Raw genomic sequence first — 72,089 nt, 5'->3', positions numbered from 1 at the left:
TGAACATATAAGTGCAGATGTCATTTTGACTATACTTTTTTGCTTCTCCAGGATATATTCATAGAAGTGGTATTGCTGGGTCAATTTCTAATTTTTTGAGAATAGTCCATATTGTTTTCCAAAGGGGCTGAACCAGTCGGCATTCCCATCAGCAGTGTGGAAGGGTCCCTTTCTCTCCACATCCATGCCAACAGCAGTTGCTTTTGTTCTTTTGCATGTGTGCCAATCTCTATGGTGTGAGAGGTATCTCATAGTTGTTTTGATCTGCATCTCCCTGATGATTAGTGATGAAGAGCATTTTTTCATGTGCCCTTTGGCAATTCGTATCTCTTCCTTGAAAAAGTTTCTGTTCATTTCTTCACCTCATTTTCTGATGGAGTTGGATGTTTCCTTCTTGTAGAGTAAAACCAGTGCCTTGTATACCCTTGATATCAACCCCTTATCAGACGGGTATTGGGTGAATATCCTTTCCCATTCTGTAGATTGTCTTTGTATTCTGGTCACTGTATCATATGTGGTAGAGAAGCTTCTTAGTTTAATACAGTCCCATTTGTTTATCTCTGTTTCCATTTGGTTGGTTATTTGCATGTCATCTTTGAAGATACCTTTAGCTTCAATACTGTGGAGGGTTTTACCGAACTTGTCTTCAATGTACCTTATGAATTGTGGTCTGATGTTGAGGTCTTTAATCCATTTTGATCTGACTATTATGCATGGTGTCAGGTCAAGGTCTAAGCCCATTCTTTTGCAAGTGGTTGTCCATTTATGCCAGCACCATTTGTTAAAGAGGCTTTCCTTGCTCCATTTCACATTTCTTGCTCTCTTATCAAAGATTAGATGATCATACATTTGGGGTTGTGTGTAGGGATATTTCACCCTATTACATTGGTCTCTGGCTCTGCCTTTTTTCCAGTGCATGCTGTTTTAATTGTTACTGCTTTGAATTAAAGTTTAAGGTTGGGAAGGGTAATGCCTCCCATCATCTGTTTCCCAAGAATTGTTTTATCAATCTGTGGGTGTTTGTTGTTCCATATGAATTTCAGGATTGCTTGATCCATTTCTTTGAAGAATTTCATGGGTATCCTTATAGGGATCGCGTTGAATCTGTATAATGCTTTGGAGAGTATTGCCATTTTGACAACGTTGATTCTCCCTACCCATGAGCAGGGGATATGTTTCCATTTCCTCATGTCCTCTTTTATTCCATGGAGTAGCGTTTTATAGTTTTCTTTGTAGAGGTCATCTACTTCCTTACTTAAGCTGATTCCGAGGTAAATTGATTTTCTGGGACATGATTGTGAGCGGGATTGCTTTTTTCATGTCCCTTTTCTCTGTCTCATTGTTTGTGTACAAGAAGGCCATGGACTTTGGGGTATTGATTTTATAACAATTTTAAAGTCTATTGTTTCTAAGAATTTCTTGGTCGAGGTCTTAGGCTTCTCTAGATATAGTGTCATATTATCTGCGAATACTGAGAGTTTGATTTCTTCCTTTCCTATCTGGATTCCCTTAATATCTTTTTCTTGCCTAACAGCTATTACAAGTACTTCCAGTACTATCTTGAACAGAATTGGTAAGCGTGGGCATCCTTTTCTTGTTCCTGATCTTAGAGGAAAGGCCCTTAGTTTTTCCCCATGGAGGATAATTCTTCCCATAGGTTTGTGGTGATGGCTTTGACTATCTTGAGAAAAGTTCCTCTGAAATCCATTTTGGTGAGAATTTTTATCATAAACGGGTGTTGGATATTGTCAAATGCTTTCTCTGCATCTATTTATATGATCATATGGTTTTTATCTTTACTTTTGTTGATATGATGGATTATGTTGATTGATTTCCGAATGTTAAACCATCCTTGCATCCCCGGGATGAATCCCACTTGGTCATGGTGTATGATCTTTTTGGTGAGTTGTTGGATCCTAATTCTAGTATTTTGTTGAGGATCTTTGCATAGGTGTTCATCAGGGATATTGGTCTATAATTCTTTTTGTTAGTGGTGTCTTTTTTTTTGCTTTTGGTATTAGGGAAATATGTGCCTCATAGAAACTGTTTGGGAGAGTTCCTGTTTCTTCAATTTCCTGGAAAATCTTAAGGAGTACTGGCAACAGGTCGTCTTTATATTTTTGGAAGAATTCGCTAGTGAATCCATCTGGACCTGGGCTTTTGTTTTGGGGAAGACTTTTGATTACAGTTTCAAGTTCCTTATTTTAATAGGACTGTTCAGGTATTCCAAGTCTTCTTGGTTCAGCCTTGGAGATTGTAGGAATCCAGGAATTTATCCATTACTTTTAGGTTCTCTTGTTTTGTGGCATACAGATTTTCAAAGTAGTCTCTGATGATGTTTTGAATTTCATTGCTATCTGTTGTGATGTCCCCCTTTTCATTTCTGATTTGGTTTATTAGGGTTCTCTCTCTCTTTCTTTGTGAGTCTTGCTAGCAGTTTATCAAACTTGCTATTTTCCCAAAGAACCAGTTCTTGGTTTCATTGACTTTTCGGATTGTTTTCTGGGTTTCCCTGTTGTTAATTTCTTTTTTAAAATAATTTATTTATTTTTTAATTGGTGAGTCACAGTGAGGGTACAGTTACAGATTCACACATTTTCGTGCTTGTTTTTCCCTCATGCAATGTTCGAGAGCCCATCCCTCCACCAGTGTCCATTCTCCACCACTTATGAACCCAGTATCCCTCCCACCACCCATCTCATCCCCCTCACACTGCTCCAAATCTGTGGCAGAGCATTCCAATTTGTTCTTTCTCTCTCCTTTTCGGTGTTGTGGCTTGCAATATGGGTATTGAGTGGCCATCATGTTCAGTCTCTAGTCTACTTTCAGCGTGCATCTCCCTCCCCTCTCGGGATTTCCAATCACATTTTACTTGGTGCTTCCTTCTCTATCTGGGATGACTTTCCCCCAGCATGTGAGGCTAGCTTCCAAGCCATGGAGCCAACCTTCTGGTATTATATACTACTATTCTTGTGTATTAGTCTCCTACTCTGCCATTTTATATTCCACAGATGAGTACAATATTTCTATGTCTGTCCCTCTCTTTCTGGCTCATTTCACTTAGCATGATACTTTCCAAGTTGATACATTTATATGCAAAGTTTATGACTTCATCTTTTCTAACAGCTGCATAGTATTCCATTGTATAGATGTACCAAAGTTTCTTTAACCATTCATCTTTTCTCGGGCACTTGGTTTTTTGCCAGATTCTGGCTATTGTAAACAGTGCCGCGATGAACATATAAGTGCAGATGTAATTTCGACTATACTTTTTTGTTTCTCCAGGATATATTCCCAGAAGTGGTATTGCTGGATCAAATGGAAGCTCAATTTCTAATTTTTTGAGAATCATCCATATTGTTTTCCAAAGGGGCTGAACCAGTAGGCATTCCCACCAGCAGTGTAGAAGGGTCCCTTTCTCCCCACATCCTTTCCAACAGCGGTTGCTTTTGTTCTTTTGGATGTGTGCTATTCTCTGTGGTTTGAGGTTGTATCTCATAGTTGTTTTGATCTGCATCTCCCTGATGATTAGTGATGCAGAGCATTTTTTCATGTTCTTTTTAGCCATTCGTATCTCTTTCTTGGAAAAGTTTCTGTTCATTTCTTCGGCCCATTTTCTGATGGGGTTGGATGTTTTCTTCTTGTAGAGTTCAACTAGTGCTTTGTATACCCTTGATATCAATCATTTATCAGATGGGTATTGGGGCGAATATCCTTTCCCACTCTGTAGATTGCCTTTGTATTCTGATTCCTGTGTCTTTTGCGGTGCAGAAAATTCTTAGTTTAATATAGTTCCATTTAATATCCCTACACACAACCCCAAATGTATGATCATCTAATCTTTGATAAGGGAGCAAGAGATGTGAAGTGGAGCAAGGAAAGCCTCTTTAACAAATGGTGCTGGCACAACTGGACAACCACATGCAAAAAAAATGGGTTTAGAACTCGATCTGACACCATGCACAAAAGTCAGATCAAAATGGATTAAAGACCTCAACATCAGACCACAAACCATAAGGTACATTGAAGACAAGGTAGGCAAAACCCTCCAGGATATTGAAGATAAAGGTATCTTCAAAGATGACACGGAACTAAGCAATCTAGTAAAAATAGAGATCAACAAATGGGACTACATTAAACTAAAAAGCTTCTGCACCGCAAAAGATACAGCGACCAGAATACAAAGACTATCTACAGAATGGGAAAGGATATTTACACAATACCCATCAGATAAGGGGTTGATATCAAGGGTATATAAAGCACTGGTGAACTCTACAAGAAGAAAACATCCAACCCCATCAAAAAATGGGGCGAAGAAATGAACAGAAACTTTACCAAGGAAGAGATACGAATGGCCAAAAGGCACATGAAAAAGTGCTCTACATCACTAATCATCAGAGAGATGCAGATCAAAACAACTATGAGATACCACCTCACACCACAGAGACTAGCACACATCCAAAAGAACAAAAGCAACCGCTGTTGGAGAGGATGTGGGGAGAAAGGGACCCTTCTACACTGCTGGTGGGAATGTCGGCTAGTTCAGCCCTTTTGGAAAACAAGATGGACGATTCTCAAAAAACTAGAAGTTGAGCTCCCATTTGACCCAGCAATACCACTGCTGGGAATATATCCCAGAAAAGCCAAAAAGTATAGTCGAAATGGCATCTGTACTTATATGTTCATCGCAGCACTGTTTACAATAGCCAGAATCTGGAAAAAACCCGAGTGCCCTAGAACAGATGACTGGTTGAAGAAACTCTGGTACATCTATACAATGGAATACTATGCAGCTGTTAGAAAGAATGAGGTCATGAAGTTTGCATATAAGTGGATCAGCATGGAAAGTATTATGCTAAGTGAAATGAGCCAGAAAGAGAGAGACAGACATAGGAAGATTGCACTCATCTGTGGACTATAGAATAACAGACTATAAGACTAACACCCAAGAATAGTAGAAATAAGTACCAGGAGGTTGTCTCCATGGCTTGGAGGCTGGTCTCTCATTCTGGGAAACTCAGAGAAGGGAACACCAAGTAAAATGTGATTGGAGGTCATGTGGGGGAAAGATGATGCGGGCCCAATATAGGCTAGAGACTGAACACAATGGCCACTCAACACCTTTATTGCAAACCACAACACCTAATCAGAAAGAGAGAACAAAAGGGAATACCCTGCCATAGTGGCAGTGTGGGGTGGGGGGAGCCGGGACTGGGGAGGGGGGAGAGGGATGTTGGGTTTACTTTTGGTAGAGAATGTGCACTGGTGAAGGGACGGGTTATCAAACTTTGTAAGGGAGAAACATGAGCACAAAAATGTATAAATCTGTAACTGTACCCTCACCTTGACTCACTAATTAAAAATAAACTATTAAATTAAAAAAATAATATAGTTCCATTTGTTTATCTCCATTTTTACTTGATTGCTTAGTTCCGTGTCATCTTTGAAGATACCTTCAATATCGTGAAAGGTTTTGCCGACTTTGTCTTCGATGTACCTTATGTATTGTGGTCTGATGTTGAGGTCTTTAATCCATTTTGATCTGATTTTTGTGCATGGTGTCATGTCAAGGTCTAAGCCCATTCTTTTGCATGTGGTTTTCCAGTTATGCCAGCACCATTTGTTGAAGAGGCTTTCCTTGCTCCACTTCACATTTCTTGCCCCCTTATCAAAGATTAGATGATCATACATTTGGGGTTGTGTGTTGGGATATTCCACTCTGTTCCACTGGTCTGTGGCTCTGCCTTTGTTCCAGTACCATGCTGTTTTTATTGTTACCGCTTTGTAGTAAAGTTTAAGGTTGGGGAGGTTGATGTTGTTTTAGCTATCCCTCGCCGTTTGTTGTTCCATATGAATTTTAAGATTGCTTGATCCATTTCTTTGAAGTATGTCATGGGTATCCTTATAGGGATCGCGTTGAATCTGTATAATGCTTTGGGGAGTATTGCCATTTTGACAATGTTTATTCTCCCTATACATGAGCAGGGTATATGTTTCCACTTCCTCATGTCCTCTTTTATTTCACGGAGTAGCGTTTTATAGTTTTCTTTGTAGAGGTCCTTTACTTCTTTAGTTAAGCTGATTCTGAGGTATTTGATATTCTGGGGCACAATTGTGAACGGGATTGCTTTTTTCATGTCTCTTTCCTCTGCCTTATTGTTTGCATATAGGAAGGCCATGGTTTTTTGGCATGAGACCTGAGACCTTACTATACAGGTCAATTTTTTCTAAGAGTTTCTTAGTAGAGCTTTTAGGCTTCTTTAGGTATACTATCATATCATCTGCAAATAGTGAGAGCTTGATTTCTTCCTTTCCGATCTGAATACCCTTAATATCTTTTTCTTGCCTGATGGTTATTGCTAATACTTTCAGTACTATATTAAAGAGAAGTGTTGAGAGTTGGCATTCTTGTCTTGTCCCCGATCTTAGAGAAAGGCCCTTAGTTTTTCCCCATTGATGATAATGCTTGCCATATGTTTGTGGTAGATGGCTTTGACTATCTTGAGGAAAGTCCCTTCTATACCCAATTTAGCAAGAGTTTTCATCATAAATGGGTGTTGGATCTTGTAAAATGCTTTCTCTGCATCTATTGATATGATCATATGGTTTTTATCTTTACTTTTATTGATATGATGGATTATTATTGATTGATTTCTGAATGTTAAACCATCCTTGCATCCCCGGGATGAATCCCACTTGGTCATGGTGTATGATCTTTTTGATGAGTTGTTGGATCCTAATTCTAGTATTTTGTTGAGGATCTTTGCATAGGTGTTCATCAGAGATATTGGTCTATAGTTTGCATTGTTAGTGGTGTCTTTGTTTGCTTTTGGTATTAGGGAGATATGTGCCTCATAGAAACTGTTCGGGAGGGTTCTTGTCTTTTCAATTTCCTAAAAAGCTTGAAGAGAACTGGCAACAAATCTTCTTTAAATGTTTGGAAGAATTCTCCAGTGAATCCGTCTGGACCTGGGCTTTTGTTTTGGGGGAGATTTTTGATTACAGTTTCGATTTCCTTGATATTTATGGGCCTATTCAGGTATTCCAAGTCTTCTTGGTTCAGTCTTGGGAGATTGTAGGAATCAATGAATTTGCCCATTTCTTTTAGGTTCTCTTGTTTTGTGGCATACAGCCTTTCAAAGTAGTCTCTGATGATGTTTTGAATTTCATTGGTATCTGTTGTGATGTCCCCCTTTTCATTTCTGATTTGGTTTATTAGGGATCTCTCTCTCTTTCTTTGTGAGTCTTACTAGTGGCTTATCAATCTTATTTATTTTCTCGAAGAACCAGCTCTTTGTTTCATTGATCTTTCTGATTGTTTTTCAGGTTTCCATCTCATTAATTTCTGCTCTAAGTTTTATTATTTCTTTCCTTCTATCTGGTTTGGGTTCCTTTTGCTGGTCCTCTTCTAAGATCTTGAACTGTGAAGTCAAGCTATCTATATAGGCCCTTTCTTCCTTCCTGAGGAAAGCTTGTAGAGTTATAAATTTTCCCCTTAACACAGCTTTAGCTGCATCCCATAGGTTCTGGTAGCTTGTGTCTTCATTCTCATTTGTTTCAATGTATTTTTGATTTCCTCTTTGATTTCCTTTGTGACCCACTCATTGTTCAACAGTGAGTTGTTTAATTTCCAGGTGTTTGATTTGGTTCTCCGTGTCTGTGTGTGACTAACTTCCATCTTCAGTGCATCATGGTCTGAAAAGATAGTTGATACAATTTTATCTTCCCAATTCTATTAAGGTATAGTTTGTGATCCAGAACGTGGTCTATTTTGGAAAATGTTCCATGTGCGCTGGAAAAGAATGTGTATTTTTTCTTTTGGGGTGTATGGCTTTGTATAGGTCTATTACCCTTTCTCTTCCATTTCTTCCTTCAAAGCCATTGTTTCCTTGCTGAGTGTTGTTCTTATCTATCTTTCCAGAGGTGATAGGGCAGTGTTGAAGTCTCCAACTACTATCGTGGTGCTAGTTATGTCCCCCTTAAATTCTGTTAGGAGTTCTTTTAGGTATTTAGCTGGTCGTTCATTAGGTACATGTACATTTAAGAGTGTGATTTCTTCCTGTTGTACATAGCCCTTGATGAATAGAAAATGAATTTTGCTGTCCCTTCTGATCTTTTTCAACCTGAAATCTATGTTGTAGGATACTAGTATGGCCACCCCAGCTTTTTTGAGGGAGTTGTTTGCTTGCAGGATTGTTTTCCATCCTTTGTCTTTGAGTATGTGTTTGTTCTGACTGTTCAGATGTGTTTCTTGTAGGCAGCAGAAAGTTGGTTTTAGTTTCCAAATCCATTTTGCCACTCTGTGCTTCTTGATTGGTACATTTAGACCATTAACACTGCGAGAAATTTTTTTCATGGGATTTTGTGCCATCTTTCTGTAGGGTTTGTTGTTCTTGTAGGTTTTTTTGTGCCATCTTTCTATAGGGTTTGTTGTTCTTGTAGGGTTTTTCCTTGTCTTATAGTAGCCCTTTTAGTCCTTCTTTTAAGTTTGGTCTTGAGTCTATGAAGTTCCTGAGCTGTTGTTTCTTCATGAAATAGTGTATGGTCCTTCAAGTTTAACTGAGAGTTTAGCCGGGTTAAGTATTCTTGGTGAGGCATTCATTTCATTAAGTTTTTTTTTACTATATCCCACCATTGTCTTAGGGCTTGGAAGGTTTCTTCTGACAGGTCTGCTGCGAATCTAAGGGGTGCTCCTTTGTATATGATTTCCTTCTTTGATCTTGCTGCTTGCAGTATTGTGTCTATATCCACAGCATCCATAATTCTGACTATGATATGCCTTGGGGATTTTTTGTTTGGGTCCCTTTTAGCTGGCACCCTTCGAACTCCTTGGATCTGGATGCCAGAATTCTCTAGCTTTGGGAATTTCTTAGCAATGATGTCTTTGATTGTGTTTTTTTCATTGGGATTGGTTCCCTGTGGTTCTCATACTCCAATAATTCTTATGTTGCTTCTCTTGTGGTCATTCCCTAGAACTCTAATTCACTTAAGAGCCATTTTGAGATCTTTTGCCATTATTTGTTGTTTCCTATATTCTTTCTGCAACTCATCTTCAAGCTCACTGATTCTGTCTTTGGCTGTAGCCATTCTATTATTGAGGGCTCCTACTGAGTTTTTTATTTCATCTACCGATTCTTTTAATTGTGTCACTTCTGTTCGTAGCTTTGAAATTTCTGACATCATTTCTTCCTGGATTATCTTGGTGGACCGTTGCAATGCTGCATTCATACCCCCCCTTAATTTATGGGATGTGCATTCCATAGTTGCTTTGAGTTTGTGAACCATCTTCACGATTTACTCTCTGAATTCTCTATCTGAGAGGAGATTATATTTCTGGGAAGTCCCTGATGGGGTTTCTGAGATCCTCTCTTCCATCTCTCCTGGCAGTGGGAATTTTTTCCTGTTTCTTCATGTTGCTATGGGCTTTACTGACAGGCGCTCCACCTTAGCTTGTGAGGGGCCTCAATTGAAGACATGGGGCTATGGTCTCTTTAAAAAGGGTTTTTGTGCTGCTTGATGTGCTCACTTGAGAAGAGAGAGGGGTCAGGGCGGCTTGACGAGGTGGCTCAGAGGGGCCAGGTGTGGCTGGGGGCTTCCAAGTGATCCCCAAACCGCGGGCAGGGGGCGAGGGAAGGGCTTCTCAACATTAGGCGGGGTCTCCAAAGGGAAATCCCAATTACCTGGAGAAGGAGGGGTCAGGGCCACTTGGTGAGGTGGCTCAGAGGGGCCAGGCGGGGCTGGGGGCTTCTAAACGAGCCCCAGACCACGGGCCCATGTTGTTAATTTCTGCTCTAAGTTTTATTATTTCTTTCCTTTGGTCTGGTTTGGGTACCTTTTGCTGGTCCTTTTCTAAGATCTTGAAATGTGAAGTCAAGCTCTCTATGTAGGCCCTTTCTTCCTTCCTGAGGAATGCTTGCAGAGCTATAATTTTTCCCCTTAACAAGGCTTTAGCTGTGTCCCATAGATTTTGCTAGCTCATGTCTTCATTCTCTTTTTTTTTTGAGGTATCTTTTTATTTCTTTCTTGATTTCATTTCTCCCCCACTGATTGTTCACAGTGAGTTGTTTAATTTCCAGGTGTTTGATTTGGTTCTCTGCATCTATGTGTGATTAGCTTGTATCTTCAGCACATTGTGGTCTGAAAAGATAGTTGATACAATTTCTATCTTCCTGATTCTATTGAGGTATGTTTTGTGACCCAGCACATGGTCTATTTTGAAAAATGTTCCGTGTGCACTGGGAAAGAATTTGTATTCTTTCTTTTGGGGGTGTAAAGTCCTGTATAGGTCTATTTGCCCTCTGTCTTCCATTTCTTCCTTCAGGGTCAGTGTTTCCTTGCTGAGCTTTGTTTTTGTCCATCTATGCAGAGGTGATAAGGCAGTGTTGAAGTCTCTGACTACTATTGTGCTGCTAATGATGTCCTCCTTAAAGTCTGTTAGCTGTTGTTTTAAGTAGTTAGCAGGTTGCTCCTTAGGTGTGTATATGGTTAAGACTGTGATTTCTTCCTGTTGTACATATACCTTGATAAATAGAAAATGACCCTTGCCATCCCTTCTAATTTTGTTCAAAGTGAAATTTATGTTGTTTGTGGCAAATTTGATATGCCAAAAACAGTAAGAAAAGAAGTCTCACAATAGAGATGTTACTAGTGCCTGCTAAAGCAAATCGATGAACAAGGGAACAGCAGTGCTACAGTGCTACAGTAATTCATTGTCTCAGAATGTCTGGGACTTAATATTCTGATTCTAGAACTGTTATGTGCCCTTGTAAAGTTAAGTAACTTCTATAACCCATCTTAATCATGCATAAAATAATGATTATTAATACAATTTGATTCCAATAAAAGAGAAATATACATAAAGATACATTTATATGATATTTATCCTTCTTGATCATGTATTTGATAAGTGCTTCTCATCGCAGTCTTTATTACAAAACTTCAGTTAACATATATTTAATTGTGTTTACCATTATAATTTGTTATCCTTTAGGTTTTATATTGTTTTCTTGACCCAGAAAGCCACAATAGTGTCCGTATGGAAATTATACAATATCAAAAAAGAGACAAAATAAAAAGAGATATGAATAAATAAAAATTTTCTGGAGTTTTTGCTAAGATAATAGAGAGACTCAATTTTGCGTATAAGTATGCACTTATGCTTAAATATCTTTTTTGCTATGAATTTCCATATGTATTAAAGAAAATTAAACTACTGAATTTATAACTTTCTTCAGTAATGTTTTAGCTATTCTTCATTGTCTCATGGATCTCCCTGGGAACAGAAACTACACTACAATAACAAAGTTTATTTTACTGGGCTTAACTGATGATCCCGTTCTTCGAATCATCCTCTTCCTGATCATCCTTTGCATCTACCTGGTGACCATCTCTGGAAACCTCAGCACAATCACTCTTATCAGGCTGTCTTCTCAACTCCATCATCCTATGTACTTTTTTCTGAGCCATTTGGCTTTCGTTGACATAGGCTATTCCTCTTCTGTCACTCCCAACATGCTTGTAAACTTCTTGGTGGAGAAAAACACTATCTCTTATCTGGGATGTGGCATCCAGCTTGGTTCAGCTGCTTTTTTTGGGACGACTGAATGCCTCCTTCTGGCTTCCATGGCCTATGATCGCTTTGTGGCAATTTGCAACCCACTGTTGTATGCCAACAAAATGTCTACACAAGTCTGTGTTCAGTTACTTATAGTGGCTTACATTGGTGGTATTTTTGATGCTTCTTCCTTCACTATTTCATTCTTTTCTTTGTTCTTCTGTGGACCAAATGAAGTGAATCACTTCTTCTGTGATTTTACTCCTTTAATTGAACTCTCATGTTCTGATGCCAGTATCCCTGCAGTGGTCCCCTCCATTACTGCTGGCTCCATCGTTGTGGTCACAGTGTTTATCATAGCCATCTCCTATGTCTACATCCTCATCACCATCCTGAAGATGCGCTCCACTGAGGGGCGCCAGAAAGCCTTCTCCACCTGCACCTCCCACCTCACTGCAGTCATTCTGTTCTATGGGACTGTCACATTCATTTACATGACTCCCAAGTCCAGTTACTCAACTAACCAAAACAAGGTGGTGTCTGTGTTCTACACAGTGGTGATCCCCATGCTGAACCCCCTCATCTACAGCCTCAGGAACAATGAGATTAAAGGAGCTCTGAAGAGACAGCTTGCTAGAAAGATATTTTCTTAGTGAAGCATGTTGTTTTATATTTTAATATTATTTTTAATGTAATAATAAGAATAAATGGCATCACTGTATCACTTCATCCCATTGCTCATCGATTTGATTGAGTGGTACCAGTAAAATATCCATTGTGGGATTCTTTGTTTCTGTTATTGGCATATCGAATACTCCACAGGTAGCTTGCCAGTCTCTGCCGTGCAGTCAAGATACTCGAATACAGATCCACGACCTGCAAGGCAAACGTCTTCTCCACTCAGTGCACTATCTCTCCAGCCCCTCTAGATTTCCTTCCCAGTGCCACAAATAATACTGGTTTCATCGATATGCTGAACGTTGGATTTTTTTCTATCTGAAAAGACTATAGATAACATATCTGTAGTAAAAAATATAGCCATTTACAAGCCATAATAGTTTTTATTGAATGTGTGGGTTGAATGATCTAATATCAAATTGTAAGTCAGACATCCATGGTGAGTCACCTTAAAAATGTAAATTATAGTAGAAATATATGTTGTTTCAAATGAAATATACTTAATCAGCTAAAACCCTTTTAATGTTTGTTCAGTTTTGGAAAAATAAATCTCTGAGTTCAGGTTCTTGTATTTCTAATGCTTTACAACTATGCCAAGTTTCAGCTGCCATTTATCCTCAAAGGAGTGTGGTATCTATGCATATATCTGACACTAAGAGAAAATGACCAAGTTGAACCAGAGAGAACATTGGAGCAGGAACATCATTTCTAGGAATGGTTTCTTTCCACCTTGTTTTGGTTCCTGACCTCTAGTCCAGTCTCCATAGACCCCCAGAAGAATGACAGGTCTCTGACTGACCTGTGATCTCTGACAGGCTAGACTTGGCAAATTCTCTTGGGAAGAAACGAGTTCTTGAACTTTTCTGGGTCTTAGTAGGACAAACTTCCAGATCTGTGTTCATGCTCAGATTTTGGCATTACTCAGGGCACTAGGGAAACAGAATTGTCTCTCATGTGTGGTAGCTCAATGAACTCCTTTTAGGGGCTTAATCAACCCATATATTCAGATCTCTGGAAAAATAATAACTTTTTACCCTTTTTAATGTGTGAGACACAAATTCGCTTTTTTATTGGCATTAATTATTAAGACTTTAAATTATTTAAACCACTTTTTAATTTATTCATACATCTAAAAATTATGTTGAAAATCTTCAGTATCTTATGTTCCTAAATTTCAGGAACTGTCATTGGTGTTTGAGAATGCAAGTGAAAAAATATCAAATATATATTTACTTATGGAATTTATCTTATAGTATAAGAGAAATGATTTAACAAGTGAGTGATTGAAATAATTTGAAAGTTTTCATATGTTGGAGAATGGATTAGCAGAGCAGATTAAGGGAAAAGAACAATCCGGGGAAAGTAATGGCAGGTAAGTGTCCCTGAGAAGATGCATCTATGTAAGATTGCAGGAAATATGCTCACTTCTTATTAACTTTGAGTTGGAAAAAAATATCTACCAGTCTAGTCTTTCTTAGGCTTGCTTATAATTCATCTCTGAGGTTTCTCTCTAATAAATGGCAGACTTCTTGATCTTATTGAGTCCCATTGTGAATAAAATTAAGCACATGATAGAACGTTAAATGTCTTAAATATGCTTCAGCTTAAGAGACATAAGGCATTGCCTCACCAGGAACTGTGAGAATTAAGACAACCAAACCTAACACAAAGGTACTTCTTTTCTGTGCAAAACAGGAGTCAGAACAAAGTGTTACAATGTTAGGTTCAGGTTTAATGTTGTCTTGGGTGGAAAAGAGGAGTATGTCAAAACCCAAGGCATGTCAATTTGACAATGTTAATTGTTTTAACTGTATGTTTGGGACAGGAAACATGAGCAAGTCTCATAACATTTTAGTTTGGGTTACTAGGGAGTCTCAGCCTTGAATGGATATAAAATGAGCAAATACGTGTGGTGACTCAGGAATTATGAATAAGCATAAAAATACCTCAGGGCACAATTATTCCTAGACACAATTATTTACTGACCACTCACTAACGAACAAAAAAGCAAAGAAAAGGCAATGAAATGAGGTGTCAAAAATGGAAATCCATGGATATAATTGATCAGAGAAACAGAATAATAAAGATTAAACTATGGAAATTAATAGACACAAGCAATTTCTTTACTTAAAAAGATAAAAGTACAACTTGGATATCTATGCAATCATAAAAATTAAGGTTTTATGCAAGTAATCACTAAACTTCATTACTGAACATTTTAACTGGTAGTATTTAAACCAATCATTTTCTTTTTGGCAAGCACAATTCTACAGATTTTTAAACTGTATCTCAAGAGACAACTGAGACACAAAACCATGAGAATTTAGAAGTTTCAGGACCATAATTGAGAACAACATAGATAAAAATAATGTCATATACACATATATATATATGTATATATATATAGAGAGAGATAGGTCTTAGGAAATATATGTTCTTATAAGAATAGTTGTTCTCAGGTAACATTATTTATAAAATGATATATTCAATATATTGCCCTAACAATCTTACAGTTGTAACATTTTACAGTTAGAGAATAATTTTTGTTATTAAATATGCTGCATAGTTGACATTTCTTTTTATTAGGATATAGAGGACATAGAACATTCATGAATGTCAACTTTGTCCTTAGAGAAATCAAGGGATTTTGATTTGTTTTCCATAAAGAAATTTATAATCTTGCTATTTAAATGTCATACTGTTTTTCTATACAATATTTACTATTCTACACTGCATCACAAGCAACTCATAAAGACCCTGTGTAGTGACCTGAGATATTAGTCATCTGCTCTTTATACCAGTCAGGCTTTTTCTAGACACTATAGAATTCATGTGGGCATTATGTAAAACAAATCATGCCACAAACTTTTGTATTTTCTTTTTTTTCTTTGTTCTTATCCTACTCTTTTTATTCGTTTTTTCTTCTCTTTTCTCCTCCTCTTTTTCTTCTCTTCTGCCTCTGTATTTTTTTTAATTATATTTTTGGCAAAAGTGCCTATTTATTAAGAAAGCATGTACTGATAATATAATTTTAGCAAAATCACATTTCCTAGTTGATGTTACTCGTCTCAGTAACAATCGTATGGCAGATATATACTAATGTAATTGGTGTATGTTAGCCCTCTTCAGAATAAAATGTGTCCGCATCCCAGCCTGCATCTTGGACCCAGACACTCCCTGCCACCACCCCGGCCCCTGACGGTCTCCCCAGCTGGCAGCATGCTGATCCCAAGCACCGAAGCCTTTTTCTCTTCCAGCTCAGATATTATCCTGAAACCCATCAATATGTTGTTTCTTCTCAGCCTTCATTTCCTATGTCATTTCCAAGAGTAACATCCTAGCTATCTGTAAACAGTTGGATAATAAACCATAAAATTTCACATAGGATTAAAGAACATCTGAGAGGGAGGACATGTTATAAAAGGGGAAAATAAAAAGGCAACCACCATTGACCGAGCCCATCCAGAATCCTTTTTTTTTTGCAACAAGAGGCAACAGGGATACTGATCTTGAAGGTCCCTCTTTCATACCACCATAACAACATGAAGAAAGAGCTCAAATCCCCACCATTAGGAGAGGATGATGAAAGGAGTCCAGAACACTCAATAGGTATTTCCTGCAAACTTCAGCTCTCTGATAAAGAATTCAGAGTTGAAATCCTCAAGATGTTCAATGAACTCAATGGAAAGACTGAAAAGTTAAAGGTGGACCTGACAGAAATAATACAACAGACAGCAGAGAAGTTACGGGAAGAAATGAGAGCAGAAATAAAAAACCTATGAAAAGAAAGGAAGGATTCGGTAGATGAAATAAAAGACTCTGTGGCTGCCCTCAACAATAAAATGACTACATGCAACTTCTGGCAGAAATTTCTTTAGACTCAGTTACTAAAATACTAAAATACAGAAATCCAAAATCTCATGGCTGCTATTGTGGCCACACGACCTCATATCTCTTCATTCTCAACAATGGAAAACAAATTATCAAATGCTTCTTTTCCAGCAGGTTCGACATTGGGTGGGGGAACTCCTTACAATAATAGTGAGTTTTTTGTTGAAATATTGAATGAAATCAAAGTAAAGAGAAAGTAAAGTGAATTTTATCAGCTACACAGGACTGGCTGGGGTGCTGGGGGAGAGGGGTTTTGGGGGAAGGTTTACTGTGGTTCTTGGTAGCAAAGTGTGCACTGGTGAAGGGATGGGTGTTTAAGCATTTTATAACTGAGACTTAAGCCTGAAAGCTTTGTACCTTTCCATATGGTGATTCAATAAAATAAATAAATAAATAAATTTAAAAAATTAAAATTAAAAAATCCTCTATCAAAAAATAAATGAATAAAATGTAATAGCTATGGAAAAGTCCAAAGCTCAATGTTTGGCTACCTAACTGAAAAAGGTAATCATTTGATGTTTTGCAATATTGTTTAATGACACTATTGATTTATTTATCTGTTTTTTTTCACATCTTGCAATACTCAGGACCTACTCCTGACTCTGTATTTAGAAATCACTCCTGGTAGTGCTCAGGAGACCATATGGAATGCCTGGATCAAACCTGGGCTGACCACATGGAAGGCAAACGTCCTCCCCATTGGACTGTTGCTCTGGCCCTTATTGACACTTCATTTTGTAATTTAATCTATAGACTGAACAATAAATTTGATGCCATTGAACAAATGATGAATATATACTGCACATATTTAGAACAAAACAATCAACCGCAGAGGACATTTTCTTTCAAGAAAGAGTATATGTTTAAATTTTGAGCAGGTATTATAAAATAAAATTATTTTAAACTTATTTTAGTAACTATTAATTATCTAAAATACAGTAATCAACTCAGAAATCAATAACAAAAATATGACTAGAAACCAAGTCCCTGAAACTGAATTTATAACTCGTGGATCAAAGAAAAAAATTAAATGAAACCTAGAAAACAACTGATTAATAAGAAAAATACTGAAGAAAAACATTAAATTCAATTAAAAATGCTAATTAATAGCATTTACACCAATTTCCATAAGGAAAAGAATAATAAGATCCAGGATTGAAAACAAAACTAGCTATAAGATTTCATAGTAGAAATAAGGCATGTAGAAAATTAAGAGACATAATAAGGCAGGTATTGGGGATATTATTTAGAGATAATGCAAAATACTTGTTAAGTGGGTGGTAGCACATATGACAATATTGTCATATGAGAAAAAAGTAGGACTTTAAGATTGGTTATGAATAATTCAATAGAGAAAACAGATATTGTCATAGGCATGGCACAGTTAATGCAGTTACAGACTATTGGCTGAACACAACAGAATTTGTAAGGATGACGAGTTAGGGAGTCTCATTGTCTCTGACCCTGCAATATAACCCACAGACTGCATTCTCCCCAGGTCTTCTTTAAATTTTGATGCAACTATTGATTTGCATAAGTGTATTATTCTTAGGAATTGTTTTTACTTTTGTTGTTTCTCTGTTCCAGCATAAAGAACTTTCCCCGTGGCTCAAAACTACCTTTAGATCCTTGTTCTATAAATATTCATCTGGCCCAAAAGCAATGGCTCAGTTTCTTAAGAATGCGACTCCCCAGCTACGCTATTTGCTAAAATTAAATGTTTGGTGGGTAGTTTCCACTTTCCAGCCACCGCCACTCTCCAGGTCGCTTTCCGGACACCCGAGCCAAGCTTCTGGCATGAGTGAAGCCCCATAGAACCAGGTAAAGCAGAAATCTGTGACCTTCGACGCCAGCTCAACGGGTCACAGAAACATAGATGTTCTGCCTGCTTCCTCTAATCTCCAGCTCCCCAGGGATCATACCCAGATGTCCCCACCCTACTGGAGCCAGATAAAGACCTAATTGGCCGACCTCAACTACCTCCACTACACAGACACCACCATGCTCCAGGCTGCGTTCTGGACACATCTTAAGACACTTTATACCCATTTTCCATAATTACCATACAATATTTGATGAGGTTCACCAGGAAGGGAAATTAGAGGCCTCGCTAAAAGCCTCCATCCATCTCGGAGAGCCCGACTAGCGACCAAATGTACCCTGCCCACACGGCAGAACCTGGCAAGCTACCGTGGCATATTTGGTACGCTAAAAACAGTAACAACAATGGGTCGCATTTGCCTGACACCGAAAGAGTCTCCAATTTAGCAGAGTTAAGAAGGATTAGCAATAAGAGGCTGAAAAAATCTCAGAGACAAACTAGAATGCCAACACGAAGAAAGACTAAATAGACTGTTTTTTTCAGTGCACAGAAGCTGGCATCGGAACCATTCATGGAGGACCTGATGGTGCAAGTGCAGATGATCAAGTAAGAACTGTTCCTCAGACCATGCAACAACTGAGGTGGTGCTGGTGTCCTTGTCAACATGAACTTGGCCATGAACATTGATTCATTCGAATGCCTAACAACCCAAATCAGACAATTACGCTTGAATAGATGTGCCACGCTGCCAGCAGTTTCTATCTTCATCTTCTACGCACCACCATCCAACTATGATGAAGAGGAAATTGAGAGGTTCTACATGGAGTTGGAAAAGTTTTATAAAGAAGACCACAGCTTGCGCAAGATCATTGTTGGTGATTTTAATGCCAAGATATTACCGAGAAGGTCACCCAAAGAACTGCAGATTGGGTTCCAGGGTCTAATGGAGCGAAAAGGATGACAGAGTGTCTGAGTTGATTGTATCGACCAAGACCATCCATGGTAGCTCACAGTTCTAGAAGGCCGTATCTAAACATTGGACATGGGTGTCTCCCAGTGGACAGTTCCACAACCAAATTAACCACATCCTTTCAATCAAAGGTTTTGCCTGACTAATATCGCTGTTGTCCCAAAATTCCAAAGGGGATCAGACCACCGTCTACTTCATCCATAGTTCTACTTCACAGAGAGGAGAGAAAGGACTGCAAAGTTTAGGTTTAAGAAGAGAACTTCCAAAATAAAAATGAAAAAGAAGGAAACTTGGAGAATACCACCAACTGGGAGCTCTTGGCACTATTTCGGCAATCTGGGAAATGTTGTAGACAATATCGACAAGGAATATAATCGACTGGTTCAGCACCTCCGTGATTGCTCGAAAAATGCCTTGTGTGGGAAAGCCACAAACAGACGCCTGTCTTTGGAAACTCTCGAGCTGATTCGCCAACATGGTTCGGCTCAAGCCTCAGGTAACTACAAGCTAACGTCTGAGCTTGAGAAGCTGTGCAGAAAATCGATAAAGGAAGACCTCAAAAAGAGAAAAGCAGCAGTGTTGGCTGATATGGCAGAAGCCAGGAAAAGTATTCAAAAGGGTCACCTGTCCTTCGCCAACTACAAGATCAAGATGACTGTCCTTTGACGTCCTGATGGATCTATCACATATTCCAGAAGGGCAATGGAGAGGATTATTCACAACTTCTACTCCGATCTTTTCAACAGCCACGTCCACCTGCCCACATACCAAATTTCACAGGATGGATATGTCATTCACAATGTCCTCTCTTCCGAAATTCTACATGCCATTTCATCAGTAAAGATGCATACAGCACCCGATCTAGACAAGGTCAGAATGGGAATGGGAAGGAATGGGAGTGAAGATAGATGGTCGGCAACTACACCACCTCCCCTATGCTGATGACATTATTCTTATAATGCCAAACATTAGCCAAGTTGCACAAATGCTGGCTGACTTCGACTGTAAATGTGGAAAGTTTGTACTGCAGCTTAATCTCAACAATACGATGTTCATGAAAAACAAACTAGTCCCTGACATTCCATTTGCTCTCAATGGAACAAATATTTCCGAATGCTGCAGCTATGTGTACCTGGGTTGAGTCCTCAACATGAGGAATGACTTGGTACCAGTACTTTTCCGGAGGAAGAGAACAGCATGGAACACATTCAAGAGAGTCGAAGAGTGTTTAAGAGGACAAGAACCTCTGACTCCTGTCACATATTTTTGACTCAACCCTTCTTCCTGCACTAACATACTCCTCAGAGACCTGGGCCCTACGCAAACAGGATGAGAATGCTATTCGGGTTTCCCAAATACTGGAGTTGAAAGAGCCATGCTAGGAGTATCACGTCTCATTCAAGTGAGAGAAGAAATCCAGAGTTCTGACCGCCATTGACTGTCAAGAATCAGGGATGCTGTATCGTTTACCTAGGCATCAAAAATCAGATGTGCTGGTCATGAAATGCGATTCAGAGAGGACCCTGGACTAGAGCTGTGACCGCCTGGATTCCACAAGATTTCAAAAGACTGCATGGCCGTCCACCAATGAGATGGTCAGACTTATTTGTCAAAACCCTGAATGAATGATTTGAGGCTCTTCCTTTTCCTAGAGCAAGCGGATATCATTGGGGTACACTAGCACGCAACAGGGACAAATGGAGACATTACTGATGCCCGCTTGAGCAAATCGAAGATCAACGGGATGACGAGTGATACAAGTGATCAAATAAACAACTTAAAATTTTTTAAAACCCTAGGATAAGAATTTCAGGTAATGTTAATGAAAGAAAGGTGATAACATAGTTAATAGTGGAAATGGAATACAGAAAAGAAAAAATAGAAAATAAAAACAAAACAGGTGGCTCTATCAAAAAAGATAAAATTTACAAAACTTTGGATAATGTGACTAAGAACTAAAGAGTGATGACTCAAGTAAAAAATTATAACGTAAAAAGGGACAATACAATTGATACCATAGAGATGTGTGAATAAACAGACTATAATCATAAAGATAATATTTAAAAATATTTGTCAACAAATGTAATAACCTAGAAAGAATTCATATGTTCCAAGAAAAGCTAGTCAGCTAAAATTGAATTAGAAAGAAATATTAAAATTAGGGCTGGAGCGATAGCACAGCGGGTAGGGCGTTTGCCTTGCACGCGGCCGACCCGGGTTCTAATCCCAGCGTCCCATATGGTCCCCTGAGCACCGCCAGGGGTAATTCCTGAGTGAAGAGCCAGGAGTAACCCCTGTGCATCGCCGGGTGTGACCCAAAAACCAAAAAAAAAAAAAAAAGAAATATTAAAATTAAACCAAACAATAGCAAGTGCAAAAAAGATTGATCAGTAATTTTAAACACCTCGCAGGGGCTTGAATATGGGAGTTAATGATTTATCTGTTCATGAACTCAGGTTGTTTTACTATCTTGGCTGTAAAACCATGTTACAGTGAACATAGAGGATGAGATGTATATGTTTTTATTAGAATAATTTTTATTTCCCTTATATATGTCTATTGTAGGGGTAATTTCTGGAGCAATTATGCAATTTAATTTCTGAAACAATATAGCTCTATTTTCATATTGTCGATGAACTGTACTGTTTTTCATAGTGAATGGGTTATTTACATTACAGAAAGAGTACACAAGAATTCTTATTCCCATATCCTGAAACTCTGAGACTTTTAAGAAAAAATATAGGGAATAAACTTTTTGACACTGGTCTCTAAAGTGGTTATTTTTTCATATGGCGTCATACACTCAATATGAAAAGAGAAAAATCAACAACTAGCTTAGGAATACACAAAACAGAAAAGTTATTGCACAGCAAAAGAAAAAATCACCAAAGCAAATTGATAATCTAAGTTTTCAATAATCTGGGATAGATGTGCTATGAAACGAGTGACTAGATTCAGAAATAGTACATATTATGAATTATCAAAATATTTAAAGAATTCATGCAATTCAACAAAAAACAAGAGTAAAATAATCATTCTAAAAAGTAGAAAACTGGGGCCAGAGAGATAGTACAGTGAAGAAAATGCTTGCCTTATATGCAGCTGACCCTGGTTGGACCCCCAGCACGCCATATGGTTCTCTTTGCTCTTCCATGTGTGTTCCCTGAGCACAGAGCCAGAAATAAATCCTGATCACTGATGGGTGTGACCCCAAAATTTAGTTGGTAAAAATTTAAAAGCAGAAAAACTGAATAGACAATTTTCAGAAAAAGATGCATGGATCATGGATCATTAGATGAAGGCAAGGGGTCAACACAACTAATTGTCAGGGCAATGGAAAAACCACAATGCAATATATTCTCATACTGTTAGAGTGTTAGAGTTATGGCCTGGAGTGGGTAGGGCATTTGCCTTGCACGCAGTCCTCCTGCGTTCGATTCCTCTGCCCCTCTCAGAGAGCCCGGCAAGCTACAGAGAGTATCATGCCCCCATGGCAGAGCCTGGCAAGCTACCCATGGTATATTCGATATGCCAAAAATAGTAACAAGTCTCACTATGGAGTCGTTACTGGTGCCCGCTTGAGCAAATCAAAGAGCAATGGGATGACAGTGGTGCAGTGATACTGTTTGAGTGACTTTCATTTAGAATCACAGAAGGTTTGGAGAAAAGGGAATCTTTTTCACCACTGGTATAAATGTCCCTAACATATGATGTAAAAATCCCATTTCTGGAATATGTCTAAGGCTATCAAAATAGAATATTGATGCAATATCTGCACTCTTATAACCATTGAAACTATTCATAATAGCCCTGTAAAAATGAATGAGTGTTTATACATATAAAATAATTCACTCTGAAATTTTATTTAGTTAGAAGAAGGAAGTCTTGTCATTTGTTTTAACACAGTAAGAAATAGAACTTGAAGGCATTACTTTAAGTAAAATAAGTCAGTCAGGAAAGAACAAACCATTTATGCCATAATTTACACATGTGATCTAGGAAAGTATGTTTATAAAAATAGAGCAAAGAAAAAAAACACTGATTCTCAAAGTCTTGCATGTGTGAATTGGAAATGTTATGGACACAAACGCAAAACACATAAGTTCTGAAGATTAAATGCAAAGCACAGTGATTATAATCAATTACACTGTGCTATAAGCTTTAAAGCAGCTAAGAGAGTAGATAGTAATTGTCCTTGCTACATAAATGTATTTCTGTAATGTGCTAAAGATGTTAGTAAGCACTGTGGTGGCAGCCATATTGATATCATCATAACTTTTTTTACATCATAACATTTATGCCAATTATGCTTTCATGATCAGACTGGAGCAATAGCACAGAGGGTAGAGTGTTTGCCTTGCACAGAGCCAACCTGGGTTCGATTCCTGCATCTCTCTCCGAGAGCCCGGTAATCTATAGAGAGTTTGCCACCTGCATGACAGAGCCTGGCAAGCTCCCCGTGGCATATTCAATATGCGAAACAGAGTAACAAGAAATCTCACAATGGAGACTTTACTGGTGTCCGCTTGAGCAAATCAATAAACAATGGGATGACAGTGCTATAGTGCTACAATGCGTCGATGAAATAAACAACAAAAAACCAATAATTTCTTTAACATTAGAAGAAATGATATTTTCATCTACAGACATCTTGATTCAGTACTCATGACAGAATTTTGAAATCTGGTTTTATCTCCTTGAACTTTTAAATATTAAAATTCCAAAAATAAAATCACAGTCTTTGTTTAAAATAGCTAGCTGATTATCTCTCATGAATTGTGACTCATATTACAGCGGGGGTCACATTTAATAGAAAGAGAATACCATGATGTCCTTTGGGAATATTTTATCATTTCAAGGAATAAAAAGAAGTTTTGCTTGACTTCTGGTCAAAGGCTGTTAACTGATTTACTTATATGAATGGTATTATCATTTTTACTTCTACCAGTATTTTGGAGTAAAAGAGCTTAAATGAAAAGATGTCAGACTCAAGCAAGTTTTCTTAGCACTTATCTACACTTATTTAAAGGAGGATTCTTTCCACATGTAAATTGCATTAGGGGTCAGGCTCAGTGTGGTTTCCATTTACATACAACTTGGAACGCAGGCTCACCTGTCAGCCCAAACATCGTCAACTGAGAAGGCTTACTCATAACTTAGGAACATTTTTATATTGCAATGTAACTGCAGAAAATGAATTACATATATGTTTGATCTATTAAAAAGACTGTTTCTAGTATTTCTCCATCATCACCAATCTGTCTTGAACTTTTTCCCAAGTAACACAACAATTTAGTATTTATAATATCATGATGTTAACTAAGTACAGCCAGGGTGGATGTGTTCTTTTATTCATAGTGATGCTGATGGACCCCTGGGTGACTTATGTGAAGCAGAGGAGACACACAGCCACTTTCTCATGAACCACCACTGCCACTCCAGGACTGGCTGGGAAGTCCAGGACTGGTGAAGTCTGTGAAGAGCCCATGCACGGCACAGACCTTAGATCCCGCCAGTCCCACTGGATAGCCATCAAGCCACACCTGACATCCACTTGTCCTGCGCAGCTCAGGAGTTGATCCCCTTCACCCAATTTCTCAGGAGCCGTAGACTCAGGCTGAAGCGAGGAATTGCTCTTCTCAGGAAAGGAAAGTGAGTCCTAGGCCTTATCAAAGCCTTTCAGATTTTTGCCTTTTCACAAAAAAGAATTTCAAGAGGAGAGGAGCAGCAGCATAAAAACAAATTTTATTTGAAGGTGTTAAGAAAGGGGAAGAAGAGGAGAGAGGGTGAGAGAGAAAGAGTGAGAGAGAGAGACAGACAGACAAAGAGAGACAGCGAGACAGAGAGAGACAGAGAGAGACAGAGACCTAGACAGAAAGACAGAGACAGAGACAAAGACAGAGGGACAGAGAGACAGAGAGAGAGATACTCATGAGAAATGTGGTCTCCAAAGATAAGAGCCCCTCACCTTCACACATCTTAGCATTAGATATGAAGGATCACATCTCAACAGGGGAGATGCAGGTGACTCAGATGCATGGGCTGCACAGGCACTTGGCCTCGACATGAGGACACAAGCAGCACATGGGCTCAGGCAGCATATGTGCATTATTCCTTGTTCAAGTTGTATTTTAAAGCCCTATGTGGGGCTTCCTACCTAGGTCAGAGTCCATTGCTAGGGTGGTTGTCAAGGCAGGTACAGTTTGCATTAGTTGATGGTCTTGTTTGAAATTTCTTTCATAAGGATTTCCAGTTTTCTTTGAAATTCCTTCCTGGAGCTAACATAGAACCAGAGAAGGCTGTTAGGTTCACACATGGTGATGCTCAGGGGTGATTCCTGGCTCTGCACTCAGGAATTCCCCCTGCGGGTGCTCGGGGACCCTGAGGGTGCTTGGCATATGGGATACCATTGATCATACATGTGCAAGGCAAGCACCCTACCTGGCTGTACTTTGCTCTGGCCCCTCCACCTCATATTAACCTAAAGTAATTAGCATGTCTTCAGATACTTAAGTAAAGTACTTACCTATTAATGTATATTCAGTATATAAAGCTTGTGTTACCTTTTTAGAATTGGACTTTAGTAGTATTTATTAATCAGAAAATTAAAGAAACTTAGAGCCGATATTTATCAGTAACTTAATACATGATATTCTCCAATGACCATTACGTGTAAGTTGTTACATGTCAATACCATGAGAAAAGCAGAAGAATAATTAGAGACCTCTTGAGAACTGACAGAATCTTAAAAGATTACTTTGTATGTGTGTGAATTGATTACTCAATATCACTGTAGTACATAATTAGCTCCATGAAGCCTTGAATTCTCATTTGAGTGTCAAGAATCTTCAGCGATTTATCCCCAAAGATAAAAACTAAAAACGTATAAAAGAGCTATTTAACCATGAGAACTTTGATCTTTTATGGAATGATGAGTGAATTATTTCAAAAGGTATGATTCTGGCTATGTTAACAAATATTATACATTGATTTTTACAATTTTGCTTCAGAGTACTGTGCTTCCAAATATCATAACTTTTTCACAAGCAGCAGTTGGAAAATAGGAAAGAAGTAATTAAACCATCAGTTGGTAGCATAACATATTCACTCTACCCGTTGTATCATTGCTCCAATCCCAAAGGCGGAAAACATTAAGATTTAATTAAACTTGAGCCAAGTTAGTGATCTTTTTTCAGTTTTTAAAGACTGCATATTATTTAGCAATATATGCATATAGTTAAGCTATATATATTTAGTAACATATTAATTTGAAAATAATACATTCTATGAAACTTCAGTATGAAATATTATTTTTTTAGAAACTGATAATATATTTTGTTTTTCTAATGATAGATGATATATTTTTGCATAGTGAAAGAGAAATATACATAAAATACATATATCTGATTTGTATTCTTATTTATCAAGCATTTCATAAGTGCTTCACATTATTGTTTTTATTGTAAAACTTCAATGAACATATATTTAATTGTGTTTACCATTATAATTTGCTATTCTTTAATTTTTATATTGTTTCCTTTAACCTGAAAACCACAATAGTGTACAAATGGAAACTATACAATATCACAATAGAGACATGAATTAATAAAAACTTTTGCGGTTTCTGCTAAAAAAAGAGATCAATTTGACATATAAATATGCACTTATGCTTAAATATCTTTTTTGCTATGGATTTCCATATGAAAATTAAACTACTGAATTTATAACTTTCTTCAGTAACATTTTAGCTATTCTTCATTTTCTCATGGATTCCTCGGGGAACAGAAACTACACTACAATAACAGAGTTTATTTTACTGGGCTTAACTGATGACCCCATTCTTCGAATCATCCTCTTCCTGATCATCCTTTGCATCTACCTGGTGACCATCTCTGGCAACCTCAGCACAATCACTCTTATCAGGCTGTCTTCTCAGCTCCATCATCCTATGTACTTTTTTCTGAGCCATTTGGCTTTCGTTGACATAGGCTATTCATCTTCTGTCACTCCCAACATGCTTGTAAACTTCTTGGTGGAGAAAAACACAATCTCTTATCTGGGATGGTTCAGCTGTTTTCTTTGGGTCATCTGAGTGCTTCCTTCTGGCTGTCATGGACTATGATCGCTTTGTGGCAATCTGCAACCCACTCATTGTATGCCAACAAAATGTCCACACAAGTCTGTGTTCAATTACTGGTAGTGTCTTATGCAGGTGGTCTTCTCAATGTTTTTGTTTTCTCTGCTTCATTCTTTTCTTTGTTCTTCTGTGGACCAAATGAAGTGAATCATTTCTTCTGTGATTTTGCTCCTTTAATTGAACTCTCATGTTCTGATGCCAGTATCCCTGCAGTGGTCCCCTCCTTTACCTCTGGCTCCATCATTGTGGTCACAGTGTTTATCATAGCCATCTCCTATGTCTACATCCTCATCACCATCCTGAAGATGCGCTCCACTGAGGGGCGCCAGAAAGCCTTCTCCACCTGCACCTCCCACCTCACTGCAGTCACTCTGTTCTATGGGACCATCACATTCATTTACGTGATGCCCAAGTCCACTTTCTCAACTGACCAGAACAAGGTGGTGTCTGTGTTCTACATGGTGGTGATCCCCATGCTGAACCCCTTCAGCTACAGCATCAGGAATAATGAGATTAAAGGAGCTCTGAAGAGACAGCTTTCTAGAAAGATATTTTCTTTTTTTTTCTAATCTGAATATGGTTTATTATTTTTATTTTTTTTAAATTTTTTATTGAGTCACCATGTGGAAAGTTACAAAGTTTTCAGGTTTAAATCTCTGTTATACAATGCTCGAATACCCATCCCTTCACCAGTGCTCATATCCCACCACCAAGAATCCCAGTATAGCTCCACCCCGCCCCCTCACACCCCTAACCCCCCAAGCCCCTAGCCCCCCCACCCTTAGCCCCCCCCCGCCTGTGTAACTAATAAATTTCACTTTACTTTCACTTTGATTGCATACAATATTTCAACAAAACTCACTATTATTGTTTGGAGAGTCTCTCCCCTAAAGTCAGACCTGCTGAAAAGGAAGCATTAGATAATTTGTTTTCCATTGCTGAGGATGAAGAGGTATGAGGTCGAGTGACCACACTTAGCGGCCTCTCAGTTTTGGGTTTCTGTAATTTAGTATTTTAGTAACTAAGTCCAGAGAGATATCTGCCAGAAGTTGCATCGTTGCCAACTTGTACTTCTCAATTACATTATATTCCACCTATGAGTGCAATCTACTAGAAAGATATTTTCTTAATGTAGCATGTTATTTTATATTTTAATATTATTTTTAATAATATTAAATATAAATACATATCTTTGGTAAAAATTATAGCCATTTACATGCCATAATCATTTTTATTGAATGTGTGGATTGAATTGTCTAATATCAAATTGTAAGTCAGACATCCATGGTGAGTCAATGTCATTGTCACTGTCACTGTCATCCCGTTGCTCATCGATTTGTTTGAGGGCACCCGTAATGTCTCTCATTGTGAGACTTATTTGTCATTATTTTTGGCCCATCCAATATGCCATGGGTAGCTTGCCAGTCTCTGCCATGCGTGCAAGAACCTCTTGGTAGCTTGCTGAGCTCCACGAGAGGGCCTGAGGTATCAAACACGGGTCGAATGCGTGAAGGGCGAACACTCTCATCTCAAAAATTTAAATTATAGTAGAAATATATGTTGTTTAAAATGAAAAATACTTAATCAGTTAAAAAACCTTTTTAATATTTATTCATTTTATGGGAAAATAAATCCCTGAGTTCAGGTTACTGTACTTCTAATCCTTTACAACTATGCCCAGTTTTAGCTGCCATTTATCCTCAAAGTAGTGTGGTCACTATGCATAAGTCTGACACTAAGAGAAAATGACCATTTGCACCAGAGAGAACACTGGAGCAGGAAGATTATTTCTTGGAATGGTTTCTTTCCACCTGTGTTTTGGTTCCAAATCTGAATACAGTCACATAGACCCCAGAATAATAACAGGTCTCTGACTGACCTGTGATCTCTGACAGGCTAGACTTGGCAAATTCTTTGTTGGAAGAAAGGAGTTCTTGATCTTTTCTGGGTCTTAGTTGGATAAACTTTCAGATCTTATTCATGCTCAGATCATGGTATTTCTCAGCGAGCTAGGGAGACAGAATTGTCTCTCTCCTGTGTGGTAGCTCTAAGAACTCCTTTAAAGGGTTTTATCAACCCATATATTCAGATCTGTGGAATAGTTATTACTTTATTGACCCTTTTCAATGTGTCAGATACAAATTTGCCTTTTGGATTGGCATTATTTATTAAGATAAATTATTTAATCCACTTTTTTATTAATCCATATATCTAAAAATTATGTTGAAAATAGTCAACATCTTATGTTCCTATTTTCAGGAACTGTCATTGGTCTTTTGGAGTGCAAGTGAAAAAATATCAAATATATATTGACTCATGGAATTTATCTTATAGTATAAGAGAGATAATCTAACAAGTTAGTGATTCAAAGAATTAGAAAGTTTTCATGTGTTGGCGAATGGAATATCAGAGTGGAGTAAAGTTAAGGAACAAGCCGGGGAAGGGAATGGCAACATAAGCCCCCCTGCGAAGATACATCTATGTAAGATTGAAAGGTGTATGCTCACTTCTTATTAACTATGTGTTGGAAAAAAATATCTGCAAGTCTAGTCTGTTGTAGGCTTGCTTGTAATTCATCTTTGAGGTTTCTCTCAATAAATGGCAGACTTCTTGCTCTTATTCAGTCCCATTGTGAGTAAAACTGAGCACATGATAGAATGTTAAATGTCTGAAATATTATGCTTCAGTTTACAGGACACAAGGCATTGCCTCACCAGGAACTGTGAGAACTCAGAGAATCAAACCTAATACAAAAGTACTTCTTTTCTGTGCAAAACAGGAGCAAGAACAAAGTGTTACAAAGTTAGGTTCAGGTTTAGAGTTGTCTTGTGTTGAAAAGAGGAGTATGTTAAAACCCAAAGCATATAAATTTGATGATGTTAATTGTTTCAACTCTATCTATGTTTGGGATAGGTAACATGAGCAAGTCTTATAACATTTTAGTTTGGGGAACTGGGGAGTCTCAGCCTTGAAAAGATATAAAATGAGCAAATACGTGTGGTGACTCAGGAATTATGAATAAGCATCAAAATAAAACATCTCAAGGCACATTTATTCCTAAACACAATGATTCACATATCACACTCAGTTATGATCAAAAAAGCAAAGACAGGGCAAAGGAAATAAGGTGTCAAAATGAAAGTCCATGGAAATCATTGACCAGAGAAACAGACTAATAAAGATCAAGTTAAGGAACTTAATAGACACAAGCTATTTCTTTATTTAAAAAGATAAAAGTACAACTTGGATATGTATGCAATCATAAAAATTAAGGTTTTATGCAAACAATCACTAAATTTCATTGCTGAACATTTTAACTGGTAGTATTTAAAACGATCATTTTTTTTGGCAACACAATTCTACAGGTTTTTAAACTGGATCTCAAGAGACAACCGAGACACAAAGACATCTGAATTTAGACCTTTCAGGACTATTACTGAGAGCAACATCGACAAAAATAATGTCTTATAGACATATATATATTTAGGTCTTGGGAAATATATTTTCTTATAAGAATAGTTGCTCTCAGAGAACATTACTTATAAAATGATATATTACATGAATTGCCCTAACAATCTATACACATTTTATAGATAAAGAATAATTTTTGTTATAAAGTATGTTGTCTAGATGACCTTTCTTTTTATTGGGATATAGAGGACATAGAATATTCACGAATGTCAACTTTGTCCTTAGAGAAATCAAGGGATTTTGATTTGTTTTTCATAAAGAAGATATTTATAATATTGCTTTTTAAATGTCATACTGTTTTTATACAAATATTTACTATTCTATATTGCATCACAAGCAAATCATAAAGACCCCAGGTGATGACCTTGAGCTATTGGTCATCTGCTCTTTATACCAGTCAGGCTTTCCCTAGACACTGTTGGATTCGTTTGGGCATTGTGTAAATCAAATCATGCCACAAACTTTTATATTTTCTTTTTTTCTTTGTTCTTATCCAATTCTTTTTCTTCCTTCGTTTTTCTCCTTTCTTCTCATTCTCTTCTATTCTGCCTCCATATTTTTTGAAAAATTATATTTTTGACAAAAGCACCTATTTATTAAAAAGGCATGTACTGATAATATAATTTTAGCAAAATCACATTTCCTAGTTGATGTTATTCATCTCAGTAACAATTTTTTTGCAGCATACATTAATGAAATTGGTGTATGTTAGCCCTCTTAAGAATAAAATGTAAAAATCTATGGAAAAGTCCAAAGCTCAATGTTTGACTTACTAACTGAAAAAGGTAATCACTTGATGTTTTGCAATATTGTTTAATGACACCATTTATTTAATTATCTTTTTGCTTTTGTATTTTTTGGGGGGGCTTTTGGGGTCACATCTGGCAATGCTCAGGGCCTACTCCTGACTCTGTATTCAGGAATTACTCCTGGAATTACTCAGGAGACCATATAAAATGCCGGTATCAAACCTGGTTTGGGCACATGAAGGAAAATGTCCTCCCCATTGGACTGTTGCTCTGGCCCTTATTGACAATTCATTGTGTAATTTAATCTAAAAAAACTGAACAATAAATTTGATGCCATTGAAAAAATGATGAATATATATTGCACATATTTAGGCTAAAACAATCAACTACAGAAGACATTTTCTTTTAAGAAATAGTGTATGTTTTAATTTTGAGCTAGCATTATAAAATAAAATTAGTTTAAACTTATTTTAATAGTTTTTATTATCTAAATTATCTAAAATACAGCAGTCAACTCAGAAATCAATAACAAAAACATGACTAGAAACCAAGGCCCTGGTAATGAATTTATAACTCGCGGATCAAGAAAAAAATCAAGTGAAACCTAGAAAACAATTGAGTAATAAGAAAAATTCTGATGAAAAACATTTACACCAATTTCTATAAGGAAAAGAATAATAAGATCCAGGATTGTAGAAGAAAAATAGTTATAAGATTTCATAGTATAAATAAGTCATGTAGAAAATTAAGAGACATAATAATGCAGGTATTTGGGATATTATTTAGAGATTTTAATGGACTGATGAAAAATTTACAAAATAAAGGTAGAAGGGATGTTTAGAAAATACAAAATGCTTGTTAGGTGGTTGCTAGCACATATGACAATATAGTCATATGAGAAAAAAGTAGGACTTTAAAATTGGTTATGAATAATTCAACAGAGAAAACATATGTAGTCATAGGCATGGCACAGTCAAGGCAGATACAGACTACTGGCTGAACACAATAGTGTTTACAAGGAAATAAGATGATGAGTTAGCGAGTCTCATTGTCTATGACCTTGCAATATTACCGACAGACTGCATTCTCCCCAGGTCCCCTTTGAATTTTGATGCAACTATTGATTTGCACAAATGTATTATCCTTAGGAATTGTTTTACTTTTGCTCTTTCTCTGTTCCAGCATGTATATCTCAAAAGCACTCTTAAAGCATGTATCTCAAAAGCACTTTTAGGTCCCTGCTCAATAAATATTCATCTGGCCAAAATGCAGTGGCTCAGTTACTCAAGAATGCTACTCCCCAGCTACCCTATTTGCTAAAATTAAGTGTTTGCTAGGTAGTTTCCACTTTCCAGACATCACCATGTTCCAGGCTGCTTTCTGGACACTGGAGCCGAGCTTCACACATGAGTGAAGCCCCACAGAACCAGGTAGAGCAGAACTTTGTGACCTTGGACTCCAACTAAATAGGTCACAGAAACAGATATCCTCTGCCTGCTTCTCCTAACTTCCAGCTCTCCAGGGATCATACCCATATGACCCCATCCTACCAGCACCAGATAAATACCTCATCGGCAAACCTCCACTAACTCCACTACACAGACAACACCACACTCCAGGCTGCTTTCTTTATACATCATAAGACACAAAATACCCATTTTTCATAATTACCACAACATATTTGATGAGGTTCACCTGGAAGGGTGAATAGAGGTCTCCCTAAAAGCCTTCAACCATCATGGAGAGCCTGGTTTAGCTATCGATAGTATCCTGCCCACATGGCAGAGCCTGGTTATCTATCTGTGGTGTATTTGATATGCCAAAAACAGAAATAACAATGGGCCTCATTCCCCTGACACTGAAAGAGCCTCCAATATGGCAGCTTTAAGAAGGATGAGCAAGGAGTGGCTAATAAAATCTCAGGGCCCAACTTCTCTGCCAAAAGCAGAGAAGCTTTAAGGAAGACCTCAAAGAGAAAAGAGCAGTAGTGTTGGCCGATGTGGCAGAAGCCGGGAAAAGTATTCGCAATGCTTGGAACAAACAGGGTGAGAGACTGTCTGAGTAAATATGTCGACCAAGACCATCCATGGTAAGTCTCAGTTTCAGTAGGCCAAATCTAAACATTGAATATGGGTATATCCCAGTGGACAGTTCCACAACAAAACTGACCACATCATATTCACTCGAAGGTTTTGCCCGACTCATGTCGCTGTTGTCCCAAATGGGCTGGACCACTGTCTACTTCATTCAAAATTCTACTTCACAGAGCGGGAAGAAAGGGCTGCAAAGTTTAAGTTTAAAAAGAATGACTACCAACTGGGAGCTTTTGGCACTATTTCGGCAACGTGGGAAGATGCCGTCTTAGACAACATCAATGAGTAATACAATCAACTGGTTCAGCACCTCCATGATTGTGCAAAAAATGCCAGGAGTGAGAAAGCCACAAATACACACCTGATTTTGGACACTCTCAAGCTGATTCGCCAATGTGGTTTGGAAGGAGCCTCAGCCTCAGGGAAGAGTATTCGCAATGCTCACCTGTCCTTCTCAACTACAAAACCAAGATGACTGCCCTCTGACATCCCAGTGGATCTATCACATCTTCCAGAAGGGCAATAGAGAGAATTATTCACGATTTCTACTTGGATCTCTTCAACAGCCATGTCCACCTGCCCACATACCAAATCCACAGGATGGATATGTCATTCCTAATATCCACCCTTCCACAATCTGACACACCATTTTGTCAGTAAACATGCGTACTGCACCCATTCCAGACAAGGTCATAATGAAAATGGGAAGGAATGGGAGTAAAGATAGACCGTCGGACACTACACCACCTCCACTTCACTGACGACATTGTTCTCGTGACACTAAACATTAGTCAAGTGGCACAAATTCTGGTCAACTTTGACCCTGAGTGTGGAAAGGACAGACTGCAACTGAATCTCAATAAAATAATTTTTATGAAAAACAAACTACTCCCTGTAGGATGACATTACTTTGTCCTTTCCCTGCTTGCCACAAGTAGCTTGTCCCGGTTTTCCCTGGAGTTTAGGCTTACCCCAGTCTCACCCATCAAGGTGTTCCCGAATCTCTCCCATTCCTTTGTTTAGCTATAATCACATCTCCATGCTCTCTTCCCCAAAAGGGTTAATCCGAGGCTTTCCCTTAATCTGACTCTGCTAATTTGCAAGATCAGAACTTCCTAGGATACTGAATTTATATTATATAAGTTAATATTGCCTTTCTCCTCTTCTTGTGCCTTTTGAATAATTTACTTTAAAGCTATGTCTGTTTTGTATAGACACAAGAAGACAATATTATGTTTTTATAACTTGGGAATTAATTGGCCTCGAATATTATTCCCTCCCAGGCATCTGCTTTCTCCACTTAAGCCTCAGTTGCCCTCAGTTCCTAGCACCCCAAAGTAGGGTCCCCGACGTGGGACGGGAAGGATCCAGGGCAAGCGGTGAGTTATGTGTTACCCTGGCATCGAGATGGGCCTGGCCAAAGTGCTTAATTCTTAACTATAAGTTAAGAGCTTGATCATAGACAAATGCTGTCATGATCCAATAGTAATTATGAGACTGGGACCCTGCCAGGGATAGGAAAGACTGATCTGGCCTGAGCACTGTAGTCTGAGATTGAGATGGCCCCAGGAGAGCAATTCTATAAGCTTTAATGCATCTCTTCTTGTGTCCATACAAAATAATTAATATTATGAATTCTTATATGTTTGCTGGCTGAGGAGAAGAGAAACACATTCATGGGACTCCGCCCTTGGGTGGATCCTCCTGCTGAAAGAGAATTAAGTCCTAGGAGAAGCATCCCCTAAGGGAAAGGAACTTTACCCTATTGATGGTGACTACACCTATGTGTACGCCCCAACCCCCTCATGCTGTGGAGATTTAACTAGGCTGTAAGAGTGGGTTGGGGGGCCAGATCCACGGGGTCAGTGCCACGGGGCCAGATCCACGGGGCCAGATCCACGAGAGCCAGATCCACAGATCCAGAGCGAGATCCAGGAGAGCGGGAGAGAAGCGGAGAGAGAGAATAAAATAAACGGATCGAGCAACCAGTTTGGCCTTCTTCCTTCTTCCTCCCGTCACCTGCCCTTGACCGATGGCACACACAGCAGTTCCGGGGCACCGAACGGCGGCGGTGAGGCAGAGCCGCCCGGAGAGCCCAGGAGTGCACTCGCCCCTCGGCGAGCCTTAGTTTTTTACAACTCCCTGACATTCCATTTACTCTCAATGGAATGAACATCTCCGAATGTAGCAGCGATGTGTACCTGTTTGAGAACTCAACATGAGGAATGACGTGGTGCCAGAACTGCGCAGTAGGAAGAGAGCAGCTTGGAACGCCTTCAAGAGCATCGAAAATGTGGTTAAGAGGATGTTGAACCTCTGGTTCTGGGCACTTCTTTTCTTTTTTTTTTGGTTTTTGGGTCACACCTGGTGATGCACAGGGGTTACTCCTGGCTCTTCACTCAGGAATTACCCCTGGCGGTGCTCAGGGGACCATATGGGATGCTGGGATTTGAACCCGGGTAGGCCGCGTGCAAGGCAAATGCCCTACCTGCTGTGCTATCGCTCCAGCCCCTGGGCACTTCTTTTCAACTCCACTGTTCTTCCTGCACTAACATAAGCCTCAGAGACCTGGGCTCTATGCAAACAGGATCAAAATGCTATTCGGGTATCCAAAAAAGGAATCGAAAGTCATGCTAGGAATATCACATCTCATTCAAGTGAGAAAAGGAATCTGGAGTTCTGACTTGCTTGACAGTCAGAATCAGGGACACTGTCTCGTTTGCCAATGCGTCATAAATCAAATGGGCTGGACATGAAATGCAATTCAGAGAAGACCCTGGACTAGAGCTGTTACCGACTGGATTCCATGGGTTGACAAAAGACTGCATGGCCACCCCCCAACGAGATGGTCAGACTTCTTCATCAAAACCATGAGTGAACGATTTGAGGCTCTTCCTTTTCCTGGAGTAAGCAGATATCATTGGGCTATACTAGCATGCGACAGGGACAAATGGAGTTTACTGATGCCCACTGGAGCAAATTGAAGATCAATGGGATGACAAGTGATACAAGTGATCAAATAAACAACTTAACATGTCTTAAAAACCTAGAATAAGAATTGTACATAATGTTAATGCAAGAAAGGTGATAACATAGTTAATAGTGGAAATGGAATACAGAGAAGAAAAAATAGAAAATAGTAACAAGCAGGTGGCTCTATCAAAGAAGATAAAGTTTCCAAAACTTTGGATAATGTAACCAAGAACTAAAGAGTGATGACTCAAGTAAAAAATTATAAATTAAAAAGGGACATTATAATTGATACCACAGAGATGTGTGAATACACAGACTTTAATCATAAAGATAATATTAAAAATATATCAACAATGTAATAACCTAGAAAAATGGATATGTTGCAAGAAAAGCTAGTTAGCTAAAAGTGAATTAGAAAAAAATATTAAAATTAAACTGACCAATATCAAGTGCAAAAAGATTGATCAGTAATTTTAAACACCTCTGCAGGGGCTGGAATATGGGGTTAATGATTTATCTGTTCATGAACTCAGGTTGTTTTATGATCTCAGCAGTATAATCATGTTACAGTGAACATAGAGGATGAGATATAGATTTTTATTAGAAAAATTTTTATTTCCCCTAAATATGCCCACTGTAAGAGGAATTTCTGGAGCATTTATGCAATTTAATTGCTGAAACAATCTAACTCTATTTTGATTTTGTTGATGTAACTGTACTGTTTTCCATACTGAATGCCTTATTTACATTCCAGCAAGAGTACACAAGGATTCTCGTCCCCATATCCTGAAACTCTGAAATTTCTAAAAGAAAATATAGGGAATTAACTCCTTGACACTGGTGTCAAAAGTGGTTATTTTTTTCTATGGAATCATACACACAAGTATGAAGAGAGAAAAATCAATAACTAGTTTAGGACCAAACAGAAAAGTTATTCACAGCAAAAGAAACAATCACCAAAGCAATTTGATAACCTAAGTGTTCAACAGTCTAAGTTAGATGAGCTATGAAACGGGTGACTAGATTCAGAAACAATATATATTATGAACTATCAAAATGTTTAAAGAATTCATACTATTCAACAAAAAAAAGAGTAAAATAATCAAGTTTAAAAACTAGAAAAATTGGGGCCAGAGAGATAGTACAGTGAAGAAAATGCTTGCCTTATATGCAGCTGATTCTGTTTTGATCCCAGCTCTGCATATGGTTCAATAGCTCTTCCATGAATGTTCCCTGAGCACAGAGCCAGAAATAAATCCTGACCACTGATGGGTGTGACCCCCAAATTTAGTAAATAAAAATTTAAAAGCAGAAAAACCTGAATAGACAATTTCCAAAAAAGATACATGGATGATCGTTAGATACAAGGCAAGGGGTTCAACACAACTAATTGTCAGGGCAATGGAAAAACCATGATGCAATATCTTCTCATATTGTTAGAGTGTTAGAGTGATGGGCTGGAGCTATAGCACAGTGGGTAGAGCATTTGCCTTGCATGTGGCCACCTGGGTTTGATTCCTCGGCCCCTCTTAGAGAGTGCGGCAACCGAGAGTATCTTGCCCTCGTGGCAGTGCCTGGCAAGCTCCCCGTGGAGTATTCAATATGCCAAAAACAGTCACAAGTCTCACAATGGAGACATTACTACTGCTCGCTCGAGCAAATTATAACCAATGGGATGACAATGCTAGAGTGCTACAATGCTTCGATGAAATAAACAACAAAAAAACAATAATTTATTTAAACATCAGAAGAAATGATAATTTCATTTATAGACCTCTTGATTCAGTAGTCATGACAGAATTTTGAAATCTGGTTTTTGCTTCTTGACCTTTTGTATATTAAAATTCAAAAAATAAAATCATAGTCTTTGTTTAAAATAGCTAGCTGTTTCTCTCCCCGGAATTGTGACTCATATTCCACCAGGGGTTACATTATGTATTTATTTATTTTATTATTTTATGTTTTTAAAATTTTATTCTTTAATTAGTGAATCATCATGAGGGTACAGATACAGATTCACAAATGTTAGAACTTGTTTTGCCCTCATACAATGTTCACAAACACATCCCTCCACCAGTGCTGTTCTCCATCACCAATAAACCAGTGTCCTTCCCCCCCCACCTCCCCGCCAATCCCATATCCTCCCCACCCCACCCTGCCTCTGTGACAGGGTATTCCCTTTTGATCTCTCTCTCTCTCCAATTGGGTGTTGTGGTTTGCAATAGGGGTATTGAGTGACCATTGTGTTCAGTCTCTTGTCTACTTTTAGCACGAATCTCCCTTCCTGGGCAGGATCTCCAACCAAATTTTACTTGGTGTTCCCTTCTCTATCTGAGATGCCTTTTCCCCCAGCATGTGAGACCAGCTTCCAAGCCATGGAGCCAAGCTACTGGTACTTATTTCTACTATTCTTGGATATCAGTCTCCTATTCTGTTATTTTATATTCCACAAATGAGTGCAATCTTTCTATGTCTGTCTCTCTCTTTCTGACTTATTTCACTTAGCATGATACTTTCCATATTGATCCACTTATATGCAAATTTCATGACTTCATTTTTTCTAACGGCTGCATAGTATTCCATTGTATAGATGTACCAGTGTTTCTTTACCAGTTATCTGTTCTCAGGCACTCGGGTTTTTTCCAGATTTTGGCTATTGTAAACAGTGCTGCAATGAAATATAAGTGCAGATGTCATTTTGACTATACGTTTTTGCTTCTCTGGGGTATATTCCCAGTAGTGGTATTGCTGAGTCAAATGCGAGCTCAATTTCGAATTTTCTGAGAAGCATCCATATTGCTTTCCAGAAGGGCTGAATCAGTCGCATTTCAGGAGTTACATTTAATAGAAAGAGAATACTATGGTGTCCATTGGGAATATTTTATCATTTCAAGGAATAAAAGGAAGTTTTGCTTGACTTCTGGTCAAAGGACTGTTAGCTGATTTACTCATACGAGTGATATTTTCATTTTCACTTCTACCAGTATTTTGGAGTAAAAGAGCAAAAATGAAAAGATGACAGACTCAAGCAAGTTTTCTTAGCAGTCACCTACACTTATTTAAGTAGTATTCTTTACACATGTAAATTTCACTAGAGGTCAGGCTCAGTGTGGTTTCGGTTTACATACAATTTGAAACACAGGCTCACCTGTCAGCCCAAACATAGTCAGCTGAGAAGGATTAGTCATAACGTAGCAACATGTTTATATTGCAATGTAACAGCAGAAAGTGAATTACAGATATGTTTGATCTATATAAAAAAACTGTTTCTAGTATTTCTCCATCATCAACAATCTGTCTTGAACTTTCTTCCCAAGCAGCACAACAATTTTTGTATCTATCATGATGCCAAGTAAGTATAGCCAGTGTGGATGTGTTCTTTAAGTCTTTGTGATGCTGATGACCCCCCCCCCCCCCCGGTTACTTATGTGAAGCAGAGGAGAGAGACAGCTACTTTCTTGTGAACTACCCCTGCCACTCCAGGACTTGCTGGGAAGTCTAGGACTGGTGAAGTCTGTGAAGAGCCCATGCACGGCACAGACCTTAGATCCCGCCAGTCCCACTGGATAGCCATCAAGACACACCTGACATCCACTTGTCCTGCGCAACCCAGAGTTGATCCCCACCACCCTATTTCTCGGGAGCCGTAGACTCAGGCTGAAGAGAGGAATTATTATTTCCTGGGAAGGAAAGGGAGTCCTAGGCCTTATCAAGGCCTTTCAGGTTTTTGCCTTTTCACAGAAAAGAATTTCAAAAGGAGAGGAGCAGGTAAATAAAAACAGATTTTATTTGAAAGTATGGAAGAGGCAGAGTAAGAGAGAGACACAGAGAGAGAGTCAGAGAGAGACAGAGACAGAGAGAGACAGAGAGATACACAAGAGAAATGTGGGCTTCTCCAAAGATATAAAGCCTCTCCCCTTCACACATCTTAGCATTAGATATGAAGGAACACATCTCAAGAGGGCAGATGCAGGTGACTCAGATGCATGGGCTGCACAGGCACTTGGCCTCGACATGAGGACACAAGTAGCACATGGGCTCAGGCAGCATATGTGCATTATTCCTTGTTCAAGTTGTATTTTAAAGTCCCTGCTGGGGTTTCCTACCTAGGTCAGAGTCCATTGCTAGGGTGGTTGCCAAGGCAGGTACAGTTTGCATTAGTTGATGGTCTTGTTTGAAATTCCTTTTATAAGATTTCCAGTTTTCTTTAAAATTCCTTCCTGGAGCTAACATAGAACCAGAGAAGGCTGTTTGGGTCACACATGGTGATGCTCAGGGGTTACTCCTGGCTCTGAACTCAGGAATTACTCCTGGGGGTGCTCGGGGAACCTGGGGGTGCTTGATATATGGGATACCAAGGAACATACATGTGCAATGCAAGCACCCTACTTGACTGTACTTTTGCTCTGGCCCCTCCACCTCATACTAACCTAAAGTAATTAGCATGTCTTCAGATACTTAATTTAAGTACTTACCAATTAATGTATATTCACCATATAAAGCTTGTGTTACTTTTTTAAAATTGAACTTTAGTAGTAAGTATTTATTAATCAGAAAATTAAAGAAACTTAGAGCTGATATTTATCAGTAACTTAATATATGATATTGTCCAATTGATTATTAAGTGAAAGTTGTTATATGTCAATACCATGAGAAAAGCAGAAGAATAATTTGACCTCTTGAGAACTGACAGAATCCAAAAAGATTACTTTGTATGTGTGAATTGACTACTCAATATTACTGCAGACCATAATTAGCTCCATGAAGCCTTGAATTCTCATTTGAATGTCAAGAATCTTAAGAGATTCATCCCCAATGGCAAAAATTAAAAAAGTATAAAAGAGCTATATAACCATGAGAACTTTGATCTGTTATGGAAAGATGAGTGAATTATTTCAAAAGGTAAGATCCTGGCTATGTTTACAAATATTATACATTTATTTTTTCAATTTTGCTTCAGAGAACTGTGCTTCCAAATATCATAACTGTTTTTCACAAGCAGTAGTTGAAAAAGAGAAAAGAAGTAATTAAAGCATCAATTGGTAGCAAATTTGGCTACACTATGGCTTCTAGCATCATTACTTATGAATAAGTAGGCATAACCTTTCTGTGCTTATCTTCTCCAGATTCCTTGTATATCTTCCAAAAATGTGGAAACTCATATTGTATTTAATGTGTTTAAACTCAGAATTCCCCATAACATATTCACTCTACCCGCTGTGCCATCACTCCAGTCCCAAAGGTGGAAAATTTAAACATTTAATTAAACTTGGATCCAATTTAGTTATCTTTTTTGCAGTTTTTAAAGACTACATATTACTTAGCAACATAGGTATATGTTTAGGCTATACATATTTAGCAATATATTATTTTTGAAAATAATATGTTCTATGAAACTTCAGTATAAAATATTATTATTGTAGAAACTGAAAATATATTTTGTTTTTCTAATGATAGATCAGCATTTTTGCATAGTGAACACCATATTTGAACATTTGTGAAAGTCACCTTACACCGGTTTCCTAATTTATTACTTAATAAAACACTAATTATTTTTTTAAAAGACTGCCATTTTTGAAGTATTGGGGGTAACAATATAGTTAGTGTTTAAAATTGAACAACACTGTTAACTGCTCATGAATGCATGATTCCAACACTCATCACCAGAGTGTCCACTTTCCTTCACTATATCCCATGTTATGTCCCCAAACCACCCCCAGGTAGGCTCCTTTCCCTAGAAAAAAAAATATTTATTTCTGATGACTTTGACCATTTGTTGTTCTCTTACTAAGTTTAGTTTTTATCTTCTTAAAATTTTTTAAACTTTATTTAGACACTGATTTACAAAATTGTTCATAATACAGTCATAACAGGCGCTCAATGTTCCCACAACAGTTCAACCGACAGAGTGAACTTCCCTTCACCATGCCCCTATTTTCCCAAGCTTCCCCCTTAACGGGCACAAAATAACTTATTTTATATTGCTTGTTACAACTAAATATCTCAAATTTTCTCTTTCTCTCTTTTTCTCTCTCACCTTTCCACCCTCTCTCTCTCTTCCCCTCTTTTTCTCACTCTTTTTCATTTTTATTGTGCAAGAGAGGACACCTACATACATAGGTGAATAGAGATAATCTCCTGGAATTCCACAAAACTGCAAATCAATGATAAATTGATATAGTAAAATAATTTTTTTCAAAAACAATTTTTATTTCAGGTATATAACTATTAAAATTATTAGGAATAATTCTGTGCTAATACACTTGAATATTTCTATAAACTAAATAAATCCTACAAATGCAAAGTTTAGTAAGTAAATAGAGTAAAGAAAAATTTAAGGAGAAAACCTGAAGGTAAAATGTTCATTTATTTAATTATAAGTTTTTAATCCAATAAATTTATAAGAAGTGGGTTTATTTATGGCCCTTAATGAAATATCCTTTATGGATTTGTGTTGAAAACTTTTTAAATTTTACTCTTGGAGAGCAATCTTTTTTGACCAATAGATACCGAGAGATATATGAATCTTTATATTTCCTTTCCACATAACTGCAAGGAACTTAAGGTTAACAAATAGCCTCTCATTGTCAGATACAGTAATATTTAACATTAAAATTTATGGTAGCATTATTTACTTCATTTCATGCATATTTGTTAGTAGTACACTGTCTCAGAATTTCTGAGAGTTCATACTCTGATTCTACAACTGTAATGTTCCCAAGTAAAGATAAGTAACTCCTGTAACTCATCTTCTTCATCCATAAAATAATTAGTAATAATACAATTTGATTCAAATGAAAGAGAAATATACATAAAAATTATATATGATTTGTATTCTTATTTATCAAGCATTAGAAAAGTGCTTTACATTATTGTTTTTATTGTAAAACTTCAATGAACAAATATATTGTTGTGTTTACCATTGTAATTTGTTATTCTTCAAGTTTTATATTGTTTTCTTTAACCTGAAAACCACAATAGTGTCCATATGGAAATTATACAATGTCAAAAAAGAGACATGAATTAATAAAAACTTCTGGAGTTTCTATTAAAAGAAAAAAGAGATTAATTTGACATAAATATGCACTTATGCTTAAATATCTTTTTTGCTATGAATTCCCATATTTATTAAAGAAAATTAAAGTATTTAATTTATAATTTCTTCAGCAATATTTTAGTTATTCTTCATTGTCCCATGGATTCCCCGATGAACAGAAACTACACTACAATAACAGAGTTTATTTTACTGGGCTTAACTGATGACCCCGTTCTTCGAATCATCCTCTTCCTGATCATCCTTTGCATCTACCTGGTGACCATCTCTGGCAACCTCAGCACAATCACTCTTATCAGGCTGTCTTCTCAGCTCCATCATCCTATGTACTTTTTTCTGAGTCATTTGGCTTTTGTTGACTTAGGCTATTCATCTACTGTCACTCCCAACATGCTTGTAAACTTCTTGGTGGAGAAAAACACAATCTCTTATCTGGGATGTGGCATCCAGCTTGGTTCAGGTGCTTTCTTTGGGACAGCTGAGGCTCTTCTTCTGGCTGTCATGGCCTATGATCGCTTTGTGGCAATTTGCAACCCACTGCTGTATGCCAACAAAATGTCTACACAAGTCTATGTTCAGTTAATAATAGTGACATACGTTGGTAGTATCTTTGATGCTTGTTCCTTCACTATTCCATTCTTTTCTTTGTTCTTCTGTGGACCAAATAAAGTGAATCATTTCTTCTGTGATTTTGCTCCTTTAATTGAACTCTCATGCTCTGATGCCAGTATCCCTGCTGTGGTCCCCTCCATTACTGCTGGCTCCATCATTGTGGTTACAGTGTTTATCATAGCCATCTCCTATGTCTACATCCTCATCACCATCCTGAAGATGCGCTCCACTGAGGGACGCCAGAAAGCCTTCTCCACCTGCACCTCCCACCTCACTGCAGTCACTCTGTTCTTTGGAACCATCACATTCATTTACGTGATGCCCAAGTCCAGTTATTCAACTGACCAGAACAAGGTGGTGTCTGTGTTCTACATGGTGGTTATCCCCATGCTGAACCCCCTCATCTACAGCCTCAGGAACAATGAGATTAAAGGGGCTCTGAAGAGACAGCTTGCTAGAAAGATATTTTCTTAGTGAAGCATGTTATTTTATATTTTAATATTTTTTGATGTAATATTAAGAATAAAAAACATATCTTTGGTAAAAAATGTAGGCATTTACATGCCATAATAGTTTTTATTCAATGTGTGGGTTGATGATCTGATATCAAATATTAAGTCTACATCCATGGTGAGTCACCTTAAAAACATTTAAATTATACTAGAAATATATGTTGTTTCAAATGAAAAATACTTAATCCATTAAAAACCTTTATAATATTTATTCTTTTATTGGAAAAGTAAATCTCTGAGTTCTTGTTATTGTACTTCTAATCCTTTACAACTATGCCCAGTTTTAGCTGCCATTTATCCTCAAAGGAGTGTGATAACTATGCATAAGTCTGACACTAAGAGAAAATGACCAAGTTGAATCAGAGAGAACATTGGAGCAGGAAGATCATTTCTAGGAATGGTTTCCTTCCACCTGTGTAATCGTTCCTGATCTCTGAGCCCAGTCACCATAGACCCCAGAAGAATAACAGATCTTTGTCTGACCTGTGATCTCTGACAGGCTAGAGTTGGCAAATTCTCTGTTGGAGGAAACAAGTCCTTGAACTTTTCTGGGTCTGAGTAGGACAAATTTTTGGATCTTGTTCATGCTCAGATCATGGTATTTCTCAGGGAGCTAGGGAAACAGAATTGTCTCTCTCCTGTGTGGTAGTTCAATGAACTCCTTTAAGGGGCTTAATCAATTCATATATTCAGTTCTGTGGAATAGTTATTACTTTATTAACGCTTTTTTATGTGTCATATACAAGTTTGATTTTTTGATTGGCATTAATTAATAAGACATAAATTATTTAATCCACTTTTTAATTGATTCATACATCTAAACTTATATTGAAAATCTTCAACATCTTATGTTCCTATCTTTCAGGAACTCTCATTGGTCTTTGAGAATGCAAGTGAAAAACTATCAAATATATATCGACTCATGGAATTTCTCTTATAGTATAAGACAGATAATTTAACAAGTTAGTGATTCAAACAATAAGAAAGGTTTCATATGTTGGTGAATGAAATAGCAGAGCAGAATAAGGGAAAGGAACAAGCTTCGGAAGGGAATGGCAAGGTAAGTATCCCTGGGAAGATACATCTACGAAAGATTGTAGGAGGTATGCTCACTTTTTATTAACTATGAATTAGAAAAAAATATCTGCAAGTCTAGTGTCTTAGGCTTGCTTGTAATATATCTTTGAGGTTTCTCTCCAATAAATGGCAGACTTCTTGCTCTTATTCAGTCCCATTGTGAATAAATTTAAGCACATATTAATAAAATTAAGACATGTAAAATGTCTGAAATATTATGCTTCAGCTTACAGGACATAAGGCATTGCCTCACCAGGAACTGTGAGAACTCAGAGAATCAAACCTAACACAAAGGTACTTCTTTTCTGTGCTAAACAGGAGCCAGTAAAAAGGGTTACAGTGTTAGGTTCAGGTTTAGTGTTGTCATGGATTGGATAGAGGACTATGTCAAAACCCAAAGCATATCAATTTGATGGTGTTAATTGTTTCAACACTGTATTTGATTAGCGAACATGAGCAAGTCTTATAACACTTTAGTTTGGGGAACTGGGGAGTCTCAGCCTTGAAAGGATATAACATGAGCAAATACATGTGGTGACTCAGGAATTATGAATATGCATCAAAATAAAACATCTCAAGTCACATTTATTCCTAAACACAATGATTTATATATCACACTTAGAAGTGAACAAAAAAGCAGAGAGAAGGTAAAGGAAATAAGGTGTCTAAAATGGAAGTCCATGGAAATAATTGATCAGAGAACTAGACTAATAAAGATCAAGCTAAGGAATTTAATAGACACAAGCTATTTCTTTATTTAAAAAGACAAAATTACAACCTGGATATGTTTGCAATCATAAAAATTGAGGTTTTATGCAAGTAATCAATAAACTTCATTACTGAACATTTTAACTGGTTGTATTTAAACCAATCATTTTCTTTTTGGCAAGCACAATTCTACAGGTTTTTAAACTGGATCTCAAGAGACAACTGAGACAGAAAAGCCATCCGAATTTAGAAGTTTTGGACCATAACTGAGAGCAACATAGATAAAAATAATGTCACATATACATATGTATATTGAGGTATAGGGAAATATATGTTTTTATAAGAACAGCTGTTCTCAGATAACATTATTTATAAATCCGTGTATTGCCCTAACAATCTAGACACATTTTACAGTTAAAGAATAATTTTTGTTATAAAGTATGTTGCATAGATATTTCTTTTTATTGGGATATAGAGAACATAGAACATTCATGAATGTCAAATTTGTCCTTAGTGAAATCAAATGATTTTGATTTGTTTTCCATAAGAAGATATTTATAATATTGCTTTTTAAATGTCATACTGTTTTTCTATACAAATATTTACCATTCTATACTGCAACACAAGCAAATCATAAAGACCCTGTGTGGTGATATCTGGTGATAAAAACCTTGAGACCGGTCATATGCTCTTTATACCAGTCAGGCTTTTTCTAGACAGTATTGAATTTATGTGGGCTTTATGTAAAACAAATCATGCCAAAACCATTTGTATTTTCTTTTTTTGTTGTGCTTATCCTATTATTTTTCCCCTTTTTTCTTCTTTCTTCTCCTCATAGTCTCCTCTTCTGCCTCTGTATGTTTTTGAAAAATTATATTTTTGGCAAAAGTGCCCATTTATTAATGAGGCATGTACAGATAATATAAATTTAGCAAAATCACATTTCCTAGTTGATGTTACTCATCTCAGTAACAATTGTTTGGCAGATATACATTAATGTAGTTGGTGGATTTTAGCCCTCTTACGAATAAAATGTAATAGCTTTGGAAAAGTCCAAAGTTCAATGTTTGGCTAACTTACTGAAAAAGATAATGATTTGATGTTTCACAATATTGTTTAATGACACTATTTGTTTATCTTTTTTTTTGGGGGGGTGGATTTTTGGGTTACACCTGGCAATGTTCAGGGCCTACACCTGATCTGTACTCAGGAATCACTCCTGACAGTGCTCAGGAGACCATATGGAATGCCGGGATCAAACCTGGCTTGGCCATATGGAAGGCAAACATCCTTCCTATTGAACTATTGCTCTGGCCTTTATTGACACTTCATTGTGTAATTTAATCTATGAAGACTGAACTATAAATTCGATAATATTGAACAAATGGTGAATATGTATTAAGCATATTTAGAATAAATGAAACAACTACAGAGGACTTTTTTAAGAAATAATGTATGTTTAAATTTGAACAGGTATTATAAAATAAAATCAGTTTAAACTTATTTTAATAGTTTTTAAGTATCTAAATTAACTAATATATGGCAATCAACTCAAAAATCAATAACAAAATTATGACTAGAAACCAACCCCCTGGAAATGAATTTATAACTTCTTGATCAAAGAAACAAATCAAATTAAACCTAGAAAACAATTGAATAATAAGAAAAGTACTGATGAAAAATATTAAATCCAATAAACAATGCAAATTAGTATCATTTACATCAATTTCCATTAGGAAAAGAATAATAAGATCCAGGATTGTAGAAGAAAATTTGTTATATGATTTCATAGTATAAATAAGGCATATAGAAAATTAAGAGACATAATAATGCAGGTATTGGGGATATTATTTAGAGATTTTAATGGACTGATAAAAAATTTATAAAAGGAAAGTAGATGGGATATTTGGAAAATACAATATATTTGTTTGGTGGGTGGTAGCACATATGACAATATAGTCATATGACAAAAAAGGAGGACTTTTTTTTGGTTATGAATAATTCAATAGAGAAAACAGATATTGTCATAGGCATGGCACAGTCAAGGCAGTTACAGACTATTGGCTGAACAAAACAGTGTTTATAAGGAAAAAAGATAATGGGTTAGCGATTCTCATTTTCTATGACCTTGCAATATTACTGACAGACTGCATTCTCCCCAGGTCTCCTTTGAATTTTGATGCAAGTATTGATGTGCACAATTGTAATATTCTTAGGAATTGTTTTTAGTTGTTCGGTTTCTCTGTTCCAGCATGTATACCCTTCCCCATGGTTCAAAACCAACTCTAGGTCCTTGTTCAATAAATATTCATCTGGTCAAAAAGCAGTGGCTCAGTTTCTAAAGAATGCTACTCCCCAGCTACCCTCAGGATCAGGATCACGAAATCCCGTTAATCATTGATTTCTTGAGAGGGCTCAGTAACCTCTCCATTCGTCCTTTCCCTTTGATCTTAGAAGTCTCTCTGAACTCAGCCCACCCAATGATGTCACACTGGAGTCTCTTTCAGGGTCAGGGGAATGGGATCCAGGTTGTTACTGGCTTTAGCATATGAATACACCATGGGAAGCTTGCAAGGCTGACCCATGTGGTCAGGAAACTCTCAGAAGCTTGCCAGTTTCTCCCAGAGGGAGAAGTAGGCTAAGTAGGCTACAAGATATCACTTCTGGGAGCTCGCTTTTAAGTCTCTGGATGTTGGCTGTTGATGTGATTATATACACCTGGGTTCATCTGCCGGTACCTTCATGCATGAGGCCTGTCCGAACATGTGGAGAGGGTTCCTCGAGCATGGCTGTAGCTAGGTTCCAGTGATCTTTGGCCATGGGAGCTCTGCTCGGGGTGGGGAGGGAAGCTGGAGCCCATCCCCTCCAAGGGGCCCTGGGTAAGAGAGCCAGCATGCGGGCAAGAGACTCTCTGCATCATTCTCTTCTGGGAGCTCGCTTTTTAAGTCTCTGGATGTTGGTCGTTGATGGGATTACACACACCTGGGTTCCTCTGCCCGTACCTTCATGCCGAAGTTACCCAGCTACCTACCCTATTTGCTAAAATTATATTTTTGCTGGGTAGTTTCCACTTTCCAGCCACTGCCTTGCTCCAGGACGCTTTTTGGACACTTGGGCCAAGCCTCACACATGAATGAAGCCCCACAAACCAGGTAAAGCAGAACTTGGTGACCTTGGACTCCAGCTCAATGGGTCATAGAAACAGAGATCTTCTGCCGGCTCCCCTAACCTCCAGCACCCCAGGGATCATACCCAGATGACCCCACCCTACTGGCATCAGATAAATACCTCATTGGCAAACCTCCACTATCTCCACTACACAGCCATCGCCACAAACCAGGCTTCTTTCTGGACACATCATAGGACACTTAATACCCATTTTTCATAATTACCAGACCATATTTGATAAGGTTCACCTAGAAGGGTGATAAGAGGCTGCCCTAAGAGCCTTTATCCATCTCGGAGAGACCGGAAAACTACCAAGAGTATCCGCCCACATGGCAGAGCCTGGCAAGCTACCCATGGTGTATTCGATATGCCATAAACAGTAACAACATTGGGCTTCATTTCCCTGACACTGAAAGAGCCTCCAGTATGGCAGCTTTTAGAAGGATGAGCAAGGAAAGGCTAATAAAATCTCAGAGACAAACTAGACTGCCAAAATAAAGAAGGATTAAAGTGATTGTACATTTAATGCATGGACGCTGGCATCAGAATCATACACCGAGGACCTGATGGTGCAAGTGCAGAAGATCAAGTCCGACATCATTTATCTGACTGAAATGAGAAGGCATTGATCATATCACGCCATTTTCGACACTGGTGAAGAAATGTCCCTCAGAACTTGTGACAATAGAGGCGTCGGTGGTGTTGGTGTCCTTTTCAACACAAACTGTGCCATGAACATTGATTCATTTGAATGCCTAACAACAAAAGCTGGACAATTACACTTGAATAGATGTGGCTCACTGCCAGCAGCTTCTATCTTTGTCGTTTACACACCAACATCCAACTACGATGAAGAAGAAATTGAGAAATTTTACATGGAGTTGGAGAAGTTCTATAAAGAAGACCATACCTTCTACAAGACTATTGTTGGTGATTTCAGTGCCAAGATAGGACCAAGAAGGTCACCCGAAGGACTCCACATCAGGACCCATGGCCTAGAATGGAACAAACAAGATGAGAGACTGAGTTCATCATGATGACCAAGACGATCCATGCTAACTCACAGTTCCAGAAGCCCAAATCTAAATGTTGGACATGGGAGTTTCCCAGTGGAAAGTCCACAACCAAATTGACCACATCATATCCAATCGAAGGTTTTGCCTGACCCATGCCACTATTGTCTCAAAATTCCAAATGTAATCGGACCATCATCTACTTCATGCAAAGTTCTACTTCACATAGCAGGGAGAAAGTTCAGCAAAGTTTTAGTTTAAGAAGAGAACTCTTAGAATAACAACCAACTGGGAGCTCTTTGGCATTATTGTGGCAACGTGGGAAGATGCCATCATTGACAACATCAACAACGAATATGATTGACTGGTTCAGAACCTGCATGATTGAGCGAGGAATGCTGACAGTGGGAAAGCCACAAACAGATACTTCTCTTCGGAAACTCTCGAGTTCATTGCCAACGTGGTTTGGCACGAACCTCAGGCAATCACAAGCTAATGTCCAAGCTTGAAAAGCCGTGCAGAGAAGCAATAAAGGAGACCTCAAAGAGAGAAGAGTGGCAGTGTTGGCCAATGTGACAGAAGCGGGGGAAAGTATTTGCCACGCTTGCCTGTCCTTCGCCAACTACAAGACCAAGATGACTGCCCTCCGACATCCTGATGATTCTATCACATCTTCCAGAAGGGCAATTGAGAGGCTTATTCACAACTTCTACTCGGACCTCTTCAACAGCCACCATACCTGCCCACGTACAAAATTTCGCAGGATGGATAAGCAGTTCCCAATGTACCTCAATTCCAAAATCCAACACGCCATTTCATCTGTAAAGATTCATACAGCACCTGGTTCAGATAAGGTCAGACCTAAACACATGAAGAATCTGCCTCCAGTACTCATCAATACACTGGCTCAGCTTTTCACAAGCTACCTGTCCGAATGCAAGGTTCCGATCCAATGGAAAACCAGCAGGACTGTTCTGTTGTACAAGAAGGGAGACATCCACAACATCGGCAATTATCGCCCAATCTGCCTGTTATCCATCGTCTACAAGTTGTTCACTCGAGTTATCATGTATAGAATAGGCAGAACACTAGATGAAGTACAACCATGGCAGCAAGCCAGGTTTGTAAAGGATTCAGCACGATCAACATATCCCCACAGTGAGCAAGATCATTGAAGTTTTGCAAGAGTTCAAGATGCCACTCTATCTAACCTTCATTGATTTAAAGAAGGACTTCAGTTCTGTTGAGACTGAAGCAGTCATCGAAGCCCTAGCCAAACAGGACTTCAACTCAGTATGTCAAGGTACTCTGTGAGCTGTATTATAGATTCACCACCAGGATCTCACTATTTTGCATTGATGTGATCATCGATGTAAGAGAAGGATTCGCAGGATGATACCATTTCACCAAAACTCTTCAGTGCTACCCTCGAGAACATCATGCAATGACTGGATTTGGAAGGAATGTGAGTGAAGATAGATGGTTGGAAACTCAACCAACTCCACTTCACTGATGATATCTTTCTAATACACCAAATACTAGCCAAGCAGCACAAATGCTGGCCAACTTCGACTATTAGTGTGGAAAGGTCAGACTGCTGCTGAATCTCAACAAAACGATGTTTATGAAAAACGAACTAGTCCCTGACATTCCATTTACTCTCAATTGAACGAACATCACTGAATGAAGCAGCTATGTGTATCTGGGCCGAGAACTCAACATAATTTTTGCACAATATTTGATGGGCTTCAAATATGGTATGAACATTGGGAACAACCTGTAAGGGTGATTAAAGGCTGCCCTAAAAGCCTCCATGCCTCTTGGAGAGGCCAGAAAGATATTGAGAGTACCCCACTCGCATGTCATGCCTGGAAAACCACCCGTAGCATATTCGATATGCCAAAAATGGTAACAACAATGGGCCTCATTTGCCTGACACCAAAAGAGCCCCCAATTCAGCGGCTTTAAGAAGGATGAGCAAGGAGAGTCTGATAAAATCTCAGGGACGAACTAGACTGCCAAAATGAAGAAAGACTAAAATGACTGTGTGTAGTTTCAAGGCAAGGATGCTGATATCAGAAGCATCCATTGAGGACCTGATGGTGCAAGTGCAGAAGATCAAGTATGACATCATTGTTCTGATTGAAACAAGAAGGCATTGATCATACCACACCTTTTTCAAAACTGGAGAAGAACTGTTCCTTGGAAGATGTGACAACAGAGGTGTCAGTAGTGGCGTCAGTGTCCTTATCAAGACGAACTTGGTGATGAGCATTGATTCATTTGAAACCCTAAAGACCTGAATTGGACAATTACACTTGAATAGATGTGGCTCACTGTCAGAAGTTTCTATCTTGATGGTCTATGCATCAACATCCAACTACGATGTAGAAATTGAGAAGTTCTACATGGAGCTGGAGAAGTTCTGTAAAGAAGACCACACATTTTATAAGATAATTATTGATGATTTTAATGCAAAGATAGGACCAAGAAGGTGATCTGAAATACTTGAATTGGGTCCCATGGCCTAGAATGGAATGAAGAGGGTGAGAGACTGTCTGAGTGAATAATGTTGATCAAGACTATCCATGGCAACTCACAATTCCAGAAGGCCGAATCTAAAATTTGGACATGGGTGACTCCCAGTGGACAGTTCCACAATGAAATTGACCACATCATATTCAACTGTAGGTTTTGCCTCACTGATGTTGCTGTTGTCCAAAAATTCAAAACGGGATTTGACCACCGTCTCATTTGTGCAAAATTCTACTTCCCAGAGCAGGGAGAAAGGACTGCAAAGTTTAAGTTTAAGAAGAGAAATCCCAGATTGACCACCAACTGAAAGCTCTTGGCACTATTGCGGTACGTGCAAAGATGTCATTGTAGAAAACATCAACGAGGAATACATTTGACTGGTTCAGCACCTCCATGATTGCACGAAAAATGCAGGGAATGGGAAAGCCACAAACAGACTCCTGTCTTCAGAAACTCTCAAGCTGATTCGCCAAGGTCGTTTGGCACAACCTTCAGCAACCACAAGCTAATGTCTGAGCTTGCAAAGCTGTGAAGAAAAGCAGTAAAAGAAGACCTCAAAGAGAGTAAAAAGAGCAGTGTTGGCCAATGCGGCAGAAGTCGGGAAAAGTATTTGCAATGCTCGACTGTCTTTCTCCAACTACAAGACCAAGATGACTGCCCTCTGATGTCCTGATGGATCTATCACGTCTTCCAGATGGGCAATGGAGAGGATTATTCATGACTTCTACTCGGATCTTTTCAACAGCCACGTCCACCTGTCCAAATACTAAATTCCGCAGGATGGATATGTAGTTCATAATGTCATCTCTTTTGAAATCCAATGCACCATTTTCTCAGTAAAGACACGTACAGCACCTGATTCAGACAAGGTCAGAATGGGAATGGGAAGGAATGGGAGTGAAGGTAGACGGCCGGCAACTATACTACTTCCGCTTTGCTGATGACATCGTTCTCATAACGCCAAACATTAGCCAACTGGCACAAATGCTGGCTAACTTCAACCGTGAATGTGGAATGTTTCATAAACAATGTTTATGAAAAACGAGCTACTCCCTGACATTCCATTTGCTCTCACTGGAAGTAACATCTCCGAATGTAGCAGCTTTTTGTAACTGGGTTGAGAACTCAACATTGGTTGACTTGGTGCCAGAATTGTGCAGTAGGAAGAGAGCAGCATGGAATGCCTTCAAGAGCATTGAAGAAGTGGTTAAGAGGACAAAGAACCTCTGGCTCCGGGCACATCTTTTCACTCCATGGTTCTTCCTGCACTGACATATGCCTCAGAGACCTCGGCCCTATGCAAACAGGATGAGAATGCTATTCGGGTATTCCAAAGAAGAATCCTAAGAGCCATCCCAGGAGTATCAAGTCTCACTTAAGTGAGAAAAGAAATCCAGAGTTCTGATCATCATCGATGGTCAAGTATCAGGAACACTGTCTCATTTGCCAAGGTGTCATAAATCAGATGGGCTGGACATGAAATCCGATTCATATATGAATGCTGTACTAGAGATGTTACCAACTGGATTTCACGGGACGTCAAAAGATCAAGTGGCTGCCCACCAACGAGATGGTCAACTTATTGTCAAAACCCTGAATAAATGATTTGAGGCTCTTTCCTTTCCGGGAGTGAACAGATATCATTGGGCTACACTCACATGGGACAGGGACAAATGGAGACGTTACTGGCGTCCGCCTCAGCAAATCGAAGATAAACGGATGACAAGTGACACAAGTGATCAAATAAACAACATGTTTTTAAAACCTAGAATAAGAATTGTACATAATGTTAATGCAAGAAAGGTCATAACATAGTTAATAGTGGAAATGGAATACAGAGAAGAAAAAATAGAAAATAGTAACAAACCGGTGGCTCTATTAAAAAGATAAAGTTTACAAAACTTTGGATAATGTAACCAAGGACTAAAGAGTGATGACTCAAGTAGAATATTATAAATTAAAAAGGGACATTACAATTGATACCAGAGATGTGTGAATACACAGACTATCATAAAGATAGTATTAAAAATTATATGTTGGGGCTGGAGCAATGGCACAGCGTGTAGGGAGTTTGCCTTGCACGCAGCTGACCCTGGTTCTATTCCCAGCATCCCATATAGTCCGCTGAGCACTGCTAGGAGTAATTCCTGAGTGCAGAGCCAGAAGTGACCCCTGTGCATCGCCAGGTGTGACCCAAAAAGCAAAAAAAATAAAAATAAAAAATATATGTCAACAAATGTAATAACCTAGAATGAGTGGATATGTGCCAAGAAAAGCTAGTCAGCTAAAATTGAATTACAAAGAAATATTAAAAATAAACTGACCAATAGCAGGTGCAAAAAGATTGATCAGTAATTTTAAACACCTCACAGGGCTGGAATGGGGGTTAATGATGTATCTGTTCATGAACTCAGTTTGTTTTACTATCTTGGCTATATAAGCATGTTGCAGTGAACACAGAGGATAAAATGTAGACATTTTATATTAGAATAATTTTAATCTACCTCATCTATCCCAAATGTGGGGTAATTTTTGAAGCAATTTTGCAATTTATTTGCTGAAACAATATAGCTCTATTTTAATTTTGTTGATGAAACTGTACTGTTTTCCATAGTGAATGCCTTATTTCCATTCCAGCAAGAGTACACAAATTCTCACCCCCCATATCCTGAAACCCTGTAACTTTAAAAAGAAAACATAGCAAATAAACTCTTTGGCACTGGTAATGAAAGTGGTTATGCTTTCATATGGCCTCACACACACAAGTATGAAAAGAGAAAAATTGATAACTAGTTTAGGACTTCACCAAACAGAAAAGTTGCAGCACAGCAAAAGAAGCAGTCACCCAAACAATTTGATCAACTAAGTTTTCTATAATCAGGGTTAGATGAGCTATGAAATGGGTGACTAGATTCAGAAACTGTATATATTATGAATTATCAAATGTTTAAATATTTCACAATTCAACAAAAAACAAGAGTAAAATAATCATGTTTAAAAACTAGGAAAATTGGGGCCAGAGAGGTAGTACAGTGAAGAAAATGCTTGCCTTAAATGCAGCTGACGTTGGTTTGATCTACAGTACCCTGTATGGTTCACTTAACTCTTCCATGAGCGTTCCCTGAGCATAGATAGAGCCAGAAATAAATCCTGACCACTGATGGGTGTGACTCCAAATATTAGTAAATAAAAATTTAAAAGCAGAAAACCTGAATAGACAATGTCTGAAAAATGATACATGGATGATCATTAGATATAAGGCAAGGGGGTCAACACAACTAATTGTCAGGGCAATGGAAAAACCACAGTGCAATATATTCTCATACTGTTAGAGTGTTAGAGTGACAGACTGGAGCGATAGCACAGTGGGTAGGCCAATATGCCTTGCACGCAGTCCTCCTGGGTTCAATTCCTCCGCCCCTCTCAGAGATCCCGGCAAGCTACCGAGAGTATCTTGCCCCATGGCAGAGCCTGGCAAGCTACCCATGGCATATTCGATATTCCAAAAATAGTAACAATAAGTCTCACTATGGAGATATTACTGGTGCCCGCTTGAGCAAATTGAAGAGCAACGGGATGAAAGAGAAACAGTGATACTGTTCGAGTGAATTTCATTTAGAATCACAGAAGATAAGAAGTATTGCCAGTGGTTTGGAGAAAAGGGAATCTTTTTCACGACTGATATAAATGTGCCTATCTTATGATGTTACAATCCAATTTCTGGGAATATGTCTAACGCTATCAAAATAGAATATTGATACAATATCTGCACTCTTATAACCATTGAAGTTTTTCATAATAGCCCTGTAAAAATGTGTAAGGATGTATGTACATATAAAAGAATTCACACTGAAATTTTATTCAGTCATAAGAAGAAAGTCTTGTCATTTGTTGTAACACAGTAACAGATGGAACTTGAAGGCATTACTTTAAGTAAAATAATTCAGTAAGGAAAAAACAAACCATTTATGCCATAATTTATACATGAGATCTAGGAAACTATATTTATAAAAATAGTGGAAGAAAATAACACTGATTCTCAAAGTCTTGCATGTGTGAATTGGAAATGTTAAGGACACAAACTCAAAACATATGAGTTCTGAAGATAAAATGCACAGCACAGTGATCATAACCAATATCACTGTGCTATAAGCTATAAAGCACCTAAGAGACTAAATAGTAATTGCCCTTGCTGCATAAATAGTATTTCTGTAATGTGATAAAGATGTTAGTTAACACTTTGGTGGCAGCCATTTTGATAGCATTATAACTTATTTAACATCATAACGTTTATGCCAATTATGCTTCCATGATTGACTGGAGCAATAGCACAGCGGGTAGGGCATTTGCCTTGCACACAGCCAACCCGGGTTCGATTCCTCTGTCCCTCTCAGAGAGCCCAGCAAGTTATCCAGAGTATCCAGCTCCCAAAGCAGAGCCTGGCAAGCTCCTCGTGGCATATTCAATATGCCAAAAATAGTAACAAGAAATCTCACAATGGAAATGTTACTAGTGCCCGCTTGATCATATCAATGAACAACGGGACAATAGTGCTACAGTGCTACAATGTTTTGATGAAAAAATCGACAAAAACCAACAATTTCTTTAAATGCAGAAGAAAAGATATTTTCCTTTACAGATCTCTTGGTTCAGTAGTCATGACAGAATTTTGCTATCTAGTTTTAGATTCTTGACCTTTTAAATATTAAAATTCCAAAAGTAAAATTATAGTCTTTGTTTAAAATAGCAAGTTGTTTCTCTCTCCTGAATTGTGACTCATATTACACCTGGGGTCACATTTAATAGAAAGAGAATACCATGGTGCCATAGGGAATATTTTATCATTTCAAGGAATGAAAGGAATTTTTGCTTGACTTCTGGCCAAAAGATTGTTAGCTGATTTACTTATATGAATGGTATTATCATTTTTACTTCTACCAATATTTTGGAATAAAAGAGCAGAAATGAAAAGTTGCCCTTAACAGGCACAAAATAACTTATTTTATATTGCTTGTTACAACTAACTTTCTCTTCTTTCTTTCTTTCTTTCTTTCTTTCTTTCTTTCTTTCTTTCTTTCTTTCTTTCTTTCTTTCTTTCTTTCCTTCTCTTCCTTCCTTCTTTCTTTCTTTCTTTCTTTCTTTCTTTCTTTCTTTCTTTCTTTCTTTCTTTCTTTCTTTCTTTCTTTCTTTCTTTCTTTCTTTCCTTCCTTCCTTCCTTCCTTCTTTCTTCTTTCTTTCTTTCTTTCTTTCTTTCTTTCTTTCTTTCTTTCTTTCTTTCTTTCTTTCTTTCTTTCTTTCTTTCTTTCTTTCTTTCTTTCTTCTTTCTCTCTCTCTTTCTTTCTTTCTTCTCTTTCTTTCTTTCTTTCTTTCTTTCTTTCTTTCTTTCTTTCTTTCTTTCTTTCTTTCTTTCTTTCTTTCTTTCTTTCTTTCTTTCTTTCTTTCTTTCTTTCTTTCTTTCTTTCTTTCTCTCTCTTTCTCTCTCCCTCTCATCTCGCCAGCCTCCCTCTTCCTCTCTCTTGCTCATCTTTTTTTCTTTTATAGTGCAGGAGATGACACCTATATATATAGATGAATACAGATAATCTCCTGAATTCCACAAAACTATAAATCAATGATAAATTGATATAGAAAAACAGTTTTCTCAAAAACTATCTACATCCAGGTACATAACTATTAAAATTATTATTAGGAATAATTCTGTGCTAATTCATTTGAATGGTTCCATAAAAGATAAAGCCTACAAATGTAAACTTAGTGAGTGAAGGTAGTTAAGGAAAATTTAAGGAGAAAACCTGAAAATAGAACGTTAATTTATCTAATTATAAATTTTTTAATCCAATAAATTTACATTAAGTGACTTTATTCATTGCCCTTAATGAAAAATCCTTTATGGATTTGTGTTGAGTACCTTTTAAATTTTAGTTTTGAAAAGTAATCTTATTTGTCTAATAAATACTAAGAGATACATGAGTCTTTATACTGCCTTTATACATAAATGCAAGAGGCTTAAGGTTAACCTCTGTGCACTCATTGTCAGATACACTAATATTTAACTTTAAATTTTATGGCAGCATTATTTAACTTCATTTCAGATAGCACAGAGGGTAAGTGTTTGCCTTGTACGCGACTGACCTGGGGTTGGATTCCTCCATCCCTCTCGGAGAGTATAAAAGCTAGCGAGAGTATCTTGCCCACATGGTATAGCCCAGCAAGCTACCTTTGGCCTAAGCTACCTTTGGCCTATATTTTTTCTTTTCTTATAATAATTTATTTATGACAATGTATAACACTTATGAACACATTACATGAGTATTTTCAGCATTACTGATAACAGTTTCTACTTTTGAGTTCCAGAAAAATACATGAATTTTTATGTATAAATTTCCAATGTTATAGTCTAGCTTGAGTAGACATGGTATTGAAATTTTGGGCTACATTTCAAAAGATTGTGATATTTTCAACAGCACCCTCAGTACTTTCAGAGAGTTGGCAAAAATGACATAATGTAGGATAAATCAATGTACATAAAATTGAAACTTCCCCAAAGAAATCACAAACCATACAGAATAATTTTTTGGTGATGCAAAACCTAATTTATAAAACTAAATTTCACAGGTTTAGTGAAATTATCTGTATTAATTGTTTTTATTTTATTTAATTTTATCCAATTTCTTGAAAATACACTAAAAGTACATATTATTATTGTTTTCCCTGACACTCAATAAATCCATGCATACATTTTTATGAGGAAGAGGACACTTAGCAACTTTTAAAGTTATTTATTTATTTATTTATTCATTTAAAAGAGTCATAGAAAAAAAGAGTCTCTTGCCCGCAGGCCTGGCTGTCTTCCCCGAAGCCCCTCGGAGGGGATGGGCTCCAGCTTCCCTTCCCACCCTGAGCAGAGCTCCCGGCAGAATAAGACCACCAGAACCTAGCTACAGCTATGCTGGAGGCCGCTCTCCACATGTTCGGACAGGTCTCATGCATCTTTAGCCTACTTCTCCCTCTAGGAGAAACTGGCAATCTTCTGAGAGTTTCCTGCCCACATGGGACAGCCTTGCAAGCTTCCCATGGTGTATTCCTATGCAAAATCCAGTAACAAGCTGGATCTCATTCCCCTGACCCTGAAGAGCCCCCAGTGCAACATTCATTAGGAGGGCCGAGTCAAAATGGACTTCTAAGATCTCAGAGAAAGGACGAAATGAGATGTTACTGAGCCCACCCGAGAAATCGGTGATTAATAGGATTTTGTGTGTGTGTGTGATTTATTTATTTATTTATTTATTTATTTATTTATTTATTTATTTATTTATTTTTATTAGTGAATCACCGTGAGTGTACAGTTACAAATTTATACATTTTCGTGCTTGTGTTTCCATCATACAAAGTTCAGAACGCATCCCTCCACCAGTGTGCATTCTCTACCACCAATGAACCCAGTAACCCTCCCACCCCCAGTCCTACTCCCCACCTCCCCCCTTGGCTCTTTGGCAGGGCATTCCCTCCTTTTGTTCTCTCTCTCCTTTTGGGTGTTGTGGTTTGAGATAGGGGTATTGAGTGGCCATTGTGTTCAATCTGTAGTCTACTCTCAGCACACTTCTGCTTTCCCAAGGGTTACTCCAACCACATTTTACTTGGTGTTCTCTTCTCTATCTGAACTGCCTTTTCCTCAGCATATGAGGTGGCTTCCGAGCCATGGAGCAAAACTCCTGGTACTTATTTCTACTATTATTGGGTGTTAGTCTCCTATTCTGTGATTTTATATTCCACAGATGAGCACAATCTTTCTATGTCTGTCTTTTTCTTTCTGACTCATTTCACTTAGCATGATACTTTCCATGTTGATCCACTTATGAAAAGTTAATGATTTCATCTTTTCTAACAGGTGCATAGTATTCCATCATATAGATGTACCAAAGTTTCTTTAACCAGTCATCTGTTCTCAGGCACTTGGGTTTTTTCCATATTCTGGCTATTGTAAACAGTGCTTCGATGAACGTATAAGTGCAGGTGTCATTTTGACTATACATTTTGCTTCTCCGGGATATATTCCCAGATGTGGTATTGCTGGGTCAATTTCTAATTTTTTGAGAATCATCTATATTGTTTGCCAAAAAGGACTGAACCAGTTGGCATTCCCACCAGCAGTGTAGAAGGGTCCCTTTCTCCCCACATCCACGCCAACAGCGGCTGCTTTTGTTCTTTTGGATGTGTGCCAATCTCTGTGGTGTGAGAGGTATCTCATAGTTGTTTTGATCTGTATCTCCCTGATGATCAGTGATGAAGAGCATTTTTTAATGTGCTATTTGGCTATTTGTATATCTTCCTTGAAAAAGTTTCTGTTCATTTGTTTGCCCCATTTTCTCATGGGGTTGGATGTTTTCTTCTTGTATAGTAAAACCAGTATCTTGTATACCCTTGGTATCAACCTCTTATCAGATAGGTATTGGGTGACTATCCTTTCCCATTCTGTAGATTGTCTTTGTATTCTGGTCACTGTATCTTATGTGGTACAGAAGCTTCTTAGTTTAATATAGTCCCATTTGTTTATCTCTGTTTCCATTTGGTTGGTCAGTTGCGTATAATCTTTGAAGATACCTTTAGCTTCAATATCGTGGAGGGTTTTACCAACCTTGTCTTCAATGTACCTTATGGTTTGTGGTCTAATGTTGAGGTCTTTAATTCATTTTGATTTGACATTTGTGCATGGTGTCAGGTCGAGGTCTAAGCCCATTCTTTTGCAAGTGGTTGTCCATTTATGCCAGGACCATTTGTTAGAGAGGCTTTCCTTGCTCCATTTCACATTTCTTGCTCCCTTATCAAAGATTAGATGATCCTACATTTGGGGTTATGTGTAGGGATATTTTACCCTATTCTGTTGGTCTGCAGCTCTCCCTTTTTCCAGTGCCATGTTGTTTTAATTGTTACTGCTTTGTAGTAAAGTGTAAGGTTGGGGAAGGTGATGCCTCCCATTGTCTTTTTCCCAAGAATTGTTTTAGCTATCCATCAGCATTTGTTGTTCCATATGAATTTCAGGATTGCCTGATTCATTTCATTGAATAATTTCATGGGTATCCTTATAGGGATCGTGTTGAATTTATATAATGCTTTGGGAAGCATTGCCATTTTGACAATGTTGATTCTCCCTATCTATGAGCAGGGGATATGTTTCCATTTCCTCTTTTATTTAATGGAGTAGTGTTCTATAGTTTTCTTTGTAGAGATCCTTTACTTCCTTAGTTAAGTTGATTCCGAGGTAAATTAATTTTCTGGGACATGATTGTGAATGGGATTACTTTTTTCATGTCCCTTTCCTCTGTCTCATTGTTTGCATACAAGAAGGCCATGGACATTAAGGTATTGATTTTATAACAATTTTAAAGTCTATTGTTTTTAAGAGTTTCTTGGTTGAGGTCTTAGGCTTCTCTAGATATAGCGTCATATCATCTGTGAATAGTGAGAATTTGATTTCTTCCTTTCCTATCTGGATGCCTTTAATATCTTTTTCTTGCCTAACAGCTATTACAAATACTTCCAGTACTATATTGAACAGAATTGGTAAGAGTGGGCATCCTTGTCTTGTTCCTGATCTTAGAGAAAAGGCCCTTAGTTTTTCCCCATTGAGGATAATTCTTCCCATAGGTTTGTGGTAGATGGCTTTGACTATCTTGAGGAAAGTTCCTCTGAAATCCATTTTGGTGAGAATTTTGATCATGAACGGGTGTTGGATATTGTCAAATGTTTTCTCTACAACTTTTGAAATGATCATATGATTTTTATCTTTACTTTTGTTGATATGATGGATTATGTTGATTGATTTCTGAATGTTAAACCATCCTTGCATTCCTGGGATGAATGCAAGGTCATGGTGTATGATCTTTTTGATGAGTTGTTGGATCCTATTTGCTAATATTTTGCCGAGGGTCTTTACAACAGTGTTCATCAGGGATATTGGTCTATAATTTTCTTTCTTAGTTGTGTCTTTGTTTGCTTTTGGTATTAGGGAGATATGTGCCTCATAGAAACTGTTTAGCAGAGTTCTTGTTTCTTCAATTTCCTGGAAAATCTTGAGGAGAACTGGCAACAGGTCCTCTTAAAATGTTTTGAAGAATTCGCTAGTGAATCAATCTGGACCTGGGCTTTTGTTTTGGGGAAGACTTTTGATTACAGTTTCAAGTTCCTTGATATTAATGGGTATATCCAGTTATTCCAAGTCTTCTTGGTTCAGCCTTGGGAGATTGTAGGAATCAAGGAATTTATCCATTTCTTTTGAGTTCTCTTGTTTTGTGGCATACAGACTTTCAAAGTAGTCTCTGATGATGTTTTAAATTTCATTGGTATCTGTTTTTATGTCCCCTTTTTCATATCTGATTTGGTTTATTAGGGTTCTCTCTCTCTTTCTTTGTGAGTCTTGCTAGCGGTTTATCAATCTTGTTTATTTTCGCAAAGAACCAGCTCTTGGTTTCATTGACTTTTCGGATTGTTTTCTAGGTTTCCATGTTGTTAATTTCTGCTCTAAGTTTTATTATTTCTTTCCTTCGGGCTGGTTTGGCTTCCCTAAGCTGGTCCTTTTCTAAGATCTGAAATGTGAAGTCAAGCTATCTATGTAGGCCCTTTCTTCCTTCCTGACGAATGCTTGCAAGAGCTATAAATTTTCCCCTTAACATGGCTTTAGCTGCGTCCCATAGATTTTGCTAGCTCATGTCTTCATTCTCCTTTTTTTTTGAGGTATCTTTTTATTTCTTCCTTGATTTCATTCCTCACCCACTGATTGTTCACAATGAGTTTTTTAATTTCCAGGTGTTAGATTTGATTCTCTGCATCTGTATGTGATTAGCTTCTATCTTCAATGCATCGTGCTCTGAAAAGATAGTTAATACAATTTCTTTCTTCCCGATTCTATTGAGGTATGTTTTGTGACCCAGCACATGGTCTACTTTGAAAAATGTTCCATGTGCACTGGAAAAGAATGTGTATTCTTTCTTTTGGGGGTGTAAAGTCCTCTATAGGTCTATTAGCTCTCTGTCTTCCATTTCTTCCTTCAGAGTCAGAGTTTCCTTGCTGAGTTTTGTTCTTATCAATCTATGCAGAGGTGATAAAGCAGTGTTGAAGTCTCTGACTACTATTGTGCTGCTAATGATGTCCTCCTTAAAGTCTGTTAGCTGTTGTTTCAAGTAGCTAGCTGGTCGCTCCTTAGGTGTGTATATGGTTAAGAGTGTGATTTCTTCGCGTTGTACTTATCCCTTGATAAATAGAAAATGACCCTTGAAATCCCTTCTAATTTTGTTCTACCTGAAATTTTTGTTGTTTGTGGCGAATTTGATATGCCAAAAACTGTAAGAAAAGAAAGTCACAATAGAGATGTTACTGGTGCCCGCTCAAGCAAATCGATGAACAAGGGGACAAAAGTGCTACAGGGCTACAGTAATTCATTGTCTCAGAATGCCTGGGACTTAATATTCTGATTCTAGAACTGTTATGTGCCCTTGTAAATTTAAGTAACTTCTATAACCCATCTTATTTATTCATAAAATAATGATTATTAATACAATTTGATTCCAATAAAAGAGAAATATACATAAAGCTACGTTTATATTATTTTTATCCTTCTTGATCAAGCATGTGATAAGTGATTCTCATCAATGTCTTTATTGTAAAAAACATATATTTAATTGTGTTTACCATTATAATTTGTTATCCTTTAATTTTTTATTGTTTTCTTGACCCTGAAAGCCACAATAATGTCCATATGGAAATTATAAAATACCAAAAAGAGACATAAAATAAATATATATGATTTAATAAAAATTTTCTAGAGTTTATGCTAAGATAATAGAGACTCAATTTTGCATATAAGTATGCACTTATACTTAAATATCTGTTTTTGCTTTGAATTTCCAATTGTATTAAAGAAAATTAAACTGTTGAATTTATAACTTTCTTCAGTAATGTTTTAGATGCTCTTCATTGTCTCATGGATCCCCCGGGGAACAGAAACTACACTACAATAACAGAGTTTATTTTACTGGGCTTAACTGATGACCCCGTTCTTCGAATCATCCTCTTCCTGATCATCCTTTGCATCTACCTGGTGACCATCTCTGGCAACCTCAGCACAATCACTCTTATCAGGGTGTCTTCTCAGCTCCATCATCCTATGTACTTTTTTCTGAGTCATTTGGCTTTAGTTGACATAGGCTATTCCTCTTCTGTCACTCCCAACATGCTTGTAAACTTCTTGGTGGAGAAAAACACAATCTCTTATCTGGGATGTGGCATCCAGCTTGGTTCAGGTGCTTTTTTTGGGACGACTGAGTGCATCCTTCTGGCTTCCATGGCCTATGATCGCTTTGTGGCAATTTGCAACCCACTGTTGTATACCAACAAAATGTCTACACAAGTCTGTGTTCAGTTACTAGTAGTGGCTTACATTGGTGGTATTTTTGTTGCTTCTTCCTTCACTATTTCATTCTTTTCTTTGTTCTTTTGTGGACCAAATAAAGTGAGTCATTTCTTCTGTGATTTTACTCCTTTAATTGAACTCTCATGCTCTGATGCCAGTATCCCTGCAGTGGTCCCCTCCATTACTGCTGGCTCCATCATTGCGGTCACAGTGTTCATCATAGCCATCTCCTATGTCTACATCCTCATCACCATCCTGAAGATGCGCTCCACTGAGGGGCGCCAGAAAGCCTTCTCCACCTGCACCTCCCACCTCACTGCAGTCACTCTGTTCTATGGGACTGTCACATTCATTTACATGACTCCCAAGTCCAGTTACTCAACTAACCAGAACAAGGTGGTGTCTGTGTTCTACACAGTGGTGATCCCCATGCTGAACCCCCTCATCTACAGCATCAGAAACAATGAGATTAAAGGAGCTCTGAAGAGACAGCTTGCTAGAAGGATATTTTCTTAGTGAAGCATGTTGTTTTATATTTTAATATTATTTTTAATGTAATAATAAGAATAAACAGCATCACTGTATCATTGTATCACTTTATTCCATTGCTCATCGACTTGCTTGAACGGGCACCAGTAACATCTCTATTGTGAGATTCTTTGTTGCTGTTATTGGCATATCGAATACGCCACAGGTAGCTTGCCAGGCTCTGCCGTGCAATCTAGATACTTGAATACAGGTCCAAGACCTGCAAGGCAGACGTCTTCTAAACTCAGTGCACTATCTCTCCAGCCCCTCTGGATTTCCTTCCCAGTGCCACAAATAATGCCGGTTTCATCAATATACTGAACGTTAGTTTTTTTTTACATTTTTATATGTGCAAAGACTACAGATAGCATGTCTGTGGAAAAATATAGCCATTTGCATGCCATAATATTTTTATTGAATGTGTGAGTTGAATGATCTACATCCATGGTGAGTCACCTTAAAAATGTAAATTATAGTAGAAATATATGTTGTTTCAAATGAAAAATACTTAATCAGTTAAAAACCATTTTATTGTTTATTCAGTTTTTGGAAAAATAAATCTCTGAGTTCAGGTTCTTGTACTTCTAATCCTTTACAACTATGCCCAGTTTCAGCTGCCATTTATCCTCAAAGGAGTGTGGTAACTATGCATAAGTCTGACACTAAGAGAAAAATGACCAAGTTTAACCAGAGAGTACATTGGAGCAGGAACATCATTTCTAGTAATGGTTTCTTTCCACCTTGTTTTGGTTTCCTGACCTCTAGTCCAGTCTCCATAAACCCCCAGATGAATGACAGGTCTCTGACTGACCTGTAATCTCTAACAGTCTAGATTTGGTAAATTCTCTGTGAGAAGAAACAAGTTCTTGAACTTTTCTGGGTCTGAGTAGGACAAACTTTCAGATCGTGTTCATGCTTAGATTTTGGTATTACTCAGGGAGCTAGGGAGACAGAATTGTCTCTCTCCTGTGTGGTAGCTCAATGAACTCCTTTACAGGGCTTAATCAACACATATATTCAGATCTGTGGAATAGTTATTACTTTTTGACCCTTTTTGATGTGTCAGATACAAATTCGCTTTTTTATTTGCATTAATTATTAAGACTTTAAATTATTTAATCCACTTTTTATTTATTCATACATCTAAAAATTATGTTGAAAATCTTCAGTATCTAATGTTCCTAAATTTCAGGAACTATCATTGGTGTTTGAGAATGCAAGTGAAAAAATATCAAATATATATTGACTTATGGAATTTATCTTATAGTATAAGGGAGATGATTTAACAAGTTAGTGATTGAAATAATTTGAAAGGTTTCATATGTTGGCAAATGAATTACCAGAGCGGATTAGGGGAAAGGAACAATCCAGGGAAGGATGGCAAGGTAAGTCTCCCTGAGAATATATATTTATGCAAGATTGCAGGCAATATGCTCAATTCTTATTAACTTTGATTTGGAAAAATATAATCTGCAAGTCTAGTCTTTCTTAGGCTTGCTTATAATTCATCTCTGAGGTTTCTCTCTAATAAATGGCAGACTTCTTGATTTTTTTTTATGGTTAGACTGGAGTAAATTAAAGTAACTTTATTATTATTTTTTGACATTTTAATTAAAAAAATTTTTTTAATTAGTGAGTCACAGTGAGGGTACAGTTACAGATTCAAACATTTTGTGCTTGTTTTTCCCTCATGCAGTGTTCGGGTGCCCATCCCTCCACCAGCGTCCATTCTCCACTACCAATGAACCCAGTATTCTCCCACTCCCCAATCCCATCCCCCCCACCCCAACCTGCTTCTGTGGCAGGGCATTCCAATTTGTTCTCTCTCTCTCCTTTTGCCTGTTGTGGTCTGCAATAGGGGTACTGAGTGGCCATCATGTTCAGACACTAGTCCACTTTCAGCGCGCATTTCCCTTACCACGTGGGATCTCCACTCACAATTTACTTGGTGTTCCCTTCTCCATTTTGTGTGACTTTCCCCAGCGTGTGAGGCCAAGTTCCAAGCTATGGAGTAAACCTCCTGGTATTGTATACTACTATTCTTGGGTATTAATCTCCTATTCTGCACTTGGGTTTTTTCCAAGTTCTGGCTATTGTAAACAGTGCCGTGAAGAACATATAAGTGCAGATGTCATACTCTGAAGAAACAGACTTCTTGATCTTATTAAGTCCCATTATGAATAAAATTAAGCACATGATAGAACATTAAGTGTCTTAAATATTATGCTTCAGCTTATAGGAAATAAGGCATTGCCTCACCAGCAACTGTGAGAACTCAGACAACCAAACCTAACACAAAGGTACTTCTTTTCTGTGCAAAACAGGAGCCAGACAAAGGGTTACAATGTTAGGTTCAGGTTTAATGTTGTCTTGGGTGGAAAAGAGGAGTAGGTAAAAACCCAAAGCATGTCAATTTGATGATGTTAGTCGTTTCAACTGTATGTTTGGGACAGAAAACATGAGCAAGTCTTATAACATTTTAGTTTGGGTTACTAGGGAGTCTCAGCCTTGAAAGGATATAAAATGAGCAAATATGTGTGGTGACTCAGGAATTATGAATAAGCATCAAAATAAAATACCTCAAGGCACAATTATTCCTAGACACAATTATTTACTGATCACTCACTAACAAACAAAAAAGCAAAGACAAGGCAATGAAATAAGGTGTCAAAAATGGAAGTCTATGGAAATAATAGGTCAGAGAAATAGAATAATAAAGATTAAGCTAAGGAAATTAATAGACACAAGCAATTTCTTTACTTAAAAAGATAAAAGTACAACTTGGATATCTATGCAATCATAAAAATTAAGGTTTTATGCAAGTAATCAATAAACTTCATTACTGAACATTTTAACTGGTAGTATTTAAACCTATCATTTTCTTTTTGGGAATCACAATTCTACAGATTTTTAAACTGGATCACAAGAGACAACTGAGACACAAAAGCTATCCGAACTTAGAAGTTTCAGGACCATAATTGAGAGCAACATAGATAAAAATAATGTCATATATACATATATGTATATATATATATAGAGAGAGAGAGAGGTCTTAGGAAATATATGTTCTTGTAAGAATAGTTGTTCTCAGGTAACATTATTTATAAAATGATATATTCAATATATTGCCCTAACAATCTTACAGTTGTAACATTTTACAGCTAAAGAATAATTTTTGTTATAAAATATGCTGCATAGTTGACATTTCTTTTTATTAAGATATAGAGGACACAGAACATTCATGAATGTCAACTTTGTCCTTAGAGAAATCAAGGGATTTTGATTTGTTTTCCATAAAGAAGATATTTATAATCTTGCTATTTAAATGTCATATTGTTTTTCTATACAAATATTTACTATTCTATACTGCATCACAAGCAAAACATAAAGACCCTGAGTGGTCACCTGAGATATTGGTCATCTGCTCTTTATACCAGTCAGGCTTTTCCTAGACACTATTGAATTCGTGTGGGCATTGTGTACAACAAATCATGCCAAAATTTTTGTTTTCTTTTTTCTTTATTCTTATCCTACTCTTTTCCTTCCTTTTTCCTTCTCTTTTCTTCTCCTCTTTTTCTTCTCTTCTGCCTCTGTATTTTTTTGAAAAATTATATTTTTGGCAAAAGTGCCTATTTATTAGAGAAAGAATGTACTGATAATATAATTTTAGCAAAATCAAATTTCCTAGTTGATGTTACTTGTCTCAGTAACAATCATATAGCAGATATACATTAATGTAATTGGTGGATGTCAGCCCTCTTCAGAATAAAATGTGTCCGTGTCCCAGCCTGCATCTCAGACCCATACATTCACTGCCATCCCCCCCGGCCCCAGACGACCTCCCCAGCTGGCAGCATGCTGATCCCCAGATATAAAGCCTTTTTCTCTTCGAGCCCACATATTATCCTGAAACCCATCAATATGTTGTTTCATCTCAGCCTTCATTACCTATGTCATGTCCAAGAGTAACATCCTAGCTATATGTAAACAGTTGGACAATAAACCACAAGACTTCACATATGATTAAAGAACATTTGAGAGGGAGGACATGTTCTAGAAGGGGATAATAAAAAGGCAAACACCATTGACCGAGCACATCCAGAATCCTTTTTCGCAATAAGAGGGAACAGGGATACTGATATTGAAGGTCCCTCTTCCATACCACCACAACAAAATGAAGAAAGAGTGCAAATCCCCACCATAAGGAGAGAACGATGAAAGGAGTCTAGAACCCTCAATAGGCATTTCCTGAAAACTCGAGCTCCCTGATAAAGAATTCTGAGTTGAATTCCTCAAGATGTTAAATGAATTCAATGGAAAGATTGAAAAGTTAAAGGAGGACCTTACAGAAACAATACAACAGACAGCCGAGAAATTATGGGAAGAAATGAGAGCAGAAATAAAAAACCTACAAAAAGAAAGGAAGGATTCGATAGATGAAATAAGACTCTGTGGCTGCCCTCAACAATAGAATGACTACAGTGAAAGAAAGAAACAGTGAGCCTGAAGATGAGCTGCAAGAAGCCTACAGGCAACAACAAACAATGGGGAGAGACCTCAAAATAGCTCTAGGGTGACTCAGAGTCCTAAAAGATGATTTCAAGAGGAAAAACATTAGATTCAATGGAGTAACAGAAGGACAGGGAAGCAACCCCAGTGAAAAAGCCACAGTCAAACAAATCATTGCTGAAAAGTTCCCAAAGCTGGAGAATGCAGGCATCCAGAGTCAAGGTGCCCAAAGGGTGCCAGCTAAAATATACCCTAACAGAAAAACCCCAAGAGATACCATAGTTAGAATGATGGACATCATGGATAGAGACACAATACTGCGAGCAGCAAGGTTGAAGAAAAAAATCACATACAAAGGAGCACCCCTTAGGTTCACAGCAGACCTATCAGAGGAAACCCTCCAAGCCCGAAGGCAGTGGTGGGATATAGTGAAAAAACTCAATGAAATGAACGCTTCACCAAGAATACTTTATCCGGCTAAACTTCCATTCAAAGTTGAAGGAATGATACACTATTTTGTGGATAAACAACAGCTCAGGAACTTCATAGACTCAAAACCAAACCTAAAAGAAGCACTTAAGGGGCTATTGTAAGACAAGAAGAACCCCTACAAGCACAACAAACCCTTACAGAAAGATGGTGCAAAATCCCATTACATTAATCTCTCTTAATGTCAATGGTCTAAATTCTCCAATTAAGAGACACAGAGTGACAAAATGGATTCATAGACTGAACCCAACATTTTGCTGCCTGCAAGAAACGCATCTGAATAACCAGAACAAACACAGACTCAAAGTCAAAGGATGGAAAACAATCCTACAAGCAAACAACTCCCTCAAAAAAGCTAGAGTGGCCTTACTAGTATCGGACAACATAGATTCCAGGTTGAAAAAAGATTAGAAAGAATAGGGCAGGCCATTTTTTATTAATCAAGGATATGTACAGCAGGAATAAATCACACTCTTAAACGTGTATGCACCCAATGAGGAACCAGCTAAATGCCTACAACAACTGCAAACAGATCTTAAGAAGGACATCTCATCTCGAGCAACACAATAGTAATTGAAGACTTCAACACCACCCTATCACCCATGGATAGATCAAGAAGATTAAAACCAACCAAGGAAATAATGCTTTGAAGGAAGAAATAGAAGAGAGAGAGCTAATAGATATATACAGGGCTTTATATCGCCCAAAAAGACAATACACATTCTTTTCCAGTGCACATGGAACAGTTTCCAGAATAGACTATGTGCTGGACCACACAACATACCTCAACAGAATCAGGAAGATGGACATTGTATCAGCTACCTTTTCAGACCATGATGCACTGAAGATAGAACTTAATCATGTACAGATGCAGAAAACAAAATCAAACACTTGGAAATTAAACAACTCGATGTTCAACAATGAGTGGATCAGGAAGAAAATCAAGGAAGAAATCAAAAGGTACCTGGAAACAAATGAGAATGAAGACTTGAGCTACCAGAACCTGTGGGGCGCAGCTAATGCCATGTTAAAGGGAAAATTTATAGCTCTGCAAGCATTCCTCAGGAAGGAAGAAAAGACCCACATAAATAACTTGACTTTACAGCTTAAGATTTTAGGAAAGGACTAATGAAAGGAGCC

At 37.8% G+C, this 72,089-nt stretch overlaps 3 protein-coding genes and 1 pseudogene across 3 annotated transcripts; all 4 read left to right on the top strand.

Moving 5' to 3' along the window:
* Positions 1 to 3,578: 3,578 nt before the first annotated feature.
* LOC101545774 (olfactory receptor 502-like) lies at positions 3,579 to 12,207 on the top strand. The gene is made up of 2 exons (XM_055142878.1): positions 3,579 to 3,589; positions 11,283 to 12,207. The coding sequence occupies exon 2, from the start codon at positions 11,446 to 11,448 to the stop codon at positions 12,205 to 12,207; it is 762 nt and encodes a 253-aa protein (XP_054998853.1). The 5' UTR covers positions 3,579 to 3,589; positions 11,283 to 11,445.
* Positions 12,208 to 26,680: 14,473 nt separating this feature from the next.
* Positions 26,681 to 27,606, top strand: LOC101546037 (olfactory receptor 478-like; annotated as a pseudogene).
* A 15,927-nt stretch (positions 27,607 to 43,533) lies between these two features.
* LOC101546304 (olfactory receptor 502-like) lies at positions 43,534 to 44,478 on the top strand. Its single transcript, XM_004613632.2, has one exon. It carries the CDS (start codon positions 43,534 to 43,536, stop codon positions 44,476 to 44,478), a length of 945 nt encoding a protein of 314 aa, XP_004613689.2.
* A 20,516-nt stretch (positions 44,479 to 64,994) lies between these two features.
* LOC101546568 (olfactory receptor 502-like) lies at positions 64,995 to 65,939 on the top strand. Its single transcript, XM_004613633.2, has one exon. The coding sequence runs from the start codon at positions 64,995 to 64,997 to the stop codon at positions 65,937 to 65,939; it is 945 nt and encodes a 314-aa protein (XP_004613690.2).
* Positions 65,940 to 72,089: the final 6,150 nt, after the last annotated feature.

Source organism: Sorex araneus, chromosome 6 (assembly GCF_027595985.1).
Source record: "Sorex araneus isolate mSorAra2 chromosome 6, mSorAra2.pri, whole genome shotgun sequence".
Lineage (NCBI taxonomy): Eukaryota > Metazoa > Chordata > Mammalia > Eulipotyphla > Soricidae > Sorex > Sorex araneus.
The sequence above is the reverse complement of the archived record's forward strand: the minus strand, read 5'-3'. Positions and strand labels throughout refer to the sequence as shown.

Bases quoted from the DNA above. Each gene is read 5' to 3' on its own strand.
- LOC101545774 (XM_055142878.1), top strand. From the start codon at position 11,446: ATGTACTTTTTTCTGAGCCATTTGGCTTTCGTTGACATAGGCTATTCC.
- LOC101546304 (XM_004613632.2), top strand. From the start codon at position 43,534: ATGGATTCCCCGATGAACAGAAACTACACTACAATAACAGAGTTTATT.
- LOC101546568 (XM_004613633.2), top strand. From the start codon at position 64,995: ATGGATCCCCCGGGGAACAGAAACTACACTACAATAACAGAGTTTATT.